This window comes from Corvus moneduloides, chromosome 4 (genome assembly GCF_009650955.1).
Source record: "Corvus moneduloides isolate bCorMon1 chromosome 4, bCorMon1.pri, whole genome shotgun sequence".
Taxonomy (NCBI): Eukaryota; Metazoa; Chordata; class Aves; order Passeriformes; family Corvidae; genus Corvus; species Corvus moneduloides.
In genome coordinates, this window is record NC_045479.1 from 16688192 (window position 1) to 16749645 (window position 61454).

Consider the following 61454-nt stretch of genomic DNA (forward strand, 5'->3'; position numbering starts at 1 on the left):
CTTATGTGCAGTCATAGCAGCAATATTGCAGCTTACCATGGGAATATTGTCCACATGTCGGTTATGGTAGACTTAGAGTGAACTATCACTGTGCCCTACTTACTGATTAAAAACTGATTTGGGTTTTTTGGAATGCATCCAAAAAAGCTACACAACATCTCAAGAGGAGACAGGAGACACTCAATGTAGTCTCCGAGATTGTGGCAGACAAGCTGTTAGCTTCAAGTATCCCAGCTCCAGCAGATAGCAATCAGCCTCCTAACTAAATCAGCAGGCTGTAGATCAAAAGAACTGTAATGTGTTTTAAAGCACTTCAGAAGAAGGAATGGAAGGTCAATTACCAGAATTGATGCCAAGCTGACAGGCAGAGTCTGTGGAGGGAACCTAAGGATAATCAGCCACAGAAAACATTAAGACTTGGGAAAAAGAGCACACATTTTGGGTTTACTGATTTTGTGATATACTTTTCTTGAAAACATTTTATTCTAAGAAAATATTATATGGCTTTTAGAAGAGAACTTGATCACTGTGTGAGTTACAATGGACAATGAGTGGCAGGGTCTATCCTTGCTGAGAAACTCTCAGTATGTACTGGAGAGTGGAGGACAGATCAGATTTGAGGGTAGGAGATGAACCAGGCCCCATGCAGAAAAAGGGGATGGTGAGAAGCCAAAAGTAGTAGGGTGAGGAAGGCTGCGCTCTTCCTGAATTGAGGGTGGTTAAGGGTGCTTTTCAGGTGGCACAGCTGACAGACTGGCTTTGAATAGAAGGCCTTAGGTGTGTTGCTAATTAATTAACTTTACCCACAGCTCTGACTGTTAAAATTATCAGTTTGTGTTAGAAATAGTTTCTACCCATGATAATTGCACAAAATGCAGGTATGGCAGCCGGTAAGAAAAACGGGATAGACACCCATTTTACATAAGGAGAACAAAAACATAAGATGATAAAAAACTTGTCTAAAATAGCAAGGGTGTCTCAGAACTAGAGACTGATGCCTGGATTTCTGATTCCTTATCTGAACCCTCAAGCCCAGGACCTCTTTCCCACTTGCAGTAATACTCTCATATTAGGCAGGCACATACCCAGCTGGAAAAGTTGATAAATTGAATTAGAACAACTCCATGTAATCAATCAGCTGCAAGGGAGCATCTGGCAAAATAATCTTCTTGCTTTCCCTTCCTTCTGCTTCTCTTCTTGTTTCTCGAGCTGGTGAGTTCTTCCTTTGGATGGGATATCTTTTTACAGAAGAAGATTTCAATATGCTTCAATATCTTTCCATGCCTCGCTCAGCCATGACACGCACACAGCTCTTTTTTGTTACCGCAAGAACTAAACAAAAGAGTGAAAGAAAAATATCCACTGATGTTCATTAATAGTTTTAATGAAATTCACTTCAGGAATGTTTGTGCCTGTTCTTGTTTTTGTGTTACAGGAGGATTTTAGCCAGACAGATTACTGACATTGAGGGGAGGATGTGTGTGTGTGTGGAAAGCAGGGGAAAAAGAGTGAGACTGACAGACGGAAAAGAAATCTTCAAAGCAGGACAATAAAACATAAAATATCGGGTAGATGGATAGGATACCCAGAAACTCAAATCAGCCTTCTCCCAACAGTGTCAGTCATCCCTCTGCTAGATTTCCTAGTTTCCCTTCAGTTTTTTTCATGTTTTCTTCATATACTTACAACAACATTCACATTTAGTCTATTTAGTGTAAAAAGGAGGAGAGGGAGGAGAATTTTTTGGGGAAAATCCCGAAGTTCTAGGCCCAGAGTGTTCCCATCACATTTAGAATGGGACAATGGGGGCAAAAGAACATCTTGAAGAGTCAGAAAATACAAATTTTCAATTTAAATGACCAATTACAACACAGCCTGCATTTAAAGCACTTCTGTTAATCATAAGCTTGAAAGATAAAATTTTAAAAATGCACTCATCGAAAAATTAATACTAGGAAGCTACAATTTGCTCATAGATATTTCATGATCTAAGAAAAACTCATCAGATAAATTGTTTGCCATGAATTATTCACTTGGGTCTCAAACTGCTACTCTTTCAAGCACATACAATGAAAACCTATGACTCCTTGCCATTGGATTTGCTCTCTGGGAGCTGCACCACACTCACTGTTCTTAGCAAAACAGGCTTTGTGTGACAGCAACAGAACAGTGACAAAAGGATTTTCTTGCCTTTTCCTCTGGATTTTAAATTAGCTTCCTCCATATTCATATTATAACTCTACCTTTCACATACAGACCCTGATTCAGCAGAAGATTTCAACTTCCTTGCCTGTAGTTAAGCAAGGGGAGAAAAAACTAATGGTGAAGGGCACGCTTCTCTTCCCTGCTGAACTGGCACATTAAGATGTTTTGTAGCTGGTCTGAACTTTACATTCCAAAGGCAAATATTTTTATCAGTTAACCTAAGCACAGCTGAGGTCTGAGAAAGGCCCTGTTATTGCTGCCCTTTAAGCTGCAGCAGCTTAAGAGCCCACTAGAGCGCAGTCCTTTCTCCTCACAGAAAAACACTGGGCATTGCATAAAGAAATGGTTGAGTAAGGAGCTTTTGAAAAAAAAAAAAACATTCAAAGCAGGCAGAGAAATATTCTCTGCATTCTAGGTTCCCACACACAGGCAAGCAAAACAAAGTACTACAGAAAATAACCTTGCTACTGCAAAGTAATTGCAGAGAATCAGTTACCAAAAATAAAAATAAAAAAAGAAATTACTACAATACATTCACTCAAAAAACTTGGGTCTACAATTTGAATCTTCTTTCCCTCTAGAGCCATCCAGAAACAAATAGCTTATTGTTTTCAGTTTAAGAAGCCTGGCTTCCCCTCCTGCCTGTTATATATGAATACACCCACACAAAGCAGTATTTTCCCCCTCCCAGCTCTCTCTATTATGATCAATAATGAATTTATATTTCATTGGCATATCCTTGCCAATCTCCTTCAGCATTTTTGAAAAGAGATTATTTCAGTTGCAGAGTGCTTAGAATAGTACTTATATTGTTTTGTCCTGCTTCAGTCAGTTGTCTTGAGATGGATGACTCAAACATAAAGCAGGTACCATAAAAGTACAGCTGATGCACTATAAATCTGCACACTTACCTGTGATTAATAGAGATAGGTGTTTTAGCCAGTGATTGTACAAAGGATGTTGGTGAGGAGGAAGAAAAAGAGATCCAAGAAACCATAGTGAAGAATAAATTGTCCTGACAAAAGTGGCAATATATATAAAAAAATGTTAACTATCTGCATAAGATAAATGGGGGGTTAACAGCAGAGAATGCTATTTGCCATAGTGAAAAACAGTCCTTTCTCACCAGGGAGCAAGACAACAGTGTCTTTGGCTGAAACAAAAGTACAGAAAGTACCTGAAAGCATTACTTTGTTGGACTGTTTCCCCAGATAAGTACCTTATTTACTTTTCCCATACTCTTTTAAAAATAAGCTGTCAGGTAGAAGTTTCTGGATGCATCACAAACCAGGGTCATATCCTGCACATGGAATTTTCTCAGACTCCTTCATCCCAAGCTGCAGGAAAGACTCCCATTGGTACATGAGCCTTTGGTTCTGGTTACCGGCCATTTTCAGAAACCCTGAGGTACATCATGTAATAAGCAAAGCAGCAGGCATGTAAGTTTATCTTCTTTATGAGAAATTCAGCCCAAGATAAAACTAAATGTCATGGATCACTTCAAGTTTAAGAAAAAAGTGACTTAGGGATGTTTCTAAAGATCTGAAGAAGAGGTTGGAATGAGTGACCTCCACAGGCCAATGAAAAAAGCGCTGGACTACTTTAACGATTGTCTGCACAGAGGAAAGTGAAACAGTTCCTGCCTCTCACATGTCCTCTCATGTATATCCATACAGTGAAAAAAAAGAAAGATATTACTACCCCAGAGCACCCAGATATCCCTTCAGAAAGCTGCCAAATAGCACTTCAGCAAAGCATGTAATGGTAACTTAGGGAAGCTACCATGAAACTAGATAACCTTTCAAATCCATTTATCAAAGTAGTTACATTTCTCATTTCAAGGCAAGTGACAGATAATAAATATAGATCAAAGGAAGCCTGTCAGTATATAAAAAGTTGTATTAAATGAAAAATTGATTCACAAAATAGCATTATATATTTTATAGCCTCTTCAAAGCTCCTATTTAAAAACTGAGCTTTGTTTTCTACATCGAACTTTAACAGCTATCATATCACATAACTATAACCCTTGGGGAAAAAAATTTTCATAGATCTGTAGTGACTAGAGATGGTTCCAACCACAGTCCAGAAGCAGGACGTGAATCCTTTCAGATTCCAAGGGCATCTAAAATGAGATTTCAGTTGGGAGGTACAAACAAATGCTTTAATTAAGAAAATTCATGCTAGAAACCAGATTCAGTAAATGCCTTCAGCCATTCTGCTAAGCACACACAGACATTTTAGATTTCTTTTTCTGAGATGCGAGAGAAAGCACTTCATCTTCCCATCATGCAAGAGGGATTCGTGGTGCTTCAGATCGTATGGCTTGGAAAAGCCACAGCTGATTGTGCCACTTGGTAGGACAATGTTTTACACCAGATCTGACTGGTAACCAGCTCCTTGGCAGCAACACAGTCTTTGTTTCTTCTCCATTTTATGGTCTCAGCCCATGACCCCACTGGTGGTTTCCTTCACAGCTGCTCTTGGTAGGATTATCAGGAGAAAACGTCAGAGACGAGGCCTGTCAGTGTGGGAGACAAAAGCCCTTGCTGTGGGGAGGAACAAAGGACAAGTCAGATGGACAAAGCTCACACTGAGCAGCCAAGACTAGACAGATGCGTAGATGCAGTCACCACTGTGGCTCCTGGGACAAAATAAACGGTGGTGCCGATGACCTTCACACGGTGCCTGCTCGTCAGTCCTTTGCAATCCACCAGAAGTGACAGTGACAACACGCGGTGTTATTGTCACCTTCCCCAGCTGGTTCTAGCCAACCTGGCTCCTTCCTGCACAACAGTTTTCTTTTTGAACCTGACAGCAAATATGGATTTTCTATAGAGTTGAAGACTAAAATTTGGCCTTCTTTGCAGATTTCAGAATGTACGTTGTCATTGCTGGCTATTTGATTCCTTCCATTCCTATAGTAAGAATTGAAATGTTACCTTGATGTTGTGGAAGCTGAGGGAGGGATGTTGCATCCCCTAATATCTTGGGGATGTTCAACTGTCAAATTTGTACACAGTTTATTTGACAACCTATCATTATTTTAATAGTATTGTTTTTTATGGCAAGTGTCACTTTTTCACTTAATTTTTCAGGATAATTCATTCCTTGGACATATTACAGAGAAAATTTTAAATGTTCCATCCATTCCACATCTTATGCCTGAAGTTTTGTTAGAGTTTATTTGTAATGCATAGAGTGAAATCCTAGTTTCTGATCTGGAAACAACAAATATTAAAACTCTACAGAAAACTGCATGATAATTCTCTAGCTTGTCAGGTCTAAAGTGCTTTATACAAAAGCATAATTTTACAGATTCTCCTGCATCTGAAAGGCTTTGTCAGGAACATATGTTTTAGACATAGAAAATACTAATAAAGCAAAGCCAGGAAACAGGAGAAAATGTGCACTTATAGGCAAGGTAAATAAAACTTTGCTTCCTGTAACGCCATGAGAAAAACAGGGAAAGAAATGACAGTCCTTTGGGGTTAGTTACTCAGTCCTTGTGCTAGCAAAACTGCATAAAACAATATTAATTTGTCTGTGATGTCTGCTGAGGTTTGCAGGTTTGAAGAGAAGCTAATGCAATGAGAGTTTAAACACACTTTTTCCTCTCTTCTAATATCTAATCTTATCTAATCTTCTTTCAGTTTAAAGCCAAACATTGTAAAACATGCCTCTCCAGCTCTCTCGTAGGCTCCCTTTAGGTACTGGAAGGTGCTCTAAGGTCCCCCTGGAGCCTTCTCTTCTCCAGGATGAACAATTCCAGCTCTCTCAGTCTGTCTTCAGAGCAGAGGTGCTCCAGCCCTCTGACCATTTCTGTGCCCTCCTTTCAATGGAACCTGCAGGCAGATCCCAGCTGCCTTCCCAGCCTTGCCTTTAACTGAAAGTGCAGCAAGAAGTTCTCATGAGAGCATCCTGTAGGAACAGAGGGGTTTTTTCTTGTAAGGAAATGATATACTAGCTTCAATGACCAAAAGGGTCAAGCTTCCCTCTCTCCTGTTCTGCTCTATGCAGTGCTGTGGGAAAATCTATCCAGGCTCCATCAAATGCTCCACAAACATAGTGTGTCCAGAAGCTGAAAGGACATAATATTTACTGCCCATCTATATTCTTCTTATTATTTTGTCTTATTAAAGCAGTTCTCTTGTGAAGACATTTGTTTTTCCTATCGAGGTTCAGATAGGATCCTGCACCATCCCTCTCTTCTCTCACCTCTCCGCCCCCATGGAGAACAGCTTCCAGATGAACACAGTCTAATATCATCTCATTTAAAAGGGCACAAAATCACTATGCCACTCCCCAAAAATATCTCCAAGCATTTTTCACAGTGATGACTCCTCCAAAAGTAACACTCTAACATTGCATTAAAGATGGGAGCTTGAACTAACTGCCACCTCCATCCACTCTGACAGGAAGGCAATGCAGAATCCGTCTACTTGAAGAAGGCATAGGGAATTTACTGACAGGATAACAGAACAAAGCTTCCATCTGCATCCCATTACAGGTGCTGTGCTGAGATCTATAAATTAACTCTTTCTGCTTCCTTCAATTGGAATTGCTCTTTTAAGGACAGCAGTAAAATATATTTGACTCCCAAATAAAGTGCCCTGTATAATTTTAGATACATAATGAATCATGGACAGGGAATACTGTGTTTTATATGATGTTCACTAGTAAAATAAGCAATCATTTCAAAACATCAGTGCAGATTAAATCCAGTTCTTAGCTTCTTAGAAAGTGAACCTCAGTACCACCAAACCCAACAGCTGGGATCACTGCTAGCAAGGTGAAAGATGGGTTACCCTTTTCCTGTATATAATCCTTTTTCTTAGAGTAGCTGTGAATAGTGATTTTAATTAAGACTGACTGTTCACTATCCCAATTCTTCTAAATTTTCCTAAATTTTAGGCACTGGTTAATAATCGTAAAGAGAAAAATAGTAAGTCTGGTACACCCTAATTTAGAAGTGCTTGACCTTGCATTTTTAATCTACTCTCATTAATAATGATCTTGAGCAGGTAAAGCCAACTTACGATGGTCAAAACTCTGTGCAGATACTTCAATTATGCAACTGCCTGATTCAGAAAGTCTTGTCAGAATATGTTTAATATTACCAGCCCAAGGCTATAAAAGTAGCTAACATCAGAATTGCCAGTAGATTACGGAAGTTTTTTGCCTCCAATGTCATGATTCATCCACTAGTATTTTTTGTTAAATAGAGTTTTAGTTCAGATTCTATTCTTCTGTTACTGACTTCAAGAATTAGTTACTGTTTTGATGTCAGGTGGTTATGGAGTAAAACTCCCCTAACTGTAGGCAAAAGGAACAGTTACTCACTGATGGTAGTGTGGAATATTACAGAGAACATTCAGTTCAGCTCCAAACCTGCAGTTTACTAAGGTAATGCTTCAAATACTGTGGCTGGTTCATCAGCCACACAAAGTTCAGTAACAGAAAATTTAATTTAAAATTTAATATATTAAAGCACTAGTTAGGTACAACAAGGACAGGCTCCAGAGAAAAGGAAAAAAAATCTGTTTACTTGTACTCAGAGTACATTTCCACACTTTCTCCTATTTTCTCTCCCTACTTGCATAGAAAACCTTATTTCCCTCTCAGATGTTCAGACTATGATGCACTGGGATTTTACATCATTACCCAGTCTGGTGGATCTATCATCCAAAAACCCCTTCCAAATGCAGGAAGGCTTCTCCTACCAATTTTAGCATCTGCAATACAGACAGGAAACATTAATATCAGGCTAAAAAAATCAGTAATGTCAACATTTCTAAGCTGAACTGCTTACATTAAAATCATTACCAAGAGAAATTGGTGTAGGCACTGACATTAACCACTCTAAAGCCACATTCATTCTTCTGGGAGAAAAACCTATACATAGAGATCATTTTTTAGAATTAGGTACATACTGAACAGCAAGACCAGGTTTTTTATTAGCATGGCAAATGTAGCCAGCAAGATTCTGGATGGAAAAGTGCAGCAGCATCTGGGAATTTACGGAACTGATCTGCTGAGATATGAGGGACTGGAACAGCAGTGTGAGTACCTGCCCATTCCTTTGTCAGGTAACTTGGTTATGAACATGTCTGTTCTGGTGAATATGAATTATTTATGCTTCATCCATAGTTTGTTATAGCAATTGTTAAGTAAGCAGATAGTTATGAAAGGTTTAAATTCACAGAAAAGGAACATGACTAATCCTCACAGGAAAACCAGGTTTGAGGACGTCAGACTGATTGTGCACCCACTGACACAGGATTAAAGCAAGCAGAAATCTGCATGCAGATTCAACCTACAGAAATATGTTCAAACACATCTCTGCATAATCTACCTGTACATGCAGGCAAACAGGCAGACTTACCTGCAAAGAGATAAGACCTATAATTACAGCGATGGCTTCACTTGATTTTACAAGCAATAGAGATAACCTTTGAGTACCCAGGCACTGGTGTGTGATAAATATCTATACAACAACGCAATGAGAGTACACACACCCTTACACAGCTCCAGAAGGTCATTCCTGCTTTACAATGTTCGGTCAGGATAGCTTCTATTTTGTGTCCAACCTCTTTATCACTGCTAGATAGAGTCGACCTAAATCCATGAAAAACTTATCCATAGATCTTAAAGCACTTCATAAAGATTGATAGGTATTATTTTAGCTCATGGATGTGTAGAAGATAGGCCAAAACTCATGCAGGGGGCTACAAGTCTTTAACCACATGCAACTAACCATGCAACCCTTCATGCAACAACCCTAATTGAGAAACATAGAATCATAAAATCATTTTGGTTGGAAAACGCCTCTAAAATCATCTAGTCCAACCATTAACGTAATACTGCAAAGTTCTACTACTTAACCATGTTCTTAAGTGCCACATTTACATGTATTTTACATACCTTCAGGGATGCTGATTCCACCACTTCCCTGAGCAGCCTGTTCCAATGCTTGTCAACCCTTTCAGTAAGGAAATTTTTCCTAATATCCAATCTAAAACCTTGCTGGCACAACTTGAGCCCATTTCCTCTTCTCCTACTGCTTATTTCCTTGGGAGAAGAGACCAACTCCCACCTGGCCACAACCTCCTTTCAGGGACTTGTAGAGGGCAAAAAGGTCTCCCCTGAGCCTCCTGTTCTCCAAACTAAACACCCCCAGCTCCCTCAGCCACTGCTCATAGGACTTGTGCTCCAGACCCTTTACCAGCTCTGTTGCCCTTCTCTGGACACGCTCCAGCACCTCCATGTATTTCTTGTAGTGAAAAGCCCAAAATTGGACACAGAACTCGAGGTGGGGCCTCACCAATGCCCACCCAGCACAAGAGGACAATCAGTTCTCTGGTCCTGATAGCCTCACTACTGCTGAAACGAGCCGGGATGCCGTTGGCATGCTCCTGAAATCCCAATTAACTTCTCTTCGTGTTGCGCTCTCTGCACGCAGCAGATTCACTTCGGGAAGAAACCACTAGAGGTCAGGCAGGATATAATCATGCCCACAATGAGAAGGGAGATTGTTCAGAGTGCCATTAACAAGAGAAATGAGGGACCAGAGTGACACTTAGATTAAAAAAAAATAAAATTAAATATTGGCTACTTTTCATGTCAGGAAACAAAACTGTGCTCTTGAAAACTGATATATTCAAGACAGATCACATGCACTGGTATGAAGTTATCAGAGAGGAAATAGTTTTATTAGATAGAAAACTGGCATGCAGGTAAATACAGGCATTCTATATAAATTGAAGTTGATCACAGTAAACACAGTTGCTGAACAAACCCTCAGAAAGCACTCAAATCTACCCAAAGTTTACTTGTTTACTGTATCTTCAGTTGCCACCTGAAACAGGTTTTCCACATTGCTTTCATTATACGAAGGTGTGTCTGGACAGGACAATATGTAGAAAAACACTGTAATACTCTTTTTTCTCCTCTGAATAAGAAATGCAGTCCAGTCTTGGAATACGTGTAGAATATCACACTGAAATGAGCACAATTGTTCAGCAGCTGCTTCCCTGAATCTCCCACTCAGTTGTCCCTGTTCTGGTGAGCTCCTCAGGGACATCTATTCCTTCAGTGGAAATGGATGAGTCAAGCCCATGGGCTCACACGTGACCACTCCCTGTCACAAAACCAGTGGCACCACTCAGTGGGAGAGCTGATCTGCAGCTGCCAGGGCCTCCTTTAGCCTCACAGAATTCCCTGGCCACAGGAACAGTGCTACTTCTGATGAAAATATCCCTCCCCTCTGATATACCTGCTCCTATTTCCCTGCGCCCTCTATAGGGCTGTAAGCTCAAAGGCGAGGTAGCATTTTGTACTTCAGAGTATGTTTTAGAGAACTTCCTTAAACAATCATGTTTCTTTTTCCCCTGTGCCACTTCACTACCTGGTGCACTCATCATCCTGTCTGATTTGCAGCTGAGTACTCTAATAGCACTTCTATATTTCTTGGAAGCTTATTTCCTAGGAAGCATTTAAAATAATTCCACCAATCCTGACATTAAGGTAGGCTGAGTTATCAAAAAGAAGGCTACAGTAGCTTTTGTTTGTTTACTCATTTGCAAATAGCCATATTTATTTTATCAGCTACCATATCCTGTGTGAATGGAAGAAATGATTGAAAACTCAGTAACATTTACTAAGCTTCACATCTAACTGTATCTCCTACATTCCTAATTCAGTATACATCTGCAAATCTATATTTAGTGATACCTGTCTCTGATAGCTCTGTCAAAACCAGCACATGCAGCAGAAATATCACTTTATTCAAGTTAGCCAAAATATGTAGAGGTACTTGCCATCTACTGGACTGTGAGACAGTCGGAAGTCTGTAAGTTCTTAATGGTACCAGGCAAAAAAAGAAACACAAAAAATTTACACCTACTTGCCACAATATGATGGGAAATAAAAAAAGAAAAACATGCAAACATATGTTACTTATTAAAAGAGAATCTGCTAATCTTTTACTGATAGCTCATGTCATCTTTAACAGATATTAAAAAGTAAGTCCTACATCTTCTATTTAGCTGCTTCAATGTCAGAACCAACATTACACAAACTAGGAAAAACTGGGAACCTTTCTGTTCTGATTTATATCTCAACAGATACACATAATGTCTAATTGCTGCCTGTAATGGTGTGAACTTGTTTCTGAAGCTGTGGCTCATAGTGACTCCATTATTTGCCTCTTACCACTATGAACAGGGTCTACAGAGACAAACTGAAAAGTGCTACTGAAATCTGCTCTGGTTCCTGTGTCCCAGTGCATTTTATATATCTGTCATTGCTGTTTTAATACTTCTAAACCATATGCATAGCCAAAATCCATGCATACTTCAGTTTCCTTAGATTCAAACAAAAAACCACCCCTCAAAAAAAAAAAAACAACGCAACCAAACAAAACAGAGAGGGCCAAATGTTCATCATTTTCATGGAGAAGAGGAACAAGGAAATACACAAACACAGGAAAAGTCATTGTTTTTCTTGTTTGTATTTCTACCGCCACTGCTAAGCCCTGAATTTCACATTGCATAGCAGCTGGAAATTGGAGAGTAACACCTGGTGGATGGATAGAGAAATAAATGTCACATGTCTGTGCACAGGCTTTATTATTACCATGTGCACAATGTAATCTGCAATTGCCTTTCAAACGGGAACTGTGAGAAAACACTCTAAATACTCAGTTGGGTGCTATTAGTGATTCTGCAAGATAAAGAAGACCATGCCAGAAAGAGGGAACAGATATGGGATAAGGCATATACAGCACGTGTTGTTTTATCCAGATAGGCAGTATTAACACACTGCTCCTAAACTGCATCCCCTCTGACAGAAACAGAATAGGGACCTCCACAAGAACAGTGACAGAGCTCCTGAGCATATTGACTGGAGGGAGCAAAGCATGCATAAAAATGGCTCTGCCAATTCATGGTGGATGAGCACAAAGCATTAAGATTATCTATAGCTGCAGAAATATTCCGGGCATAGGACTCTCCCTCTCCTTTTCCATGCTGAGACTTTAGAACTTCATGAATCTGCTAAGGAAATAAACAGAAGTGTCCATTAGCATATGCTTGGTTAGCTGACAGGACAAAGAAACCGTAAGAATCAGGAGGGGCTACAATAACCAGTCTTTTCCATTAGTGAGGGTAACGCAGGCACTTTGGGAGGCACAGGACAGCACAGTGCAGAGGCACCTGAGCTGGCTCCACTGCTGCAGCCAGGCATCTCCTAGGATAGAAACAGCAATGCAGATGTGTGCAAAGGGCACACAGTGATGGAGAGCTGCAGTCTGTTAACAGTGGTGATGGCTGTACCCTGTCACCGTGCCTGTCGCCACTAACATCAGCAGCTGTGCTCCTGGAGTGTGACATGCACACAACATGAGCAATCTGACAGAACACACTGAGCATTACTTAGCTGTTCTCACTATTAAGGTGAAAGATAAAATTTTAAGCCATTTCAATTTAGGATGGCATTTAGTCCTTCCACTACCTGCTAGGACAGTGAAGAATACAGCAAAAACATCCCTTGGGAAGACAGAAGGGGCAGCACTGCAACACAACATTGCTCCAGACTGTACTGTACCAGAGATCTGCTCCAAACTGAAAGCAAAATGTTTCATAATCCATACAATCCATGTAGCAAGATGAAATATATACCCACTCGAGGAAGCTATTCCCTTTTGCAAAAGGAGGCACAAACTCTTACATAAATAGGTTATGGCAAGAGCATTTACCACAGTTCCGCCTCTGTTAATATAAAGGGATAGCCCATGTATTAAATAGGAAATGGACAAGAGAAAGGGAGAAATATGGAAAGAAAGAAATATGGAAAGAAATACGGAAAGAAATACGGAAAGAAAGAAAGAAAAGAAGGGGATCAAGAATGAAAAGGAAAAAGATAAAAAAACCCCCAGCTGTTGCTTCAAAGTAAGGAAAAGGTGGCTGATTCGAAATGGACACTAAGTCGATATGGTTAGCTGAAAAACACTGGAGAGATCTCAAGCACAGCATTTTTAGTTGATATATCCTGTCTGATTTTTACAGGAAAAACACAACTCGAGACATGATTGAAATATAAATGATGTAAGAATATGGATAGTTATTGTGAAATAAGAACTTTTTCATTAATGTAGAAAACCAAACTTTTTCAGAGCTGTGCCACAAACAAAAATTTGTAGTGTGCCTAAGGCCTTTTTTGCATGTTTCCAAACATATTTATTTTTTGAAAGAAAGAGTGTGAAAAAACAGGATATGCTCCTTTTTTGTGAAGAAATCTACTTGTGAACACAGTATCCTTTTTTTTTTTAATTCTCTCCAAAGGCACGTAATAACAACTATAACTAATTCCTTACACTCCTCTATTCTGCTTCTCATCATATGATTGTCAGGAACAACCACATCAACCATATATTTGTAATATTTTTCACTGATACAACATTCTCCACCTGAGATTCTCAAGGCTCTCCACAATTGTAGAAAAGTACTGAATTATGGATGTGAAAGTGAAGGCATAGGAAATTATGGCTGGGACAACTGAGTCTCCCTGTGGCACTGTGTGACTGTTATTGCCTGTTGTTTGTTAAACAGTCCTAGTGAACAAAGCAAAAACTTGTTCAAAATAAGGAAGTTATTGTCCTTGCCCTGATATTTATACAGAGATATGTGGCTTATCAAACACATTAGTATGTTCAAAATATTCCTCAAAGTATTAAACTATATAAATTAGCACAAACATACATAACTGAATGAGGGGGGGTTTGTGTTGTTGGTGGGGTTTTTTTTTTAATTTTTTGGTTGGTTGGGGGGTTTTTGGTATTTGTTTTGGTTTGGTTTTTTATCCTCTGATGCTTACCAGACAACCAGTATAGCTGTGACCAGCCTACACTAAACCAGGACCATACTGCTCTGAAAATGCACATCTCAGGGTGGAACCAGAGGTCCCTACTTTATTATGATACTGAGTGGACTACAAGCATAAATTTTTCACTAGTGTTTCCAAATGCTCAAATATTAAATCCCCTGTGTATAATCTGTGTGATTAATTTGGACATTCTGAACTTGAAAACTGTTGTTTCGATTAAAGCAGATTTATTCCCCACCTCATAATCAAAACCTCCGTAGTTTCCAGAACAATGACAGTTTGCAGTACACACACAGACTATACACACTGTAATATCTGTGCCCAATACTCAGGCAGCTGCATTTGCTTCTACTGCCTACTGCTAGACACATAAATAGTGATCCATAAAACATTCAAAGAGTAGAAATACAGCATACTTCTGCTTTTTTACATGAGTGAAATAAATGCTCATCTCTCATTTTTTAGCTTAAGATACTTGAATGAAGGTCGTTCATCTTGTGACTTGGGTTGAAAGTGGAGAGTTTCAGATAGTGCTTAACACACTTAAAATATGAGACTCTTTCAAAAATAGCAAGATTTGGAAGCCAGCAGTCAACGTCTCTCCCATGTTCAAAATCTTGCCACCATGAAAAAGAGAGTCTCAGGAAATTCTTAGTAAGGGTAAGGAAACCCTAACACACGACGAAGTACGTAGTCCATGAGTGGAAAATTGCAGATCTAGCAAGCAAGAGATTCTGAGGCAGCTTCCTTGAAACTTTTAGGCATTTTCTTGTTTGTTTGTTCTACTTCTGGTATTACCCAACCTCTCCAGTCCTTCTTTCACCCAACATATAAATGACACACATTTATGCCCGCTTTCCAAATGCAACTTTCACACAGACACTTTTTCTGAATTAGGCTAAAAATACATGCATAGGTGTAATTTTTTTTTCCTCAATGGCCATCATTTCTACAAAAGGCAGAATTTTTCTATCCAATTCTTCCATAAAGAGCTGGGAATTTTCAGTTTTCTAAATGCTTGTAAAATTCTAGAAATTCACTTATGGTATTACTCTAGGCAGCTGAGAAAATGCAATAATAATAACAATAATAATAATAATTATTATTATTTTTTTTCATTTAACCAAAAAAATCACATTGGTATCACTTTTAGTAGTCAGTTGTTTATTGCTTTAACTAGGATTGCTGTGAGGGAAATGATGTTGCTTACATTTCCTCTTTGTTAGTATCAGTCCCTAATGCATCCAACTCTCATTTGCTTACTAGCAGAAGATTTCACCTTTGTCAGCACTGCACAGGCTACTGCTGTGGAAAAAAAACCAAACTGCAACCTATTCAGCCTCTGGCCCCATCAGCAAAGCTTTGGGCTGAGTTCTCCCAATTGTGATGCTCATCTATCCTGAACAGCCCCTTGCTTTGGAACAGAGATGTGTTGACACTCATTGCCAGCGTGGCACAGTTAAATACTCTGATGCTTGACCCTTCATTGCAAAAGTTTGCTTGAAGGCAATTCCAGCCTCCAAAGGAAAATCAGGGACTGTTCCTTTTCAGTCATCCCTTGTGAGACTGCAGATGGAATACTGCTTCCAGGTTTGCACTTCCCAGGGTAAAAAAAGACAAGGACATATTGGATTGAGTCCATTGGAAGATGACCAAGCTGATAAGATGACTTAAACAACTGACATGTGAGAAAAAGCTCAAAGGAATTGGCCCTGAGTTGACAAGGTTAAGGTAGGGGGATCTTACTGCTATCTTCACCCATCTCATGAGAATACATAGAGAAGATAGAGAGAAAAAACATTCGTGAAGAGGTAGGTAGAGGATAAGAGGTAACAAAAAGTTACAGGAGTGAAATTTTGATTAGAAAGAAGGACTTTTTGTTTGTTTTGTGAAAGCAGTCAAACATCAGAATCAACTGCCAGAAAAAGTTGTGGTTTCATCACACTTTGAGATACTCAGAACTTGACTGGTTCCCCTGAGCAGCCTCATCTAAATTAGCCCTGCTTTGAGCAGGGATTAGATCAGGTAACCTTCAGAGGTTCCTTCCGATCTAAATTATTCTGTTTCTAGAATTTTATTACTTTGATTTAGAGAAATAACAGAGATTATCAAAAGATAATTCCTTGAACTTCCATTTCCTATGAACTGCTCCTGAAAAGAGAGATTATATTATAGAAAAGAAAGGTAACTTCTCTTGTGTGAGGCACAAAGATTTTAGTTCACTTTAATCATGGAGAATAATGTAACAGTGACTTATATGCATACTCTCATAAATAAAAGAAGGTGCAGTACTTAGATGTGAAATAAATGATGAAAACTGTAATAATGAAAGAATGGAAACCTACAGCCAAAAGGAGACTTGTACTCTGTGTTAATAAATAAGCCCAGCCTGGTTATTTATTATGGGTCAGACTTCCAAACCATTATTCACCTTCTGATTTGGCTGAGAGTATTTGTCAGATTTGGATGAATCATCCTTTGGTTCAGTTTTCAGAGCCAGCCCCTTGTTTAGCAATTGCTAATTGTGTTTACTAAACAGTGTGCAAGGAAAAGGCATTTCCACTCCATGGGAAGATGCATTTCCACAGAATTACACCCTTCCTCACCACCAAAGGGTGGGCCCCAAGTGACTTTCCAAGGTCCAGCCTCATTGAGATTCATGAACATGGCCCACAGAACTGGCGCTGTATGTCTGACTTTGTCTGCCTCCTCTCCTATTTCAAGTTCAACAATGAATACAGTCAATAATTGTTGAGTTTCCCTGTCTGCAAGCCTTGCTTGACCTTGGGAAAGAAAAAATAACTCTTATTTCCTTTTCCTTTCCACTCCCTCTTCCTTCAGTATAAATACAACAAATTAATAAACAGAAAGAAAATCAATTGTCCAATTTTCACCCGTCACTCCTAGATCTCTTGTGTCAGTCCCATAACTTTATCTAGGTTGCTATCTGTCACTTTTATTATTTTCTCCTCAACAGACTGAAATCTATATGATCATATTTTATATTACTGCTTGGCTGTTGTTGCTGAACTAACAACTGTTGTGTATGAATTGTTCAGGATTACATAAAGGGAATATAATAAGTATGAGATCAAACTCATGTTTTTAAATAAAACCTGAAATGGGACCAATATGTATCAAGTCTCTTTCTTGGATTTTTATGTTGTGTTTGTTCTTTGGGTTTTGTTGGTTTGGTTTGATTTGTTTTTTTATTTGGATAGCTGAATTAATTAGATTATCTTTTAGTCTGTTTGTGTACTGTATTTATGATTTATACAAGTGGATACATTATAGAATACCAACAGTGTATAACTGACTTCAACAATGAATTCCAATTTGTTTATTGAAACAGAGTAGGACACGTTAGCAGTAATTTAGGACTTCAAAACAGAGCTTAACCAGTAAGCAGAAAGCTGAATTTTATCTCAAAGGAAATAACAGGGCTAGAAAAGACACAGTTCATTGATCTAGCAGTCTTCCTATGCTTTAACTCATTATCATAGAATGACAGATTCACAGAATCATAGGATGGTTTGGGTTGCAAGGACCTTAAAGATATATCTAGCTCCAACCCCTGTGCCACGAACGGGGACAACTTACATTAGAACACATTGTGCCAAGCCCCATCCAATTTGGTCTTGACACTTCCAGGGATGGGGCATCTGTTAACTTCTTTGGGCAATCTGTTCCAGTGCTCCATGACCCTCATAGTAAGGAAATTCTTCCTAATCCGTGCATTTTCATACTGTCTCCAGTCACCTGGAGGTATTCAAGGAAAGACTGGATGTGGCACTCAGTGCCATGGTCTGGCAGACGTGGTGGTGTTGGGTCACAGGTCGGACTAGATGACCTCAGAGGTCTTTTCCAACTAAACTGATTCTGTGATTCAGACTGGCCACAGTCACTACAGAGCAGCTCCAGCTCCAAGGGTGTTTGGGATGCTGTTTGCCAGGGGGGATTAGGAAGAGTAGCTGCCTGCTGGCAGACAAGCCTGAGTCACACAACAGGCTGCATGTTCCACAAGCAAAACATGTGGCTTCGCAAAACAGATGCAACTGCTGAGTGCCAACATACTAATTAACCACCACATCCTTCCTTTCATGTCTTCCCGCTGATGCTTTAGAAGCATTATGATAATTATCCGCAGCTCAGAGCCTCGGGGTTTGCAGAACAGCTATTCAGACACGCGGTTTCCTCAGCGGGAGCAGACTCCGAGGCCGGAGCCCGCGGCCCGACCGTGTCCGGCTGAGCTCGGCAGGGCCCGGCCGTGGCGTGCCCGGCACAGGCCGCGTCTCCATGGCAACCGCGGCCGGCCGGGCGGGGCCGCGGGCGCATGCGCAGCCCTCCCTCCTCCCCCTCCTCTTCCCCCCCCCGCGGTATCTGGGGGAACGCGGGGACGCCCGCGCGCGCGCATGCGCCCCGCCCCCCGTGGGCCGCGGTCCCGCGTGGGCGTCGCGGCGGACGGGCACGGGAACCGGAAGCGGAAGCGCGGCCGCACGCGAGAGAAGCCGCTCCTCGCCCCGGCGGGCCCGCCCGCGCTGCCTCGTGCCCGGCCCGGCCCCGCCCCGCGCTGCCCGCGCGCCTTCCCGCGCTGCCCCGTGCCCGGCCCCGCCCCGCCCCGCCCGGCAGCCGGGGAGGGGCTCCCGCCGCCCGCGCCGCCGCCCGCGCTCCCGGGAGCTGCCGCCGGCCCCTCGCCGTCTCGCCCGCCCGCGTCCTCCTGCCCGGCGGCCGCGATGTCCGACAAGGAGTTCATGTGGGCCCTCAAAAACGGAGACTTGGATGAGGTGAAGGACTACGTGGCCAAGGTAGGAGGAGGCGGCGGTGCGGGGTGGGGGAGGCGGCGCTGCGGGCGGAGGAGGGAAGGATGTGTGCGCAGCCCCCGGGATGGGGCCGGGGCGGCGGGAGCCGCGGCCTGGGCGGGCACGGGCGCTCGCTGAGCTCTGTGCGGAGCTGGGGGCCCCCTCCCCCTCCGCGGGGCCTCTCAGTTCCTGGGCTTCCTCCTTCCCTCCTGCCCCCAGCCGCCCCTCGCGCCTGCCGGTGGAGTTATTCTGTGTCAGTACGTGAAACTTAAATGGATTGACAACCAGGATCCCAGTCCTGCCTCGCTGATCTCGTGTGGATTTGTGGCCTCGGTTTGGTTATCCTTCCCCCCTGTGCCTCAGGGCTCATCCTTAATAGGGTGATGCTAAGCTACCGGGTGTGCTGAGGCTTAATTCATTAACCTTCTGGGAAGTGTGCTGATACCTAGTTAGGGCGAGTGCTGCAGGAACAGCAGACACCTGTGTGATGGTTGAACAGTCCTCAGGTACGTGGCAGTATTTGAAAGCTGCATTCTGTCCTCATTTGCCTTCTCCTGTCACTGAGGTGTGTGGGAAAAGTGCATAAGAGCAACATTCTGCTTCAGTGAATCCTTACTGTTCAGGAATATTGTCTGGGAACTTTTACACCAGAGCAGAGGTATACATATAATTTACCTGTAATTATTTAGATCTTCAAACAAGTCAGTGATTGTCTTTGGGAACTTGACACATGCTGACACAACTTGCCGTGATGATTTAAGTCCTTTCTACTCCAGCTGTCAACTCACAAACTTGTAGCGCTTCTGGCAAAAAGAAAAGTGTGCAAGTACTTCTAGCTGCTTTAGTACAAAGTCCAACAGCTTAGCCTGAATAGTCTTCTCTGACAGTTCCAGCTAAGCTTCTGGACTTTGCATCGAAGTGGCTGTGCACTCACATGCTCTGTGTATAAAGTTCTTGAGGAAGTAGCTGGGAATAATGTAATTATCCCACTTCAGCTGTTTGCTAAAGGCTGTGTACCTGTGTCTGTGTAATAAAGTTGGGTAGTCCATTAGTATGTCTAATATCGTCTCAGATCTGGGGACTTGCAGAGCATGTCATTAGCATATTTGGATTCTTCCTACAGCTTTTAAAGGATGTCCATGTGAATCTAGAAAATTCACTATACACTAATAATTACTGGATCCTTTTGTATCTTTTGCTGAGGCAATAACTTTGGCAATAACTGTCTTGGTTCAGTTTATATCTACAAGTTCACTACAGTACTAATTAGAAAGCTTTTCTTATATTCCCACTCTTCCTGAGTGGCATTGCGACTCGTGTTGCAAAATGGATTTATGTGATCACTCTTCATCTGCTTCAGTGCAGAGTCAAATACTTGGTTCCATCTGCTACTGAAGGAGGCTTGAACCAGCCTGGATGCTGCTGTAGTAAAGAGGCTGAAGGCTGTCATCTAACTGCACCAATGAGGCAGAAATCCTTAAAAGAGAGATACTTACTGGGGTTAGATGATTCGAGTAAAAGAGGCCTGCAATCCTTGAGCAATCTTACGTTGCTTGTAATGTAGAAGGTGAATAAACTCTGGGAATTTTCTGTTGGTTTGTGATCTAATTGTAGTCATACTTTTCTCCCACTTGGAAGTATGTGTTCTGTCTTCAGTTGTTAACCTACAAGAAGTCAAATGTTTTCAGTCTTTTCTGTTTCTTTGACAGACTGTGGGCTAGTAAACTCTCAGGCTGGTTTCCTGTGGAAACAACGCTTATATAAGCAAGCTTTGACTTATCCTCATCCTTCCTAGTGGTTTGTTAAATTTTTTTGTCTAATTTTTTGTAAGTTTTACAGAGGCGCAGGTAGGTGGGTTTTGGGAAGGTAAGTGAAATAGAGGTGGATGCCTTCAGGGAAGAAAAGAGTACAAGAATGAGTTTATGTTTTACTGTACAGCAGGAAATGTACATTGAAGAGGGGCAAGAGAACTCTGTAAATCATCTGAATGTAGGAGAAGCCTCAGCTGGAACTTCACATTCTCAGTTCTGAGATTAATGAATTATGTGAAGGCAAATCATGCTTTGGTAGCTAGAGTTCTCAGGAAAGTGTTCTGTGCTGTATGTTCTTTCTGACTTTGTTCCTTATCAGTTATGTGGCTTCTGCTCCCTGCTGCTTTCCTGCTCTTATGTATGATTTCATGTTCAGGAATTTTACTTATATAAACTTTGCAGTGGCAGAAATTTCCTCTCCCTGTAATGGGGGAGGCAGTCATATATCTTACTGACTTCATTTTCGTAAAATTCTTCCTTGTCTATCTTCCTGAAACTTTTGTTTCCCAACTTCTCATTTGTTTGGTTTCTTGTTCTAGTCTTGTTTCCTCATTATTTGTTTGAAAACAATACAGCCTTTAACTATAATCTTGCAGCTTTTCCACCAATTACCACATGAAGGGTTTGACCTCTGATTTTGTTTCATGTGTGAATGGCAAGGCTTGAAATGCTAACTAGATGAACCTGGGTGGTTTAAAAATAATAGTATAAATGGATGTTATCAGCAGGACTGTAGGAGTTGGAACTCTTAATCAGCCATGACTTTTCTTCACTTGTGTGTAATAAGCTGTGGAGGTTCTGTCTTTAGAGTCATCTCTTTTGTTCTTTTATCTGAGGTTTGGTTAGTAAGTACCAGGGAGAATGTTTCTGCCACTTCAACAGTTCCTGGACAAAGAAAGGATATAGAAACAGAAGCAAGAGTCTCCATTTGCATTTTATGTATTTCTACATAGGGATCTTGCATTCTCCTGAACACACTTTCTTCAGGAAAAAAACTTTTCACAGAAAGAGTAGTTCTGGGTGGCAATGAAACAGGAAGTGCCAAATGATCCTGCTTTGTTGCTTAGCAAAAGACATCTTAGTGCTGCTAGTCTGCGTTTGGAAGATATTGTTGGCTTCTATTTGATGAAAATATGAAAGATTATTTTTATCATTTGAATCGTCATATAAGACTTCTTTCTGTTTCTGTAAGAGACATCATATTAGCATCTACATTTCTCAGCTTGCAACACTGTCAACTTTTTCTTTATGGTAAATGTGAATTTCTCCTGAAATACTGTATCTAGTGTGTTATGCCAACAGTTAAGTAGTGTCAGCTATTTTTATGATGACTAGATTAAAAAGTAGTTTTTACTGTTTGCTTTCTTTGATATCTTCCTTTTGAATATAGCCGGCATATGTTGGCTTCAGAGGTGCATACAGGAATCTAAGGGATTGAAGGAATTCTGCACTCTTCCCACATACATCCACTCAAATTTTTAAAATTCCTCAAGAAAGCAGAAACTTCCGTGGGAACAGATGAATGTGCAGTTTAATGGATGAGGAGGACCCACGCAGCTGAGAGAAATTTACCTCCCTCGAGGTAGGGAGTGGGTTAAAAAGTACTAGTTAGAAGAAGAGCAAGTTACATTAAGCCTACAGAATTTCTTAACATGAATTATGTTAGCTCTTTTTCCTTTTCTTTAGTCTTCTTCCCCAGTAGAATTAGATTAAACTATGCAGTTGCTTAGAAAGGACTTACTTCTCTGTCAGTATGTGCACAAAGCATTTCCAATCAGCAGTAGATTTGAGGCTACGTACAATTTCTCTTACTCACTAGGCATAAAGTTTGTGGCGAGATAAACTTAGATTTGTAGGAAAGGCTTCAATAAAAGTTTGTTCTGAAGTAATTTCATCTCCTGTAGCTTAACTGAGAATTCCCCAGTTCATGAGCTGCTTTAATCCCTTACATCGTTTCCTAAACCTACCACTGCTTACAGTTAAGTTTGGTAAATCAACTAACCTAATACCATAAGAAGATAGGACAGGCAGCCAAACTGGAAGCACCAGATTTTTACTGCTCAGAGGACTGGGAGGTTGAAGTGATGGTTGGCTGTGAAATGGATGTTTGTAGAAAGTGGTCTAATAGGCACTTCTGGTGTGGAGTCTTGTTTTTTTTTTAAATAACAAAACAAACAAAACCAAATTCCTGGAGGATCTCTGGTAACTCATCTGGACAGCAGCTACCACCTATGTTGAGAAATGCATATGTCTTGAGAAATGCATAAAACTTGGCTACTGCTGTAAACTAACTAGAGTGGCTAAAATTAAAAAAAAATGTTTAGAAGCACCTTTTTGCAATAGAAGCAGCAGTCAGGGGTATAGTTAAGTGTTGTGAAAAAGAGAAGAGACTTCAATATATATCTGCAAGAAGAAAGATTAACATGGAGGAATAAATAGCTTTTAATTCTCGGAGGTAACCTCTGTTCTTTTCAGTGTCCATTCCAACGACTTCTACACCTTCAGTTACAAACTAAATGAAAATGAGTACTTAAATGGTTGCTATATATGGTGGATAACTTGGCTTACAGATAAAGCATACCACGGATACATTGAAATTCACCTTGTCTCACCATGCTGAATGCTGAAGTGTGCATTATTATTATTATGGCTACATTGATACCTGGATTGCCTCTGGTCGGGTAACAGGTTTCCTGCTCTTGAGTGACAGCCTGCAAGCCTGTCTGGATTACAGTGCAGGGTAGCTATACCTCACTAGTATGTCCAGGAGCATATCAGAGCTAGCCCTGACCTGGGAGCTGCTGGACTGAGCTTTTTCCCTGTGGGGCCTCTTGGATGTCTCTGTATTGTAACAACAATTCTACTATGTAGGTTTGTCTTTATCTGGAGATTCTAGGACTTCTGTTATTTTCCACTTGATTACTGTTGAGTCTGCTGAAGTGTGATTGCTAAAGATAATTCTGTTTTACTGCTTAGTTCTAATTAAACTTGGTGTTCAATTTACATTTCGCAAATTTGAACATGATGACCTGAATCTTTCTTTTATGTAACAAGAGTTGTTTGCTACTGTAAGCTGCTGTTAGCAGGTTTCATATTCATTGTGGAGTTTCTCTTAACTAAAATACCAGGAATGTACTAGAAAAACTTTCAGAAAAACACAGCACGGCTCCCACTTCTAAGTAGTGTGTACAATAAAATGAATGAAGCTGTTGAAAACCACCTCTTCAGGATGGCTAATTAATTTCCACAGTCTGATCCAAGAGAGTCTGAGGACATGTGGCAAAGAATTATTCACAGATATTAATAGTTTGTGCATCAGTTCTTAAGTAGTTGATAGGAACAGCATGGAGTAACAAACTTGCCTGTAAACCTGGCATTGCAGTGGAATGTGTGACTCAGTGCCTGAATGAACATCCCAGGATTCTCAAATCTGTCCTCTTTGTGAAGATACAGATAGAACTGATTCTTCATCCATTTCAATTTGAAATGTAAATGGAGCTCATTCCAGCTGTGATCATTTGAATGATCATGAATCTGGAACTGCTAAATGTAGTATTTTCTTTGAGGTGTTGATGTCAGGCTGTGGTGATTTTGTTCATTGAGTTCTGCTCTGAAAGTCTTGGTGGCTTTAACATATTGCCTAAGTGATTCATAATTGACCTTCCTATGCTTAAAAGCCCCAAGTTAAGTACTTCCTCACTTGATTCTGTCTGGGCTATTCTTACCATGCTGACTTGTCCTGTGCCTAATGTATGGTTGCTGCAAAAAGTAGAGTTATTAAGACCAGATTGTAATAAAACATTGAATTTAAACTTTTTTTTTTTGCTGATGTGCTAATGTATTCCATTCCCTAAATTGAAAGCAAATTTTATCTCTGAAATGTATCCTGTTTTGTCCAAGTTTGTGGTATAGAGCATATGCATTCCTAAGTATGACAGTCAAAGTTGAGAATAGGTTATGAATAACAATCAGAGAATGCAGTGATGTGAGGAAAATATTTACTTCTACTACTGCTTTCCTTCTTTCTGCCCTCCCTTATTCTAACCACGTTTTTTCTTCTTGTATCAGTTTTATCTTTAATAAATCCTTGTTTTTCAAGCCTAGCTCAGTTAGTTAATTTTGACTTCAACAAGAAGGCTTACAGGAGATAAGCTAAGCTTTCTAAAAGTCCAAGAGAACAGTGAGTTCTCTAAAAGTCCAAGAGTTCTGCAGTGGTATGTATCTGTATCCATTTGGAATAGCATATGGAAAGTTGTGTTAGATGTGAAGATTGTGCGTTGGATGTTGACTTGGGTACCATGGCGTTGGTGACTCATGCAGGCCACGTAAGTAAAAATACTGAATGAGTGGATCTTGCAGCAGTGTCCCAATGCATAAATAAGGATTCCTTTGGATAGTTCTCAATAGACCAAACAACTTCCACGTGCTTTTTCTGAAGGACCATAGGCTTAGCTGGTAAGATACCAAGACTTGAAGGTCAAATATTCTACTTAAGTTCAAGGAGAACATCATGGACTCAGGGTTCTCATGTCCAAGAATTTTTATGTCTGATCAAAGGTCAGAAGAGAAAATTTAGGAAAGATACAGAAAACCTGAGGATGTATACAGCTGTATTGCTAAAGTCAGGGATACAGTTTTGTGTGCAGCATCAGTTGAGTTTAGAAGGGTTTTTTATGGCTTTATGTTTATGCTTGTTTGAACTTCTGAATGTGTCCATGCAAAAGTGTGAGCAAAGTTACTTCTTTCTACCTAATGTGCCCACTTCTCAAGTTGAAGGCTTGTGTTATTCCTAATTTTTCAGCCCCTCCGTATCAAAATGAATGTTGAATTTCCCAGTACGATTCTGTGGAAAGAAGCAGTTGTCATTTCCATAGACAGATCTATTGCTAGGACAAAAGCATGAACTGGAATTAATAAGTGCCAATAACTGACCGGTTGGTTATACAACAGTTGTTTTTCTTACAAGTTGCAGTTTCAGCAGTTTTGAACAATTAGATGTTTTTCTGCTTTAGCTCATTATGAGGAGGGGCAGGTACAAATCAGTGCAGCTCATATTAAAATGAGTTTAAAACCTTTATTGGGGGCTGGGTATGATATTGATTTCTTTTTAATAGCATACTGGTGTTAAAGCCTGTGTTGGCTGGGACCAGTGATGGCAAATTCGACAATCACATGCTAGAGATGGGGAGGGAAACAATACTTCCATTTAAATGGTTAAGGAACTGGTATCTGTAGTGTTGCTGCCTTGACTTGGAATGCAATCAGTACTAGTAAGTCTTACTGAACAAGCTACAGTTCTCCTCTTAATTCTCTGTTTCATTGGAATGTACTCGTGTGTGTTTTGTGGGGGTTTTTTTTGTTGTGGATTTTTTTATTTGGACTTCTCCCCCCCCTTCTTTTTAATAAAGACGAGGATAGCAAATAATTTGTTTCCCCAAAAGCAACTGAAATTCTGATGAAAGAGAGTAGGAAGGGAAAGAAAAATATGGTCTTGAAAACTCATAATGCACATGAAATACGGCTTTGAAGTAGCTGGGGGGACTTGGGGTTTGGTGCTTTTAGCACTTTGCCCATTTTTAGAGTCTTTGTTAGTATTTCTTATGCAGTGTAATTCTGTAGCTCGGTTCAGATACATTGTCTGCCAAGGGCATTGCATGTCTCCAAATAAAGAATTTATGTGTCTTTCTTGCTGCACCAAGAATTAAAATATGCAGTTTTGTCTTCACTTATATACATTGCTGCCTTCCTCGCTGGTTACAGGCCAGAAGGGAAATGGGGAAATCATTTTACTTAGCTTTCAGCCATGCTTTGGAAATCAAAGAGAGTAATTGCACGTGATGGCTAATAAACTGAGCAGACCAAATCATCACTGCCTAGGTGTTCTGGAGACGGCCCTGTCACTCTTTTCAGCCAAAGTTCAAAGAATGTTCTGAGTCAGTTTATACAACAAAATTGTGTGCTCAAAGTTTCTGATGAGCTAAGATCAAGTCTTGGTAATTGCTGTTGAATGACTGATATTGTCGTTTCCCAAACTCGGGTCGTTTATGAACTTGCTTTTTAACACACGTGTGACCTATAAATTAGTGATTACCTTCAAGCAGGAAAGATGAGCTGTTAGGCCATTTGAGACAACAGATAGAGAGCTGTCCATAGAACAGTTACCATCAGCATCTCTCATTTAAACTGATTTGTTAATGACACTATGAAAGCAAATACCATAGGCAATAAATGTTTAAAAAGTATTTTTCTGTTCATTCAAAAATACTTTCAGTGCTTGATTCAGGTAATGCAATTGAAAGTAGATGATTTCAAGTCCTTAAATAAAAAAGTTTAGGAGAGTTCCTGTGAGGTGCGATCTGCATTTCTCTGTATGCCCTGTATTAAAAAAAAACAAACAAACTCACAACAAATAACTTCAATATTACTTCTCAATAACTTCAATAATACTATTAACTGTTTCTTGGCTAAAGTCATGGATATTTAGCAAGGTTTAAAAAACTTGAATTTGGGTTGTGATAAAACCAGCAATTGTCTGTTATTTAAATTTATCTTGGGCATAATGGCAGTAAATATAATTACTTTCAAAATAGACTCCTCTAATGAGAGTATAATATGAAATACAGTCTTTAGTTCCTGTCCTGTGACAAGTTAGTAGACTGTATTTACTAAAGCATTTTCAACAGTAATTCCTGGAAATCTGGAGAAAATACCTTAACTTTTGTAGGTGGATTATTTCAAACTTAAAAGTTTGAATACAAAATACCAATATTTGTAAGTTTTAATAAAAGTATTACAGTGAAGCTGAATATTCCAAGCGTGTCTAACTGGTTTAGGGAGCCATTCTGTAGTTGTTAATGCATATGTTTTTAAGTATATACTGCTTAGAAAGCAGCATTTATTTTATGGATGTAAAAATAGCTCTTCTGATCAAGTTTTTTTGCTTCCGTGTTTTGTTGTTGCATTATTCCATTCACCAACTGCTTCATCATGTCAACAAAACTCTGTGTTAAGGCACACAACTTCTAGAACTCATTAATGCTGCTTTTGACATTTCGTATCTTTTTATGCATTGCTGAATGAAGAAAATGTAAATTCAATGTGCACAGGAAAATAATGCATGTTAGTCTTAAAGGAATACCTATTTAGAAGCTAAGCTTCATTGCTTTGGATTTGATAGAACACTTGATTTTGCCTTGGACATACCTTTTGTTCATTTTCTGGAGAAGTAATTCGTGCTTATGGTGCTAAGCCCCAGTTAACGCACTTGAATTCAGGGGTTTTTCAACCACAGCAATAATCTTTGGGAGGTACACTCGTCTTCCTGTTTATTCTGTCATATCTTCCTGATACAGTACAACCTGAGCTTTGAGAATTCACATTTATTATTGTTGCGGGGTTTTTTAATTACTGTGTCTTCAGATCATGCAGAGAATTCAAAGTATCAAGCTGGCATCTATTGAAACTGAAACTCAGTAGCTGGCGCCGAGTGTTTGCCTCAAAGGAAAACATCCACTTCCTGTTCGTTCCTGGGACAAACATGTCCTGAGCAGTTTAATACAGAACTTGGATGTGGGTTCCTCCAGAAACTGAAAGTGTTTTAATTGGGAGTTAACAACTCAATGCAGACTGCATGGTAATGGCTGGGATCCTTTGCTCAGCTGCTTAAGTTTTGGAGCAATTTCTAACATGTTAAGCTTGATTTTGTGTGAAACTGTAGGATCAGATGTTTTGTAGATTTTTCTGTTTTCATAGTGTTGTCTGTTGTCAGTTTGCTGATGGTATAGTACTGAATTACTGAGACAATTACTGCTCTGATTCTTGGTTTAGGTGTGGTTGATGGCTCCTGTTTAGAAATCATCTTGCATGCATGTGGGCTGGAATATCTTCTCCTTAGTATACCCTTAGAGTAGGTGTCATCCAAACCGCATTGTCCAAAATGCAGTGGTAAAACACAGTCTGGTCCGTCACTTCTGGAATGAAAAATCCAACGGTTTTAGGCCAGCCCAGTGTTGCCTATGAAAATGGATATTGCACTGTGTTCAGTAGATGTAGTACTTAACACATCTCTTTAAAGTGAACGTTAGGCTTATGTCAACTTAAGGTACAAAGCTGTTAGATTGATCTGCAGTTCTTTCAGAATTAATGGTTAAAGGCTTTTATTGATGTTTTGCCCCCATATCGTACCTGGTAGGCGAGTCCTGATGCTTTAACTGAAGCGTTTTAACTTTCATTCCAAATTCTAACAGTCTTTCTAAGCAGAGACAGTTTGGAAAGTGTCTGATCTTTGATTGTTTCAGTTCATGATCCAGAATATTTGGTGCGCTTTTATCAATTAAAGAGGTAATCTGAACAGAGTAATAATACCTTTGTCTGCAGCAGTTTATGGTGTCAGAACTAGTTGCTGCCATTACTCTGAGCTGTTGCCTAACTAAGAAACAAGTGCTTTTGGACCAAACTTATAGATGGAAATTCATAGGAGCTGAGAGAAGCTGCACAACTAGGCCCTTCATTCCTGTTTCATCCCTTGCTAGTGCAAATAGTGAGTGGGTTACATTATTTCTCGCTCAAGTCTTGCACAGATTAAGGATTTTGGGAAGGGGAGAACAACTGTTTTCAATAACATGTGTGTTTAGCACATCTTTGAAGCTGGGATTGTAGCACAAGCTTCTAGAAGCTGTAGCTAGGAAACAGTTGGTTCATCACTGTTCTACAGAACAACTCATGTACCAGGTTTGTTTGTCTCCCAAAATGCTGATACAACTGAAGCACAGATGGCTCAGTAGTTCAGTTTATTTAGCAGTTGTTTCTGGAATTGTATTCGTTTTACTGAGACAAAGGACTTCAGATTGCGTTTGATTATGGTGGGTAAGCTAGATACTTGTTTTCCACTAACAAAACCTGAAAAGTAAGCCTTGGTAAGCACCTTTTTGTTGGCTTAAGCCACAACAAGTGTAGCAGTGCTTTAAAAGCTTTTCAGAGTTCTTTAGATACCATATCAAGACAGGCAAAATTCATCATCAGGTTCATAATTCATTTTCTTAACTTTTATAGACCAACTATTGGTGTTATTATTAGCAATTAAGGCTTCTCCTAGAGTAGAGAATTGCAAAGTAGATACCCATTTTTTACATGGACATCTACATCTGTCTGCTCTGGTTGTAAAACTTGCTGTAAAATGCTAACTGGGAAGACACACACTATCCTCAGAACAGAAACCTCTTTTGGATAAACTGATGAGGGTCTTTTTGGGGGAATGTTGTGCTGAAATTCTTTGAGTAGCCTTTTTTTCATCTTTTTAAAAATGGAAACTCAGTTGGATATTGCAGGCAAAACTAATAGCAAATACTAGAAGTGAATCCAGAAAAATAAGGAAAATTTGATACTTGTGTCTGCAGCCTTTTCCGTAGGATTTAACTTTCTGTATTCAAGTTCCCTTCTCAACATCTGTTAACTTGGATTTGGTTTTTGATCACTATCTGCAGGATTTTTTTGGTATTTCTGTTTGTTTCAGTAAGATGTGATAAGGGGGAGGTGTAAAGACAGCTTGTCCCATATATTCCCCAAAGCATGCAGGGTAGAAAGAAGACATCTGGGAGAAAATTCCTTTTTCCCTCAAATTATAACATTTAGAGGACAGGGAATAAAACACCAGAAGTGTTGAAAAGATGTTATTTAATATCTCTGAGGGTAAACACAAAAATAATCAGTAGGACAGCTTGACTAATGCAGTTACTCTCAGCTGTTAAACAAAAACCAAAGGACTTCAAGGTTTTCTGAAATTCTCCAAGTGGAAAGTAGTTATCCCATACAATAAATCTAGGTCATTTGCTTCAGTTCAGTAGTCCACTCAGGCTACCATTGGAAAACTACTGGAATGGTCAGAATACGCTCAACCACTGAGCAGCAACAGCAGTTGTCTCTCTGTGCAGGCTGAATGAGGCCAGGGTACATTTACTTTTTTTGGGGTGGACTGAAGGTAAGTAATTTTTTAAAATGTAGGGGATTCACATGAAAATTTGGATCCGGCACAAAATTTTTGCAGTTGCCATTGGAAACTGCCTACTTAGAGTTACAGTGAGTTGATTTCCTCGGCTCTGGCAAGATCTTATGGCGAGTTTTTAACTGAAGAAATCGGCTTCAAAATCATCAATGATTCACAGTTTACAACATTAATCTTTTTACTTCCCTTTCTGCTCTCTGGACTTAACCCAGACTTTGAGTTATTAGTTATTTCACCAGGTTCCACTCTTGCTCTTGGTTTGAATATTATTGACAAGTAGGGAAACAGGGTCATTTTTCTTGTGAATCAGAAGATAGAGACAAGAAAACTTGAGACTCAATAAACTTGCTGAGCAGAAATGATAAAATACTGTTGCTTCTTCGCAGGCCTCCTGCATTGTTTCAGTAGTTTTTTCAATACAATGGGTTGAGTGGAAATGTGAAATTTATCTTCTCCATCTGCTCTGCCCAGTTCTTAGGTCTGCAGTACCTGAGGCATCATATGTCAAGAGGTTTCTCTCTTAGAGGAAAAAAATTGTACAGAAGTTTAAATTATATGCTGCACTGACTTGTTTTGAGCTGGTCATTTGAATTGTTTTTGCTCTTAGTTAATAAAAACAGATGGGAATGTGAAAACACATTAGACTAGTGTTATGTTGAAATACACAAAAGATTACAAAAATGGTTTCCTTGTCTGAAGTACTGAACTGGTGGTTCAGTTACCTTCAGATTTGTATTAAGGCTGATGATGTGAGGGTCTGTCTACTGGATAAATGTAAAGCTGTGTCAGTTCCTGTCATAGAGGCAAATATTTAACCTCTCTACCCAACAAAAAATGCTTCAGGCTGGTGCTTGTTTCAGTTAGCATAAGAAAATATTTAAAGGAAATTGTATAACCAGCTTGGAAGAAGAAATTAATTTATTTTCTCTTCTACTCAAAGGTGTTTAGAGTATTCAGACCTGTGGAAGTGCTAGTGTGGATTGTGGTTGGCTAAATCAGTTTGTCTTGGCAAGAATGAAAACTACTTCATCAAAGTCAGTGCTGCTTTTTAGCCTTGGAGACTGTTCTGTGGGGTGGGGGCAAAAGTTGGACTACAACACTACCCAAAAGACTGGATGGAATGTTGTGGGATCACTGAAGTGAAGGCCTAAGGGCGACTATTTTTGTGTAGCAAGCTGTGTTAAGACCTGGTATTCTGCAATGCTGTCAGATTTCTTCAACATATTCTATAAAAATACATCTCTTGGGTTTGTAGGTGCCTTTTGTTCCAGTTTGCAGTTAAGGTTGGCAGTGCGTGAATCAGTGCTTTAGGAGAGAACAGGTTTACGGAATGGAATCCATACAGAACCACTCCAGAGGCAGACACTGAGGAGTAGGAAAGCACTCTTCTTCAGGGTCACATGAGAAATCTAGTCCTTCTGCACATAAACCCAAGGATTGTTTCAATAGTGATAAAATTCCAATAGTAAAGAAACTGAGGTAGTAGCAGTTGAGTTTTCATTGGTAAAACTCAGCTTACTGTGTTGGCTTTTTGTGTTTGAACTCATAATATTCAGTGTTAGGTCTTCTCAAGTCTTTGAAGTTAATTGAAAAACAGAGTATTTGTGGTTCCAGTTCTGTGCTTGAACAACTGATTTGTGGAAGAATAATTCAGGGGAGGAAACCTATAAAATTTGTTGCTGTGATGAAAGATCAGCTTGCCTTTTGTTATTTCATAGAATCATAGAATGGTTTGGGTTAGAAAGGACATAAACATCATCTAGCTCCAACCTCCCTGCTACGGACATAGACACCTTCCACTAGACCAGGTTGCTCAGAGCCCTGTCCAACCTGGCCTTGAACACCAGGGATGGACCATCCACAACCTCTCTGGGCAACCTGTTTCAGTGCCTCACCACCCTCATAGTAAAGAATTTCTTCCTAATATCTAATCTAAATCTTTCCCAGAGCTGAACACCGCACTCCACGTGAGTGAAGAGGGGAAGAATTGACCTGCTGGCCCCATGGCTTTGGGTCCAGTCCATGATACATTTGGCTTTCAGGGCTGCAAGCACCCTTTGCCAAGACATCTCAAGCTTCTCCTCCACCAGCACCCCCAAGTCCTTCTCCCCAGGACAGCTCTCAATCCAGTCTCTGCCCGGACTGAACGTGTGCTTAGCTGTACGTGTGCTATTTGAATACAGTTGAGATGTTACTGCAGCCTTTCTAAAGCAAAGAAGCTCAAGATCCTTCAGGGGCCTTTCTTTAGAACCCAGAATTCCCTTACATGAGAGCATGAGAAATGCTGAGTGTTTTTCAATGCTGAAGCTTGCATCCTGGGGCACATATTTTGAGGAATCTATAACCAATACACAGAGCTACTCAGAAGGGGCAAGCAAAATGGTCCAGTGGAAGGAATCTAGAAACATTGTACAAATACGCCGAGATGGAGGTATGACAGCTGAAATTCAATTGACGTTAGTAAGGAACCTGGAAGGCACAGGAAGATCTGTAGCTACTGCTTTATGGAGCAGAGCACCTATTGATAAAATTATAAAAGCTTTTTTACCTCAATTTTTATTGGTAGATGAAGGATGTACAAGCTGATGCTGTTAGAATTGTGGTAGTTTGTTTTCTGGGGTTTTGTTGTTAGTTTTTTTGGGTTTTTTATTTTTCCCTGAAGAAGGTAAAGGGAAAATTTTATTATCTTTCTGTACAAAGGGTAGGATATAGAGAAGTTTGCTTAGTTGTGCACAGTGAAATTGTAAGAGACAACAGTTCAATTTGAAATGTGAGAAATTCCAATTAGGTGTAAGAGAAAAAATACTTCCCTGTGAATATGACCAAACCCTGGGAAGGGCTTATGCCTGGAGGGTTTGTCTAGTCCTCAGTCCTCAGAGGTCTGTGGAACTCAACTGAGCAGCCTGGTCTGATTGGACCTTCTCTGAGCAAATGCTGGACTACATAACCTCCAGAGTTCCCTTTCAGCCATAAATAGTCTGTAATGACATGAGTCACTAGACTGACAAGCTTGTAGAATTAAACTGTCCTTATATTTTTAGACTATTAGTCAGATTTCAGGAAGTGTAGTATTTGAGTTTTCCCTCGTTACCACCAGTGTTTAATGACCCATGGATTAGCTGCATAAAAACATGATCTTGTTTTTTCTGTTTGAGTAAGGACTGAAGTTTTTGCTTGGCTTACAATATTTTTAAGCTCACAGTTATTTTAGAAATTGCAGAATGATTTACCTTGTGTGTAGAAGATGGGTTTTTCAGTTGTTTCTGCTGTATTGTTTTTAAGAGTTCTCAAGGTGTTTACATCCTCAGTCCTAGAGAGGTAACTTTTGGTTAGGTGAGCCCCAGAGCTGATGTAGCAGCAGTAAACACTTGAAAACTCTGTGAACATACAACTGAAACAAAGGTAGGTTAAGCAGTAAAGTACTTTGGCTTAAGTACTTAGAACACAAGCATTCTGAGAATTTAAGTAGAATGGCAAAAATAGCAATGTATTTTCATCTTCAGAGTATTTACCTGGTGTTTGTGGATTTTTGGGGGAGTGGGGTTGTGGGGTTTTTTTAAAGTCTTTCCAGTGATTAATGAATCTGGAGAATGACTGAAGGGGTGTGAGCGGACTCAAACTCTGAGAAAATGAAATAGAGTGTTTGGGGAAGATTAAGACACAATCAGTTCCACTGTGGAAGTGCAAGATTGTTTTCTAAACTGTTTGAGTATATGGCTAATAATTTTTTCTAAGGTATGATTTGTCCAAGCTTGCTCTCCCTTCAGATCACTAAGGAATACATAGTTCTAAAGTGATTTCAAACCTCAGTTTACATATGTTCCACTTCAAAACATAGAACTTAACATTTCAGGCACTTTGTTTGATTTAAAAACTAAAAATTACTTACATTGGAGGGAAAGATTTCATTCTCTGGATACCAATATAATTTCTGTTATAGCAAAACATGTCTTGAGATTGTATCCAGCACTATAAATTACAGTTTACTTCTGCCATCTTACTTAATCTCTTTGAATTTTTAAAAATAAGTAATACAACCAGCATGAACAAAGGCTTGTGGGGAAGACAGTAAATATGAAGCTTTTGGAAGTAGTATTTTCAATATGCAGCAAGATAGTCAAAATATCTCATCCATAGGGCTTAAACTTTTCCTTATAGAAAGAGAATTTTTCCCTCTTCCTCTTTACCACTGAGATAGCAATGATAAAGTTGTTGCTTTATTTAAAATGTCAGAGTTATCTAGTACACTGTAAGGATGGCCATCCCTTGTATGCAAAGAGGTGGAAGTTATGCAACAGACTGTACAGTGAGTTATTTGCTTTCCTAGAATAATGAAGGCAGGAATTACACAGTAGTTCCTACAAGATGCTTCCCTGCACTCTAAGGACATCGGACTGCATGGAATCTGATTTCCTTCATTAAAACTGAAATGAAAGGTATGCATGAAATGGGGAGATGCAGTTATTTTTGCATGACAGGATAAGTACAGATGGGGATATGGAGTTGTTTCTAAATCTGAAAGAGCATTTTAATGCCACCAGTATTACAGGCACTGCTCTACTAATACAGTTAACCTATGCAATAGGATTTAATGAGGCCGCAATTTTCAGTTTCTATTCCTGTGGTAGAACTGCAGTGTAAATCCCAGCTACTAATTTCTGGTGTGTTCAGGTGCCAAGTCATGGAACAGATGAAGGAACAGATTCATCAGGGAAGAAGAAAATTATCAAATAAATTCTCGCATTGGTTAGTTCCCTCATTAGATTCATAATTCAGCTTCTAATTCTGGTGTGGGGGTTGGAAGGGTCAAACTGTGGCTGGAAGTAGTGAAGCTGTTGCTGCCACATGGGAGGAAAATTGGTGCTAAAGTGGAGGGTGAGCTGAGACATTCATAGCCTGGCAGTAATGTTCTAGAGCAGCACTTCTGACAAAGCACAGTGCTCACGTGAACACCTGGCTCAGGTTTGGTTTCAGTTCCTGTGCCACTGCAAAATAAGCCTGTGCTTGAAGCACCTGGAGTGTGCTGTAGGGGTGCTAGATGAGGTTGAACTTGAGTTTAGCTCATTTGGCTTTAGAGTTGATGCTTCTGCAACTGGCAGGAGCTGGGAAAACAGGGAGTTGGCAGATTAGGGGAGACAAAGGGAGGCATGGAATACAGCCTTGTATAATAAAGGCTACAGAAAGGCACGGGCTGTTGAAGGATGGAGTCAGTTTGGTGTGGTTAAATAATCTCCCTGGAAAATAATGAGCTTTAGAATTTATACTTTATGACTAAACTTGTTCATTCAACATTTTCATGGAGCTGATGTCATAATGTGCATTAGGGACAAACTCTGATTAATAAGGGCTGCAAAAGAAAAAGGAATTAAACTTGGCACAACTTATGGAGGGTAGCTGTTAAGGTGCAGATCCTTCCAGATTACTCTGGGACATCCATCAGGTGTGCAGGAGGGCAGCTTGGCTGTCAGGAACTCTTCTCTAAGCTCAGGTGGGAAGAGGGGAAGCATAAAAATTGGAGTTGAGGGTGGATACCCAAGAAGAACATAGGCACTTTCCCAGGGTGTGCAGGGATGGAACTAAAAAATCCAAAGCCTTGACTAGAGCTGAAGTGGAAAAGGACATGAGATATAATGAGGGATTTTGTGTAGGTATATTGGCAAGAGAAGGTAAAGCATGAAAAATGTGAGAGAGAGGGTAATGGAAGAATTACGTTCAAGAGTAGCTAATTTTGACAGTATGCCCTTAAGAAATTAGGTAGAACAGATCTTTTTATGGATTAAATTGCTCCATTACAGAAAGTGGGTGATAGTTGCATTCAGAGGAAGCTGTAATGAATCCTGCTCTTAAAAAGCAAAGTTCTTAAAAGTATTTGGAAGTGAGCTTCCAGTTTTTATTTTCCTGTCCTTCAGTGAAAAGTTGATCGCCATGTTTCAACTGACATTGATACTTAAAGACCTTCTAATTGAATATTCTCCTGTTATCCATTTTATGTGACTTTTTGAAATAGGGCATAAAAGTCTTCTTTCATGTCTTCTTGTTTAGTAATTGGAGATTCACAGAGGCTTTTCTTTACCTGTAATCAGATTTTAATAGAGGGGATTGTAGCAAATACCTGGGAACTGCTGTTTCTGATGGTTCATGTGTTGAACCAGTTTTTAACATTATTGCATAGCTGGTACCCTGGGTCTTTGATCTGAAAAGAAAAATGGTACTGATGTGGTTTATGCCAGACTTAGCCTTAAATGGCTGGCTAACTAAACTCAATGTATTCTGCAAGTTCATTGAAGAGGTGATCATGTCTTTTCTTTTGCATGGGAAAATTACTTTTTGAAGCTGTGCACAAATACTTGCGCAATTGTTAGTGAATTTGTGGGTCTACTCTAGAAAGTGAAAATAAATAATCTTCTTTCAGGAGTAGCATGACCTTTGACTGAAGCTATGTTTTATTTTGAGGGTGATACCATTCCTTGATCCTGGCTTAATTCTATCTCCTTCAAAGTACTCTCATAACTATTAACCTTGTTGCTGCTCTGTTAGACTCTAGAAGATGGCAGAAGTCCCATAAAACTTCCTTGAAGAATTGTTCTGTCACTTTTGGTCTAGTGCACAGAGGATTTTGCACCTGTGGGTGTAAAGGAAAAATTATGCTCCTTTTTGTCAGTTCGTGTGGATTCTGACCATATGCCTCTGCAGGATATGGTAATTTTTCATGTAAACATTCAGCAGCTTAGTTTCAGCCCACCAATATATTGGTAACACTTTGCTGTCTCAGAGTTCAGTATTGAGAATTGTCACATCCTAAGATTGCTGATACCCAAGTTCCTAACATTCAGTATGACATGTTTGGCTAGTATTATTCAAAACCACAGTAATTTTGGAAAACTTTACATAGGGAGAACTTTTTTCTTTGAATCCTTACCGGGGTGCTGTTTCCTGCACCAACCTATGACAGGGCTTGAGAGACCACATTGTCTCATTGTGCTGACATAATTAGTCAGACCTTCACCAGAGATTTACTATTTTTGAGGGGGGGCTCAAGTCTTTATCTTATGCTTAAAGATTGAGTTACAACCCCCCTGCTGTGGGCAGGGGCACCTTCCACTACACCAGGTTGCTCAAAGCCCCATCCAACTTGGCCCTGAGCAGGGGAATTGGAACTTGATATTTAAGACAACTTCAATATGTACTCCTGTACTGTGTAATGTGCGCATTACAAAACATACCCCAATGGAAATTATGAAAAAATGGAAATTAAACATGTGCTAAAGATGAAATAAACGCTACTTTTACATTTTATTAATAGTTCAAAATACATTTTCTTTTCACACCCCAGTGGATTTTCTTGCACACCTCTCTGGGTTTTCATACTCCACTTTGGAAACCACTGCTTGCCCTACGGAGAGATGCCCTGGGCAGTATAAATAGATCTAAAGCCCAGAGAGAAATTATCTGAAGAGGCCTGCAAGTTTTTTGATGTATATGTGTTAGTGACTGCATTTGAAACAAGTGGTTTTGCCAGAGTTTGATCCCTGTATCTTAAATACATTGGTTTATCTTCCCTTTGTACTTCTATATTTCTTGGACTGGCAGTAGGAAAGGCCAAGTAAAGCTTTATAACATTCAGTGGTCTGTTGTACAGTGGCTTTTCACACCTTTGAAACAACTGGATATTTGACTTGGTTTTTCGCAAAATATAGGAGTACTTGGGTTTTTTTTTTTAATTTTTGTAACTTACATAATGTCTTTGTTCTGTTAATTCAGACTAAAGTGTCTAACTTTGAATGTTGATGATATGTGTTCTCAGTGCCAGTATTCAATGCCATGTAACCTACATTTGGGACATATCTATTTGCAGCCTTTTTGCTAGATAGTCTCCTATAAAAAAGTTTTCATCATCTTTACAGGGATCTTAAAAAAACTAGGAGTTCAAGTGGGTTTTTTTTCCCCTCTGAAAGTTCATTGTCCAACAGGAATTTATTCCACAGCCAGCTTAGGAGAGAACAGAGGATCTTTGTTTTATTCTTTAAAAACAAAGAAAAATTACTACAGTATAAGCCAGTGAGCCAAATAATATTTATAGGATTAAGGAAGTGAGAGCTTTGCTGGACTGTCCTAATCTTAAGATGTGATGATTCTAACTTTCCTTTGGAATGTGAACTTTATGTGCTGTCCCAGGACTTAGCTTGCCTGCCCTTCTCACATGCTCCTTTATTTACTGTGTCTCGGCATGTGTCAGACTTTACAAGGGTTGGTGAGACTTTTTGGGTTAGTTATTATATGGCTTTCATGAGGCTGGCTCTGCAAACTTGTGCACCCAATCCCTAATGTATCAGCAAACATGATAGGTTATTTAAATGCCAGTTGTTTTAAAATTGATGGGAAATGTCCATGAGCAAATAAAAGTATGGGTAGAGTTTAATGTTCAACATAAGTACATGGTGCTTCCTTATATGCTTTTTCAGACTATTTATGTTCTATTAGCTTACTTTGATCTGGATGATTTTTTTTTTTATTGGAACTTAATGAAATTCAGCAGATGAGAAGCTACATCACAATGCTATCTGCTACAAGGGTATATTATGAATAATTGAATTGAGAGGAGAATAACGAGGTCATCTTGTCATTTGACTAGTAGTGTAAATCTCTGATTATATAGAACATCAAAAGCAGAATAAGATTTCCTTCTGGCAATCTTCTCTTCCATTCTTAGAAGGAAAGTAATGTCTGGAAGATATATGTCAATCCCTCTATTCTGTGCACTTTCTAGAAATTTGGGACAGGAGTGAGGGAACTGCAGGGGCTCCATAGAGAAGTATGAATTGGTGCTGCAGCTGAAATCTTCTGATTGTTTTTCTGTGGAGGTGCAGGGCTTTGAGGTATGATGCTAAATTTAGCCACTTCCTAAAATACTAAGATTCCTTGCACATAGGAACGAGAAACCACTTACCACACAGCTTGTCTGTAGTTGGTTTCCAGTAACTTCTTGACACTAATGAAGGGCAGTAAATCAGTTTATCCTTAGTTGCACAACCCAAGGTGAGGAAACAAAGCTGATTAGGCACTCAGTAAATTAAATTTTGTTTACGCCTTAAGAGATGTCTCAATCCACTCGTATGAGAGGCATTAGAATACAACTTCCTGTGGCCTGATTTGGTTGACTTTTCAGACTTGTTTGTATCATGTAGAATTGGGAAGTGCTATTTATAAAACAGAGTGGTTTCATAATTGGGTTTTAAATTATGGATGGCCTGGACTCACTTGCTGGTAGTTACGATGCTGACTTATTTCTATGCAGATGGTTTCTCACTATGCAAAACTTCAATATTCAAGGAAGCAGATAAAGGAACTTCAATAAAGTAACTTAGCCACATAACTTTGATCCCAGTTGTGAGGCAGGAGAAGCAGAATGAGCCACAGAGAGCATTTTGTACAAGCTCTAATGATATTTTAATTGGTTTGGGTTATTTTAAATCATCAGTTACCTAGTGCACTTGGTACCTCTTACACCTGAGATGCACTATGGAAGAAGGGATCGAGGTTGTCTTACAGTCATAAATGCAGATGTGAGGGAATAGAAATCGAGTGACTTAATTTTCATTTTTCTTGGGCAGTGACTGAAATATTTGGGTGGAGCATTCTTCAGCATGTTTGAAGGTGTTGGATTTCTTTCAGGTTCTTCTTGATGTGTTAGCTCTAAAATTCTGCTGATTAGATTATATTTGTATTGAAGGGTGAAGATGTCAACCGGACACTTGAAGGTGGGAGGAAGCCTCTTCACTATGCAGCAGACTGTGGACAGCTTGAGATTCTGGAATTTCTGCTCTTGAAAGGAGCTGACATTAATGTATGTATTAATGGATTTGCAAACAGATCTTAGGGTCTTCCCACACACACAGAAGGGATTGGTGTAAGTGCCTAAATGGTTGATGAAAGATACAAATCAAGCTAAACAATTGATGCATTTAAAAGTATTTGAGAGGTGGATTCTAGAGATTAGAAACTTAAAATTATGTTGATGAAATGTTTTGATTATGTTTGGAAACACTGGAAAAAGTTGTTTGTAGCTGTAAAAAGTTGAAATTTAATTTGATCACAATTAGAAAAATGAATCCAGTTATCACATCAGAATAATGTTTACAATGCATATTGGCATTTGTTGGAAGGGATTCCAGAAGACATCCTTGGCCAGGGCAGGATCAGCTGTTTAAATTAGTGTGCTTTTTTTCTTCTTTGGAGACATTCTTTCCTGCATAAGTCATTTTACTGTAGCTTGACATGCATGGCTTCTTGTTTTGAAAAGACTGGACTAACCTATAGCAGCTCTCTGGAAGTTAAGTTCCTAAGTGCTTTAACCACACATCCCAAATGTTGTGCCTTGGAATGCTTGTCCAAAAGTTAACATGTAAGATATCTTTGCTTTAGTTCATTACAAAAATGCTTAGATTTTTCTCCTGGATGTCTGAAAAGATTATCTCTTCCTTGGGAATTTTCCTAATTGGGAAAGAGTTAAAAATAGCATTTCAGTTGCTCCATTTCTTATTCTTTCCAGGACTATAGTTTAGAGAGAAGACAGCCAAAACAATGTTTCAGCCAAAACTGTTTTGTGAAGTGATGCTGGCTGTGAAATGGGAGAATTAGGAGTAGTGTTTTTAAATTGGGCAAAATTTGTCAGCTGAAACTCCACAATTTCCATCATTGGCCTAAAATTATAGACAAGCTTTGGGATATGTAAAAGTCTTGTGGAAGAAATGTGTTGCTATTTCCTGTTACTGTTTAAAAAACTTTTCTTTTTTAAAAGGAGAGGAAAAAAATCCAGTGGAATGCATTTCTGGCTAATATTCTTAAATTTTTACTTCTACTGTTGACTAAAAAAAAAATTTAAAAGTTATGTGAAACCTTATAATGCTGTGTGAAATTGTCCTTCAAGTAACTGTATCTCAATTTACAGGCTCCAGACAAACACAATATCACACCACTCCTATCAGCAGTCTATGAGGGCCACGTCTCCTGTGTGAAATTGCTTCTGTCAAAGGTGAGATACAAATGTTTACAACAAGTTATCCATTAGCAAAGCATATTACTGTGGGGTTTTTTTTCAATGAGATTATGATGCTCCAGATGATATATTCAGAACATCAAATAAATGCCATTTGTCTTGCTAAACTCTGATCGTGGAAAAAGATAGCTGAAGGACAAAGTTGCAGGACTTCTGTGGTGTAGCAAAAGTAACAGTGACCGTAAGAATATGTGGGCTCCAGCTAGAGAGCAGAGCTGCAAATCAGTAAGGGAAAAAAAGCATTCCTTTAGTGGACTTGGCTTTGGCAGCTGTTTAAGTGTTTCACGTGAAGGAATCTCTGCTGTGAAGTTGCTCAGAGGTGTGGTTTCCCTCAACTTTTGCCAGATGACTGAGAACCCATCTGGGTTGGCAGAGGGAGGGGAGATAGAAGTAGGAAGCTAAGCTTTCTCTGTCGTACAGCTTGTAAATTTTGTCCTGGGGAGAATAAGCTTAATCTGTCTCTGTTTGCACTTTGATTTATATTGCAAAGGTGATCAATTTTACAAAGTCAGTAGTTAATTCAAGCAATGTTTTGTCTCCATTCATATGCACTGCTTCTTGATTACACTTCTGTCATTTGGCCAAAGGATTTCTTGCTGTGTAATCTTTTCATATGTCACTTCCAGGGTAAAGTTTTCCTTAACCGCCTTAATGTTGCATGAATTTCACTTAACGTCTTTGATCTTGTCTGATATTATTTACGCTTTTTTGTAAACAAATGCAGTGACTGTTAATTTAGGATTCAAATGGTGCATCCAACTTGCTTAAATTTATTGTGAGGACTGATCCTTCATTTAGGATCATCAAAAAGAAGGTGTCCTTTCTCCCATGTTGACCATGTTTTGGTGGGTTTTCCATTCTGGATAAGTTGCCCAAATAATAAATTACTTTGAGATTTCTTCATGCAGAGTCAAATGTTGATTGCTTCCATTCACATGGGCTAGCTGATGAAATATTTATAAACTGGAAGTCTGCTTATCATCTCAGTCTGCTTGAGGCAGGGCTTATATGTAGAGGTTGTTCTGGCTCTTGACACAGTTATTATTTTATGACCCTTGTTTAAACATGTCATGCCTTGTGTGTACCATAGTCATATGTTCTTTGATAGCAGATACAGGGCAATCAGGATTCAACCCTTACTGAAAGATCTAAAAATTACTGTTTAATGTTCTTCCCAGTTACTAAGCCACCATTCTCCATTGCTTTCTATGGTGTATGGACTGTGGGGATGTTTTTAAACCTTTCATGTGAAACTCCTGAGCTCACATTGAGAGGGAGGAGAAGGAGGAGTATTTGAAGAAATGTTCCAAGCACTGATCCATGTTTTTCTTTAATAATCTGATATTTGATTTGTAATGTAAAAAGTTGTGGGTTTTTAGTGTAGGAGAAACCAATATGTTTAAATAGACAATTAACAGTTTGAAAGCTTCTAATGGAGGATGAGGTTTGTTGCATAAGATGCAACAAAATTCACCCATTTTTTAACTTCCAAAATAGTTCTGCCTTTGTGAAATATCTAATGCAATTCGATTTCTGCTTTCTACTAAAAAATGTGTTACAAGAAATATCCTGTTGAGTTGGGCAGTTTAGCACCTTTTTTCTTCTCTGACAGTGGCAAAAGGAAGAGTTGTGAGTATGACCACATCTGCTCACTCATTCCCTTCGTTCATGGTTGCTCTGCTGGGGATTTTGGAGGTGTGCACATCTGTCCCCTCTTCAGAAGCGTTGACAGATTTGTTGTCCATGAATTCGTCTATGTGCTTTTTGAGCAAGAAGTCATCTGCCTCTGTTGTGTCATCTGGCAACTCTTTTTAGGAGTTTGCTGCTTGCTGTGTAAACCACTCTCCTCCCAGCTTCGTTAAGTGCCCCAGTGCTGGTTGTACAGTTTGGTGGGAGCTCAGCTCCCAGAGTGGGTTCTGTGTTTGTTGCTCTGGGCTTTTTGCAGAACTGCATCTGGAGCCAAGTGGCTCCTGTGTGGCTCTCAGAGCTTGTTTAACATTTGTGCTTTGCCTGGTGGCTTAAGTGGGCAAGCATTCTTGTTTGTTATTATCCTGCCAAGGAGAGGGGGTTTATATTTATTTATGTATGTGTATTTTCAGAGTGGAACGTAACACCAATATTGGTAACTTTTTACTTTGGGGAAGTAGAGAATACTGTGGAATCGTTGTACTTTTATGAGATTTTTATTAAAGTTGCTTCCAGGCAGTGTTGTACTTCTGCAAATTAAAGTCCTCTTGACCTGACCTTTATTGTTTCCTTCTCTTTTTATTGAATGTAGGCAGGAATCTTTCTGTCTAGCTAATGGGCCATTTTCTTAATTTATTAGCACTGAGTTTAATAAATGGTGTTCTCCTTAGGTATTCATGACCCTCTTATCCTACATTCAGTAAAGCTGTTTTAGAAACTCAGGTCTTGCATGTCAATAACTTTTCTGAAGTATTTTTCTGAGGGGGGAGAGCAGTCCTATGTTATAATTAAAAGCTCTCTTTATACTTCAAGGTTACCTCAGTTAACAGTTATCTTTTGTACCCTAAATGCTGGTACATTGATGGAGAGTTTTGTAAACTAAAGTTCTTTAAACTCTGTCAGGTCAGTTACTGCATAGTTCCATTTTTCTTCAAGATTTTCTGAGCTTTACATCAAGGAACAGCTTTGAAGCCTTGATTTCCACATAGATTCTAATCTGTGTGCTATCTAAGCAGTAGAAATAACATCTGCAAAAGAAGCCATTTGTACTCTTAGTTGCTTTTCTTTTCCCTGGACAACTAAGATTATAAGTGTTGAATACCTCTTAAATCTCTCGGGTTATTTTAGGGGAAAAATAAATGTCTCACAAGCAGTGTTCCCATGGTTTCAGCCCAAGCGTGTGTTTGCAATGACCAAATTGTCACTTGTTGGGGACAGGCTGGTTCAGCTCATGTTCATATCCCAAAGAACTGCAACATCCTTGTACATTGAGGCAAGTGATAGAGGTGTGATCCTACAACTGCTCCTGTCACTGGTGTGAATGCAGTGCATACCTTGCACTGAGTGTCTCTAGGGGCCACAAGGAAGGTGAACAGCTCCAAGAGGGTCAGTTTGGCCAGTAGACCGGAAGACTACCAATGCTGCCTTAAAAACCACTGCAAAGCCATCTTTTTCGAATGACAGGTTGAGTATATGCAAGCAAAGAGTGTACAAGTTTCAGAGAGGGAGATATCCTACATTGAGAAAAGTAGTATTCGTAGAACATCACAGTGGTATCAGATCCAGTTTATTAGACTGTTAGAAAAGTTTAGGAAAGTGAGAGTCATCTTGGGAATAGACATGGTATTATGTTTGGAAGTTCAGTGGGGCTTTGTGTGTTTAATCAGTAAAGAAGCTATGGAAATTCTAGGTCCATTATGTTCTTAAACTATTGAGTGTCCTTAATACTGACAATCTTCCTTGTAATTGAGAAGGGATTTGTACTTACTCTACAGAGAGCTTGTGCATAAACTGAAGACAACCCTCTGCTGTACATACTTTTGACAAAGTGTGTTTGTACCCACAGTGCTTTTCCTGTCATTTGATAGAGCAACTACACATTTTTTCAAGTGGGATTTGCATATCATCTTGCAGAGTTGTTCTGAAATCAGTCCTGTGAGCTCTAATAACTTTTGTCCCCTTATTTAGCTACCCTATTTACAGTTTAGTCTGTGTTTTCCCTTTTATGAATATGATTACACAGTGCTCAAAGCAAATGTGACTAGGCAATCACTCTGTTTCCCTCCTTTTGTTCTCCTCCCATAATTCTGGCACTGTGCTTGTGCTTACTTGCACTAGTTTATTCTAATTCTTCAATTTATCCACTTGGTTCATTATCTTCCATTCTCCTGTTGCCTCCCTGTTCTGTTTTGTTGCCTTTTAGGTGTACACATCACTCTTTCAAAAGAAACCTGAGCAGTTTTGGACTTGGAATGATTTTGTGGTGTTGTTTTTCTGGTGTATCAATAGGGACTTTTTTTTCAGAATGAAAGAGAAGCACAATCCTTGATGAGTGTGGCTGTTTTATGATCTAGAACAAATATAGTATGATTTGTTAGTAAATCGGCTCTTCCAGGTGTCACCTAATTCAGCATGTGAGAGCTTCATGCACCATAGCTTTTGTAGAAGTGTGTAACACTGAATTTTTGCTTTTGTAGGAGTAGTTGCTGGAAACAAAAAAATCTATCTGTTTCTAAGATTAATTGATAATCTATTGAACTTGCAATTTGCTGTGTAACAAAAGTTATGTGGCTTTTTCCCTTATTTTAAATGACGAAGTTGGAAACGCAGATTAGCTGCATGCTGAATAGTTCTGTACATAAATCTTGTCCAGTTGGTTTCTGAATGAAAACAAGGCACTAGAGTAAAAAGCTGTATGTAATCAATATAATTGTGTAAGGTATGTAACTTTTGACACACTTTATACTGATGCAGCCTGGCTTTATGAATTGACAGTCCTTCTCATTGTCTTTGCAGGGTGCTGATAAGACTGTGAAAGGCCCAGATGGACTAACTGCCTTTGAAGCCACTGACAACCAGGCAATCAAGACTCTTCTTCAGTGATGGATGGACTGATATCTTAAATGTCTCTCCTGTGGCCTCACACTGCTGCCTGTCTGTCACTCTTTGCATCTTCCAGCTTCTTCAGCTAAATACTTTGGGGGGAGGGAAATTCTTCATGAATCAGACTAGTTAGGGGCTTGTATCAAAGATAATCTGGTCAGAGAGGGTTGAAAACTATTATGAACAGTGTCCCTCTAGGACTTCTTTCCAGTGCACAATCTCCCCGTTTCTAGTGAAAATGGAAGAAGACAGACCTTGCTCCTGAATTTTTGGCTTGTAGGCCTCCTAGATTAGTACTAAGATTTTTTAGATGGATGGAAGTACTTCCTTTAGATGGAAGTGCTGTGCTATGTACCTGAAACTAATTGTGAAGGAGACAATAGTCCCATGCTCTTAGTGTCTGCCATAATCTGAAGTGTAGTAATGTAGATGGCTGGGTTGCTCTTCTCTCTTCTCTCTCAGTGGGTAGCTTTGTTCTTCTGCCTAAAGCTTCTGTTGCAGTTTTGAGGACTTTTGATACTAGTTATTGGAGCTGTTCTTTATATTGACTAATTGGATGTCACACTAATGTTTTCTGACTCTTGAGCAAACCAAGAAAGACCAGTTGAGGCATGATGGTGTTACACTCCATAATATCTGCCAAGGTACTTTTGGATGCTTGAATTTGAAGTCTTTCTATCCCATATTTGTTCTAGTCCAGGACAGACATTTTAAGTAACTGCTTTTGAGAGAGAGGTCAAAATTTCACTGTAGTTTTTTTCCAAAAGGAATGTAAGATGAAATTTCTTTACTCGCCACATTAGCATAAAATTCCTAGACATGTGTGAAAGCTTCAGGCTGTTTGGTACACAAGGATAATCAAGTCAAATGTGGAAAATGTACAATAATTATTTAGACATTCATATCAGGTGAATATTGTTGCTAAACTTTTCTGGTAAACATGGAACCTTTCTAAGTTCAAATGTAGAAGCAGGAAGATGTACAAGCAGAAGTCTTAACTTGCTCTAACTACTACAGAATTTTTTTAATTGTGCGTATCTTCAGATCAGTGTTTCATTGTTGAATGGATGAACCTCTTAAATTCCATTAAGGCATGAGGCTTGTTCTGGAAATTCCCAGTGTGACCATACCACATTAACCATTGACTTTTAGATAAGATTTACTATACCAGTAAGTATGGCAGTCTTGATCATTCATGGGAAGGTATTTAATGATGTTGTAGGCAGTCTTGTCACATCTTGTGGTCCTCAGGAATGTCTGAGCTTCTGGCTTTCATCCTGAAAGTTTTCATTAGACTGCTGGTTCACCTAAAACTGAGCAACAGGTTCTATGCCACAAACTATACATCTTTCTCTCTTTTGGAATACAGATTTCAAACTTTCTGGTAACAAACACAATACAGAAAAACAAATGTATATAATGACTCATGCTGAATTCTTAAACAAAAGTAGCTGATATTGTTTGATATCACTGTTGAAATTGAGAGGATATATAGAAGTAGACTGGCAACTACCACTCGTATTTAATGGAGACTTAGTTTTACTTGAATAATGTTGCATATTAGGATTGAATGTCTCAGCTATGAAAAGCATTGCATTTAGAGTGTAAAATGAGAGCAGGAACTGATTTACTTCTACACATACCATAAGAAAAGCAATGGAGAAAACAATCAACTCTGGCCATAAACTGTACAGTGCAATTACTCTTTTTCTTGGAGATGGGTGGCAAGGAAGAACAGAAGGGTTGGAAATAAGTGATAAATCAATTGGTGAACTGCTGATAAAAGAACAAGAATATTTGATGAACAGTGCTTTTAATAACTATTTATAAGAGGACTCTTTAATCTTATCTCTGATCAGTGCTGGATTGTCATGTCATTGTAATAGTGTGAACACAGACTATAGGTTTAACTCTTTATTCAGCTATGAAAGTAACAATCTTTGGCATCAATTTGCCTCCATATTATGCTATTAAATACTTAGCTATTCAAATACTAGTCTAGAAAACTGCAATCTGTTTTTATGTGGAGAACTTGATTATTCAAGTTTTTTGTGTTGATTAGTGTCACGTTGTCTGGCCATAGTGGTTTTGTATTTTTGTTGGTTTTTTTTTTTTCTTCTGTATTCTTTCCTGCCCTTCCCTTTAACTCTCATTTAAGTGAGCAAAGAAACATCATCTTTGTACTAACTCTTATGGTGATTCACTGAGGCGATTTTGCCTCCCTTTTTCTACAATTTTGGGGACACCTTATTTTTTCTTACTTCACCCTGGGGGGAAAAAAGAAGCAAACAGACTTCAGTGAGTCAAGTGTTAATTTGGCTGTAATATATACCCAAGCTGCCTTTTGAGATAGTTAAAAAGATGGCATTTAATGTTTGGCTTATAAAGAAGAAATACTTTTCTGCTTTTTGCACTACATAACAGGTGTTTAATAATTTTGCCCAGGATTTAAAAGAAAAAAAAAAAAATAAAAGCTTATGCATTTGTAATTGTCTAGAGACTGGGCTTGTTAATTTGTTTCTTTCTTGTTAGCTATTTTGTGGAAAAAATAATGGGTGGCTTCCTCTATCTTTGAGTAGGTCCTAACTAGATAAAAATACCAAACTGTAAATTATTTTTCATTCTATAAACAGAATTTAAATACTTTGTCAGACTGGAATTGCATATACTTGGAAATCCACTCTGTTCTTAAACGTTTTCCTTTGAAATTTGTGCTGAATAAGTTAAAAAATTAACTATATTTTGGATTTTGTACCCTCTGCTCCCTTTTTCTTACAGGGAGCAAATGAGAAAAGGAGTACAATAGTTAAATGGAACATTGATTATTTGTAGAAGAGGCTGGTAAGAATAGAGTGTCCTAGGTCAAGCAATTGCAGTGTTGCATGCAAAATTTCAAAATGAACTTGTCTTAATTATATTTTGTAAATGGATAAACAATCATCTTTCTACGCAGTGACAGAAGAAAATTTAGTGCTCTGTGCATTTTGATATTTGACTTTCTCTTTTCACCATTGTTAACTGTTTTGACACAGTTGGGTTCATCATTATCATGGTTCATAGACATCAGAATGCTAAATGATACTGTATTTTTAAGTTTGTGTTGCAAGAATGAATGGAATAAACTTGAATTGTGCGATATGAGAATGTAGATTTTTATTTCCCTTTCTGCTCCTGCGTTTTATTAACCTCGGGCTACAACTTTTTATTTGCCTGGAAGGTATCTAAGCTCACATGTACAGTGATTAAACTGTTCAGCTGCTTATAAGACTGAAATGTGGAGTGGAAACTGCTTTGAAAACTAAATATATAATGTTCTTTGTGGTTGTTTTGGGGGGTTTTAAATTACATCCATTTTAAAGGGGTTTTGATTATTTTTGTGGTCTTGTAGTCTGCTTCTCCTGCTTAAATGGTAACGCATAATGATGAAGATCTTCCATTGATGTTAAATTCTAAGAGACAATCTGTAAAGAGAGGAATGTTTCTCCTATTACCTGTGAAGACTGAAGCAATTTTCTTTCTCCTTCATCAAAGAAATTGAAAACAGTTATTAACAGAAATCACAGCTGAAGTATAAATAAAATTGTATAGAAATGTTTATTCATTATTCTCATGACATCTTCACAGTGACTTTGTCAGAACTTCCTTTTATAACTTTGCTTGTCAGTAGAGATTTGGATCTAATTGCCTGAAGTGTTTGATATGATTTATTTTAAAATAGACAGTTATAAAGAAAAGTACAGGAAGATGTGTCAAAGTAGCAGAACTATAAATATCAAAAAATATTTCAAAATGAATTAAATTTTCCTGGTTTTCTCTGCTGAACTTGGAAAAGTTTACAGAACTTCTGTTGCTACATACACAATCTTTCAGGCAAATATTGGAGAGCACAAGTGTGTTCACTATAAATGCCAAAGCCATTCAAATGGAGTAATGGCCACTGATGTGTGTGGGCTTCAGTTCCTGTGTTCATATTACTGGTTCTTCATTTTGTGGGGGTTTTTGGTGTGGCTTTTGGGGTTTTTTTTTAATGGACAGTTTTTTCTGTAGGAGGAGGTATTCTCAGTTCAAAACGCAGATTTCTTTCACTCGCATTCCTCAGTGACTGGCAAACCAAATTCATCTGTGCATGTAAAGACTCTTCCTTTTCATTATTTCTCTATGGCTGATCTTTTGAAAGAAAATGGTTTCCCATCTCCCATCCAAAAGGATGTTGGCCCAAGAAAAAGAATTTTTCAATTGCACCACTTGATTGTTTCTCTCAGTTTGGAGAAAACTATACTTTCAGAGCTCTCCTCAAAATATTTTTTTTGTATCCATGATCTGACATCTGGCAACAGCTTCCAACTAAGCTATGCCATAAACTTACTAGACGAGTGTTTGAAAAGCCTTTGGTTTCATGTAGTGCCTTCAGAGTCTTCAAAGCCAGGTAATTTTTGTCTGCTTGGGAAATGAATGGGCATTTTTTCCTAGGAGCAGTTCCTCTCTCTCCACCTTAGCAGTCAGAACAGTGTTTCTAATAATTTTAAACTTGGAAGTGTTGCATTTAAATACCATTGCTTGCTGTTGTGATCTAATGTTGCTTTGGAGAACCTTCTTTTAAATGGAAGTCCTGGAGTCTCAAGTCTTCACTCTTCAAGGGGAGTTTGGAAAACATCTGAGTGCACCTCTCCACTCTCCCATGTCCTGAATGTCTCTGGGTTGAGTGCACTGCAGGCTGCCACAGAATGCAGGATTCTTCTGTACTTTTTGGTCAGTTCTTGTTTACTACATCATTTTGCAACATTTTGAAATTATGAATAGAGGCTTTCATGCACTGAGGTTCATCTCGTGGCCATTAGAGGCAGGACAGTGTGCCAAACCCACCACAGGCTGCATGTCTCAATCCATTTATCAAAGTTAAAATTCATTAAAGGAAAATTTATTTCAGTTGTCTCAAGCTAAGCATAAATTTGAAGGGTCCAAAACTTAGTCTCAAAAATATTTTCTTGGCCAATGAGTGCAATTTTGGTGCATATATTAAATAATTTACCTCTGAAACATCTCTTTCTGTGTGTTTCTTACTATTTTTCCTCTAAATCAAAGTAATTCCTCATTACATTTGGAAGAACATTCAGTTTGTTCAACTAAAACTTTTGTCTCGAGATCTAGTTTGGATCAATGGCTTTAACTATTCTGTCTGAAAAGTATTTGGAGGTGGGAAGTCTTGAAAAGTATGTAACTCTTCATGGAAGTGAATTTATGCTTCCTTTTTACTTTTGAAATACACTTTTAATTAAGATTTGTAGCCTTTTATGTAAGAGTGGCAGCATCTTGTGACAAGGTCCAGCCACCTTTTTTTTTTTCTTTTATTATTCATTCCAGTGGAAAACCAATAGATCTGTTTGATTGACATGAAATAGCTTGTTGGTTGGTTGGTTATTGCCAAGTTCTCAGTTCAGCTGCCAAAACAGATCTGTGGCAAATAAATTCTGATGTTAAGCTCCAGAAGTCTTTCCCAAAGTTTATGCTCCTTATTTGTGTATATATTGGTGGGCTTTGTCTTGCATGAGCTTTAGGAAGCTTCCTAAAGCAACATTACTTTTGAAGGCTTTTTTTTTCATTGCTCTTTTGCATAAAGCATTCATCTTACCTTTTACAACAGAAATTTATCTTTTACATTATTTTGACCAAAAAAAAATTCAGCCTGTATTTGTGTGTATCTGTTGTTTAAGAATAGTTGTGCTGAAGGACACCTCGCACTGTCACTTCTGACAAATCGCTGTGAAAAGCTAGTGCTGCACCTCATACCCACATCTACATCTAGATAAATCTGGAACAGTTTTTGAGATACTGGTGAGATGCCACTAGAACTGGGATCAATACAACAGCAGTAGATTTGCTTTGTGACTATGCAGAAACTTCTCTGTACTTCACTTATCAACAGGAAAACTCCTTTTCCTTCTCTTTTGTGCACTTGGGCTGTAAGCTGCTGGAAGGATGATCTCTGAGGTCTTGATACACCTTAAAGTTTCTTAGTGCAATTTTGCAGTCAATGTCAGTAATGTTCTCAGAAGCACAGAAAAACCTGTTTAGAGAGAGATGACACAGAGCAAGCACATGCCAATTTCTAGTGTCAGAGGCTTCAAACATAAGAACAAGACCTAAAATTACAAATTATTGAAATTGCTGAGGGTAGCTATACATTTAAATATTTACAAAGCCACATTAAACAGTAACTTGAAAGAAAATAGACTCAACCTTCAACAATGAGGCTGCATAACCTGTACACTTAATAAGGAGGTGTGTTGTCACTACAAAAAGCTGAATATTTATTGGCCATTCTTTCTTTAAGCTTTAAAAAAAAAAGTAACTGCCAGTTACGTAACAGATAGTTGTTTTGGGGAAAAAAGGAATTCCCTTATTTCAAATTTACAAAGCTCAGAGGTTGAGATTGAATTTTTTTTTACTGGTAGAGGTGAGGTTTAGAGAGATGTACAGAGAGTGAAATGTGCTATAAATTACCACCCAAACCTCCCTGAGTGGTTTCGAAAGATCACATTCTGTCAAAAGCATTTGTTCTCAGTGTGCCAGAGCTGGCCTGTGACACCTGTTCCCATTCTCTCATCTTTACCTACCCCTCCTGAATGCACAGCTGCCAAAAGCTGTGCTTTACCCCCCCCCACCACAGTTTTCCCTTTTTAATGGGTGCCTTTAAAGTAGGCAGAGAACTTTTAGTAGATGTTACTAGAAAAAACTCCATCTAAGGCTATCTGTCATCTATAACAGGAAGAATTAAAACCACTGGAGGAAGGACTGAGGAGAAATTAAGTAAATGAGAGGTTTTTTCCCATCATATCTCCTTTCTACTACAGGCATATTCTTCACTTTAAACATGATAGTAGTTTGTACCTTTTTTATAAAGAGCTCAGATGCTTTATCTCCTTACTGCTTTTCTTCACATCAGGGGTACTCAGAGTGGTTGCAGGTTCGGAACACCACGATTTACTTTCTCCTTGTTTGTTTGGTGGTGGGGCAAGGGGGGGTGGTTTTGTTTTGGTTTTTTTTTCCAAAGCTCCTGGGAGATAAAGTGTTTGCAAAATACAGTAATGTCAGTGGTGCCACAGAGATCCTTGGTGCTACCCTGAAGCAATGTGGATGTGACAGAAGAGGTTTAACTTGCCTGTTGTTCGGGTTCTTGAGGCCCTTTTGACTGCCTCTCTCCTAATTTCTAGTGCAAGGTGTCCCTGCCCATGGCAGGTAGTTGGGATTAGAAGATCTTTAAGGTCCCTTCCAACCCAAGCAGTTCTGTGGTAATGCTACAGGTTGGTAGGAGTGATGCAAATGACTATTTTGTTTCAACCTTTGCAGGAAGATAGTTTTCTGAAACCTGCAAGGTACTGAATTTATCTTACTGAACTGTTGGTGGTTAATACATCATACTGCTGGCAGAAATAGGAGATGTTACTATTACAGTATATGTAACTATATATATATATTTGATATCTATATATATAGATGTTACTATTATAGATGTTACTATACATGTTACTATCCTGCAGCTCTTTATGTTGTAGTTGGCCTTGTGATTCCTAATGTTTGTGTTAGTTGTATAATTCAGAATATACCTGGTCAAGTGCAGCCCTCAAAGATTGGATATTTTTGAAAGAAGGATGACTCAGAAACAGATATTTTTGATTAAAGATCAGGATTTGACAGACCAGCTGCAAGGTAGAAGGGTAAAAAGACAAACATAGGAGCCCAAGAGGAGCTGGAGTTGGGCTTTGCAGGATTTTAAAATACTGCACCAATGAACAAGGCGGACAAGTGAAGGATAGAAAGTAAAATCCCATAGCGACTGAGTAGTTTTTCATAGACCAGTTTCTATTTCAGGCTGATTTCTTCACAGTTTCTATTGCAGACAAAACACTTTTCAATAACAATTATAAGCCAAGTTCATAAACATCTGAGCTTCAGGCTGGGGGGTTGGAGGGCAGTACTCGTTAAGGCAAAGAAAGGTGTATTGCATTCAGGTTCTGTGTTCAACACATCAGCCTGTTTCCCTGAGCACTTGGTAATTTAATGAATAAGATTTTTGTGTGCATATATGTGAGATATAATCTAATTAAAAATTGTTGTGTTTTGTTATAAATATTTTGAGTTAAAATGTTTGGTAATACTTGCGTGTGTTCATGCGGAACGTGTTTTTATTGCCTTCCTGCTCCAAGATGATAGATGAAACGTGTTCTCTGTGAATTGGGTGTTATTACTACTTTTTTTTTTTTTCAGAAGATCTTAGGTGTCCCTTGCTCCTCAGCTGTTTGGAGTGGAAAATGCTGGTTTATTGCACTGGAGCTGTGCTGTGAAGCAGAGGCACGTGTCAGTGCAGAGCTGCTTGCTGCACGCACAAGCCTTTTCACTCTGGAGAGCAGCTGTGACACGTTGTGAACCTCCAAATGCACTGGTGACTGGGAAAACCCATCAATAATTTCATGGCCATCTGAGCAGAAAGCTGTCACCTTTTAAAAAAGGTTTCAACCAGATTGTTGTTCTTTTTGTAGTGACAACATACCAAAGTGAGGAAATGCTGATTTGAAAGAGCTTATGTGTCTGGTGAAAACTTCCTGTGGATAAAAAAGCCTATCCTACTGGATCCTCTCCCAAGGAAGTGTTCAAACCACTGCCAGGTTGTAGGTACATGTGCTAGGAAGCACCTATGGCTGGGTCACGTCTCAGTCCTCTTCTGAGGATTTGGAATGTTTGTTCAAATGTTCTGTGTCCCACTGTTCAAAAGCCCGTGGCCAAAACCCCCAGTGTAAAGCTGCCTTAGTCACTCTTGCCAGCAATCCCATTAGGAAATCACTGTGGATGCACACTGAGAGGGTAGCAAGTTTCTTTTTAAGTTTTATTTAGTGTAAGTGCAGCAGTGCTAAAGGCTAATATCTAGTAAGGGATTAAGCTTTGTAAAGTATCTGACTAAGAGGAAATATAAAGCTTGTCTTGCAGGGGCTTTGAAATTATACTATATCTATTTTTTGACAGCTTAGTAGTAAGAAATGTCACTTTTTCATATGTTATCAGCAGTTGGGATTATTTTTCAGGGTTTCTTTTGCCATAATGAGGAATTCAGTCAGCTTTTCCCCTTGTGTTCACGAATTCATCTACCTATAATGGTAGATGAATTCATTATTCTGTGTCTGTTCTCTGTTTTAAAGCTGGGAGTTGTGTTGTGCATGTTCTTTGATTAAAATAGAATAATCCCTTGTTGCCTGGGGGGAAATTCTGTATATCTAAACAGGCAGAGTAATATCTAGCACAGAAGTAGATTTTTTTCCCTTTAATTACTGTTCTTTCATTTTAGGAAGAAAGAGGGTAATTCATCTTACTCATGGACTATTGATCACCAGGTAATAAGAGGTAGGACTTGCCCTGATTCCTGGACTTTGATAAAAATTTGTGCTTAAAAATTGTTACATTAGATCTTTGGCAGAGCTAGTATAAGAATAAGAACTGATGAAACTTCTCTAACAGCTGGATGCTACATAAATGGATCACATCAGACATCATTGTTATCACAATTGGTACCTAACATATAAGAATTTCCCCTTGAGAAGTGAAGAATTTAGGGCTATTTAATCCAAACACTTTCTTTGTAATGAGGACTCAAATGATTGTACTTGGGTTTCAGAGGCAGCTGGTGAGAAATATGAAAAGCTGGTATGAAAATAACCTTGGTATTCTGCCACTTCCTTTCCAAATGCAAAACAAACAAACAACCTCCTACCCTTCCCTCTCAAAAAAATCCAACATAGTAAAAAAAAAAAAAAAAAAAAAAAAAAAAAAGAAAAAATAACCCCCAACCAACCAACAAACAAAACAACAGAAAAAATGACTCTGTGTTCCTGCCTGAGATAACTGGGAGACCAGTGTCATGTCCACCAAACTGAAAATTGCCACTTATTGAAGTTCTTATTGGTGTTTAGATATCTATGCCAGTACTGGTAGCATCTTATAACAGGTTTCCCCAAGGTTATGTGACAACATCAGAGAAATATGAGATACTCAGCCTCGAAGGTTTGTGTTTTGGCAATCTGCTCTGTTTTCCACCATGTCAGGAGGCAAATGTTTCTGTGTGGCCTTGTTTTAATTGATTTCCAGGCCAAGTGTTTACAGGAGGCCAGCCCTTCTCAAAAACTTCGATCTTTTCTGCTGCTGGGAGATGTGGTGTCTCCCTTACTTGAGAAATATCAGGGGAAGATATTAGGGAGGATGTTAAATAGTTTCAGTGTTTTAATGTGTGGCCTTCAGCTCTTGCAAAGATAAAGTTGAACTTTGAGTGTTATTCCTGCAACAAGTTATTTTTGCAGCAAAGGAATTCAGACTCATACAAGAAGTATGTAGAGAGGGGAAAAAAGAGAATTTTGTTGATTTCTAGTTCTCCAACATATAAATAAACTAACGCCCCAGAAAATCTGTGCCTCTCTCAGTTTCATGGTTATTTAGCAAGTCCCTCCTAGGTAAGATTTGGTTTGACCTTGCCAGTTATGATTTCTCTGTGGAAAGATATGATCAAAAGGAGGAAATACTCCTGAGTTTAAGCACAGTTAACCTGTGGAGCGCAGCTGTCCAGGGTATTGCTGCCAAGTTGAAGAACTCTGAGTTTGTCCTGCTTGCATGTCAAGAAATGATACTTGGCTGGAAAATAAATGTGGTTAAACTGGAGCCAGTAGTGGGGAGGACTTTTCAATAAACACAAAACAGGTAGCTGAAGTGTGCAGGGTCCCATGCAATTCATGTGGCTGTGCTGTCAAAGCAGCTGGGTCCAAACCACTGCTTTCTTTTTGGTTATGAATTGATGAGTTTTGGAGGAAATCACGTTGCAAGGTGATGCTGCAGAAAACATCCCTAGAAGTAATACATAAGAGGGGCAAAGCAGGATGATTTTAGTGTTACTGGGGAAACCAGGAAATTAACAGGTAACATAATAAAGAAGAAAATAATCCAAAGTGTGCATTGCAAAAACTTGGTAAAAAAGCACAAGCAGCAAAGTATGGTCAGCACTCATCCCTATGATTCTTGCAGCAAAGTTGTCCTTTGTGGCCAGGGCAAGAGAAAGAGTTTTAAGTCTACAGGAAAGGAAAGCAATGAGTGTCTGTTGCAATGCATTCACCAACAAACTCAGGTTTACACAGTCCAGTAGTTTCTGCTGCAGAGGGCTTTGACTCAGTATAGTAAGACAAAAGTTGATAAATTTTAGGAGATTTTTTGTGCTGTAGTTTTGGAGAGAGCAAAAGAATTAAGTCCAAACTTGAGATATTAATTATAATCTTTTCAAATGAATTAATTGTGCTTTTTCATTTTCCCTTTTTTCTTTTATTGTAGTTGCAATTTTAAATACATGGAAGCTGAATAAGTGAATGTTGCAGCTTTGAAGTTCTTTGGCTCAGTATTTGCTTTCTAAATGGTGCTATTAATTAATCTTGAACTGTAAAACCACTATATTCTGCTGAGTTGAAAGGGCATTGTGAAATATATAGTGTTGCAAAATGCACAGGAAAGCAGTTGTAATGTTTCTTCCTGAAACAGGCAAGCACAGCAGCCCTTCTAAAATACAAAAGCTATTTAAAATTGGCAGTATATAAGCGAACAATAATTACCAAGAGCTACTTTCCACAGGTTTTCTACACTTTCAGACTCTGTCTTCTCTTTGGGAATGACCACGTTCTATTTTTTTATATACAGCTGGCTTGAACTTGTGAAACTTTCTTCTGGTTTGATTATACAGAAAAGTTTGAGAGCCACTCACCCAAGCCAGTAATCCTTAATACACAAATAACAAAGATAAATGTGTATTTCAACGAAATAAACAAGCACTAAACTCTTTCCACTCTGTAGTAAGCAATCCCAGTGGAGGTTGGGAAGTACAGACCTGTTCAGCTGAAGGTGAGCTAATCCACTGTGACAAAGCTGCACAAGCTCCTGCCACTGTCCTGTCCTTGAGGCAGCTCCCTGTCTCCCACCTCGCAGTGACAGAACTGCCTGTCTAGGGTGGCTGCAAATGACTGCATTTTTCACAGCTGTCACCTCTAGGATTGCTTTGAGCTCTGCTAAGCACCTTCTTAGTCTATGGTCTTGCAGGCCTTGGTTGATGAGCTTCCACGAGCCACAGCAGAGGGTGAGGAAAATCTATTTAAAGGGTAACATGTTGGGGTCTGATGTAAAGGATCCTTACGCAACTGCTGTGAGGTACAGTGACGTGCGGTGTCCTGGCTTCTACAAATGGTTGCTGTCGCTGCAGCAGAGGTGGGAGAGTAACAGATACCCACAGAAAGACACAGTGGACAGAAAGACACAGGGGGCAGCCAGTAGAGTATTGCTGTTCAGTGCTTTCCCCTGCTGAGAAGAATGATGTTCCAAATGATTAAGTGGCTGCCTCTAGATTCAGGAGAGCTGAGTTTTTTGTTATTTTGTTTGCTCTTCAGACAAATCATTTGTGCTGCAGTTTGGTGAAATAGTTAAAATAACAAATGCTGCTGAAAAAGCAGATTTCCCCCTGCTCCTCATCGTGGGTTGAGCCCCAACCTCTTTTCCTGCGTTAGCACTACTTCTCACCTGGTCCTAAAAGGAGCTGAAACAGCAGAAAATGCAGCCTAACAGCAATGACAAAACTATGATAACCCTGGGACAATATTTTAACTGCTGTTAGGGGGAAGAAGTAAATTTTTCTTTCTTAATTTACAGTACTGACAAAAATTGTACGTAGTTATCACATGCTTAATCAGGAGGTGGATTCATCACATCTGGCACTTTCCCCAGGTCTTTGCTAGGTCTTTCCAAAGTTTCTTGTAATCCTTAGTGACCACAAGAATCTAGAATAATCAAGGGGACATAGTCACCTTGCTGTTCACCTTCGCTTTCAATTCATTAATTCATGGATTGAATGTCCTCAGTCCAGTCCTGAGGCTTGTCCCTAGGTCACTCCAGTATTAACCTCTGTCAGCAGTGAGAAATGGCTACTGATGTCCAATTCTCTCTGTCTCCAGTTTTAAACTGTGCCATGACTTTAGCCATGCTGACTGCCACGTTTCTTCAACAGCTTCTTGTGAAGGGAGATTGTTTTGTAAAAAGTCTTTGGAAAACTTAAACATTTTCTATCTAGAAGTTTCTCTATTTAAAATCAATTGGCTACCAGGGGTGAGGGGCAATAGAGAAGAAATGATGTGGACAAGTATTTTACAAAGCATAGTTCCTTACCAATCAGTCATTCTCCTGTGACTTTACAGTCCTTGGGGGCTCTGGACCCTGTCTTCAAAGGAAGCAAGAGAATGTGAGCATCCCAAACATGTAAATGGTCAGGCAATTAAAAGTTCTCGTTTTCCCCAAAGTCCTTGTGAAGCATCCTGCCCTATAAACTGCTCTTTACAAGGGTAAACATATGCCTAGGGGAGCAATCGATTTCTTTCCTGAATGAATGAATTGATTCCCTGCCCCTGCCTCTTGTAGCAAACAACAAATTACCAGTGGCTGTTAAGGCAACTTCGATGCACGACTTCATCTCCATCTAAACTAAGTTTGGACAGATCATTAATTTTGCAGGCTCTGGAATGGAGTGAACTTGTATCTCTGCAATATGTTCCAGAATTGCATTGCAACTGAAAATCCCAGGTTTCCAGCAGGCTGACACTTCAAACAGCCTGTGACAAGCCATCAGACTGCCTTGTGTTTCAATTACTTATCATCAGTCTGTGAATACAGTAGACAGTCCTTTAGAATTTGAAGAAACACTTGGAATGTAAATGTATAAACTTTGCTAGAGTTCTCCACTACAATGACAGCATGGGCAAGCAGCTGAAAAATAAAATTAGTAATGCCTGGTTCTTATGCACCATTTGCATGTGGGAGTTTTGACAGAGGAAGCAGATACTTTGAGTTAAAAACACCGTGGTCAAGGACAGAAATAGAAGGAAAATTCACAGTCTCCAAATCCTTACTCAAGTTCCTCTGGGGCTTGCAGCTACCAAATCTATTTAGGGCCCTTTAATGGTGCCCAGAAGTCCTGGCCAAATACTGGTGTCTCTGTTCTATGATACAATGCAAACAGCTAAACAGCTTATAGCAAGCTAATGTTTGACATCAGCTGCCACTTCAAACAGTTCTGAGAGATCAGAAGTCCTCACTTTCAGTAGGATAAACTCTGAATGCTCTTCACGCAGAGGAAAGCAGCAAGAATGATCAAAGGTCCTGAAAACATGCAATAGCAGACCTTCTGATATGTAAAACGCTCTTGCAAATAGGAAGGGAAGCTATCTTTCTCCATGACTGTGGCAGATGAGAAAAAAACAGGTATAAACTGTAGTGAGAAATCTGGTATTGAGAAATAGTGAGTTTCTGAAACTGATTTCTGAAAAAGTCTATGGAGTCTCCATCACTAAATGCTTTTAAAAACAGAGATGAGGGATTTTTGAGGGGTTGTTTGTTTGTTTGTTTGTTTGTCTTTAAGGGGTTACTCATGTAAACCTTTGCAACAACATGCTTTTTCCAAACTCCTAGGCTTGCAATTTTGTGAAGTTTCATCTTCTTGAGGGGTGTATATATATTTAATGCAGCCAAATATACTTTCTAAAAAAGCATTAAAATACACGCCTGACAAAAAATGCTTATAAGGGATACGTATTTATGCAGTTTGTATTGATTGTCACATTTCCAATTCATATTGAGAATGATTAGTTCAGTGTCTTTCTGGGCATTCTAAAGGTCGACTTTGGATTTGGTATCCTCTGAAACTGAGTGATTCGGTGTACTTTATAGATGTCTTCAGATGTTTTCAGATATTGTGCTTGTTGAAGGCAACCTCTCTGTAGACCTTATGGAAAAAGAAAAGTGATAAAGGCTTGGAATTTTAAAAAGAAAATTATAAATCTTGAAGGTGGGGTTGTGTTTTTTCTTCTTTCTTCCAAGGATACATCACCTGCAGCTGTTTGTATTGATTCTAACACTGACTACTCTGCAGAATCCTACTGAGTCCTACTGTGACAGCTCAGTCTATGAAAAACAGATTGCAAACCACCTGAAAAATATTTCAAAAATGTCTCTGAGAGCCATGTTGGATGTTGAACAGTGTTAAAAACACAAAGCTGTTCAATTGATCACAGTTC

General features: G+C 39.1%; 1 protein-coding gene across 1 annotated transcript; it reads left to right on the forward strand.

Moving 5' to 3' along the window:
• Positions 1–18690: 18690 nt before the first annotated feature.
• On the forward strand, positions 18691–49467 carry MTPN (myotrophin). The gene is made up of 4 exons (XM_032106037.1): positions 18691–18893; positions 40429–40542; positions 41647–41730; positions 46237–49467. Exons 1-4 carry the CDS (start codon positions 18822–18824, stop codon positions 46321–46323), a joined length of 357 nt encoding a protein of 118 aa, XP_031961928.1. The 5' UTR covers positions 18691–18821; the 3' UTR covers positions 46324–49467.
• The last annotated feature ends 11987 nt before the right edge of the window (positions 49468–61454 follow it).

Coding starts and splice junctions, on each gene's coding strand:
- MTPN (XM_032106037.1), top strand. CDS start 18,822: ATGTCCGACAAGGAGTTCATGTGGGCCCTCAAAAACGGAGACTTGGAT. Junction 18,894..40,428: donor TGAAGGACTACGTGGCCAAG/GTAGGAGGAGGC, acceptor TTTGTATTGAAG/GGTGAAGATGTCAACCGGAC. Junction 41,731..46,236: donor TGAAATTGCTTCTGTCAAAG/GTGAGATACAAA, acceptor TTGTCTTTGCAG/GGTGCTGATAAGACTGTGAA.